At 37.4% G+C, this 72,089-nt stretch overlaps 3 protein-coding genes and 1 pseudogene across 9 annotated transcripts in view; 2 read left to right on the top strand and 2 right to left on the bottom strand.

Annotated features, from left to right (window-relative positions):
• The window catches only part of LOC113059905 (collagen alpha-1(XIV) chain-like), a 100,710-nt gene extending 89,310 nt beyond the window's left edge, over positions 1–11,400 (top strand). For 5 of the 7 annotated variants that reach the window (XM_026228574.1, XM_026228573.1, XM_026228572.1 and 2 more), the window contains 7 exons: positions 1–56; positions 1,909–1,944; positions 2,998–3,064; positions 3,218–3,406; positions 6,447–6,524; positions 7,052–7,207; positions 9,808–11,400. The exon at positions 1–56 is cut by the window's left edge and continues 16 nt beyond it. In XM_026228574.1, coding sequence (XP_026084359.1) covers positions 1–56; positions 1,909–1,944; positions 2,998–3,064; positions 3,218–3,406; positions 6,447–6,524; positions 7,052–7,207; positions 9,808–10,079 — 854 coding nt within the window. In that variant the 3' untranslated portion in view covers positions 10,080–11,400. Of the gene's footprint in view, positions 57–1,908; positions 1,945–2,997; positions 3,065–3,217; positions 3,407–6,446; positions 6,525–7,051; positions 7,208–8,728 lie in introns of all 7 variants that reach the window. The other 2 variants (XM_026228575.1, XM_026228576.1) reach the window with 2 other exon arrangements.
• A 1,328-nt stretch (positions 11,401–12,728) lies between these two features.
• On the bottom strand, positions 12,729–24,359 carry LOC113059904 (39S ribosomal protein L13, mitochondrial-like). Its single transcript, XM_026228570.1, has 7 exons — positions 24,268–24,359; positions 23,874–23,997; positions 22,029–22,122; positions 21,700–21,760; positions 19,382–19,468; positions 18,815–18,936; positions 12,729–12,889 (listed from the first exon to the last, which is right to left on the bottom strand). The coding sequence occupies exons 1-7, from the start codon at positions 24,292–24,294 to the stop codon at positions 12,865–12,867; spliced, it is 540 nt and encodes a 179-aa protein (XP_026084355.1). The 5' UTR covers positions 24,295–24,359; the 3' UTR covers positions 12,729–12,864.
• A 725-nt stretch (positions 24,360–25,084) lies between these two features.
• LOC113059486 (mdm2-binding protein-like) lies at positions 25,085–46,529 on the top strand (annotated as a pseudogene).
• Positions 46,530–46,656: 127 nt separating this feature from the next.
• On the bottom strand, positions 46,657–70,889 carry LOC113059903 (beta-1-syntrophin-like). The gene is made up of 7 exons (XM_026228568.1): positions 70,125–70,889; positions 61,722–61,938; positions 57,165–57,372; positions 52,188–52,324; positions 51,028–51,224; positions 48,723–48,913; positions 46,657–47,845 (listed from the first exon to the last, which is right to left on the bottom strand). Exons 1-7 carry the CDS (start codon positions 70,627–70,629, stop codon positions 47,753–47,755), a joined length of 1,548 nt encoding a protein of 515 aa, XP_026084353.1. The 5' UTR covers positions 70,630–70,889; the 3' UTR covers positions 46,657–47,752.
• Positions 70,890–72,089: the final 1,200 nt, after the last annotated feature.

Here is a 72,089-nt window from a genome sequence, read left to right as displayed (position 1 = left end):
CTGGGGCTCCAGGACCAAGTGGATCCCCAGGGCAAATTGGTGATCAGGGGCCACCTGTGAGTATTGCATTACAGCCATGTTAAACGAACTAAACTCAATTGTAGATTTCTGATCGTGACATTAGCTTACTAATATTTAAGTCTGTGCTCCTCTATTTAAGCGTGAGGTAAAGCGTTCAGCTCAATTAAATGTGGTTTTGTGGCGTTCTTGTTCTCATTCTGGCAGATTGTCCTACTGCTGTATCCCTCTCTTTAGTGTCAGACTCCAGCATTATTCTCAATGAAGTACCAGACCACCCAGAACCAGACCAGAATAAAAAAAAATAATACTTTGAAGTCATGAAGCAAATTGGTTCTTTGGTTCCATCCTCAACAAATATAAAATATACTTAATCAATATACTTGATAAGACCAGCATGTTTTGGTGGTAGTGTTCCCATTCCCACTTCTCAACTAGATCAACCAACAAGCCTACCTTGGCAGGGCTCCAGGGCAAAAGCCAGGGTTTTAGGATGCTTTACAACTTTTATCATTGCTGCAGTTCCAGCAGAAAAATCCTTACTGTTGAGCTTTGCCTTAGTGAAACATATTTGCCTGAAAGGCCAGCTTCAGTGGCCAACCAGGTTTTGCTGGTAAACAGAATGATTATAATGGTCCTCCAGCTAGACCAGAGGTGTCCAGTCCTGCTCCTGAAGGACAAATGTCCTGCTGAGTTTAGCTCAAGCCCACTCCAGCACACTTGCCAAGAAGTTTCTAGATTGGCTGGTTCAAGTGTGTTTGAGATAAACTTTGCTGGATAGTGGCCATCCAGGAGCAGTCTGGACACCCTCGAGCTAAAGTAGCATCAAACCTGCACTAACTTGCCTGATCTATTCAGCAGGGAGAATTCTGCTTAGAGGGTCCACTTGTGTAGAAGCTAGAAATCCACCTAAAGTATTTATCATGAAGAGTCACTTTATTCATGGCTTGAAATCATTATGAATGCTGGAGCAGACGGCTCCATATCAGATTCTATATATCATACAGACTGATGTGCTCAAGCTCACTTGCAGTTCAGTTTTAACCCACAAAGATCTACCTTATATAAGTCCGACTGGTCAGAGAGAGAGCTACAAACTAAGAGACCTGTTATTGTTTGCACAAAGCCTTTGACTGAAATGTTTGTTTCTCATTTGTATATCAGAAGCACATAAGGGATTCTGAATTAACGTCAGTCTCTGAGTTTCCTGCTGAGTGATGCCTATATTTAAGTTGGAGCTCTATTGCATTTTGTTCTCATAGATTTGTAAAGTAGAACCATATGCTTCAGCGCAGTCGTTGAAAAACATCTGCAGAGCTCGATTGCTGTGTAACCTCTCAACACAGATTTGAAACCTGTACGTCTATCTTTTCATAAGCCCTGGAAGAGCGATTGTCAGTAAGATGACAAGTTTATGACCAATTGTGGGCCAGTTTATGGGCGCGGGGCTTTGTTAATTCTACTACAATATAGATATAGAGCCATACCCTCCAGCTCCGATGTGTGAAATTACATGCAGTACTTTAAACTATGATCATATTCTCACAGTCTGGCACAACCACATATCCTCAGGATGAGTCCCAATACACCCCAGAGCTCCCAGAGAGACCGTCCCAGGGTTACATCTCATTTTTACCCAGATGTTATGATATCAGAATTGTTTAGCAGCCATGGTGCTCTAGCCACAAATCCCGGCCAACACATTAGGTCAGCGACACATCCAGTTTATGTATTTGGCTCATGAATTTCATCCGTGATCGATTCGGTCCACTCTTATATTCAAATCCCCCTCCCCAAACAGTCGTTATTGCCTTTGTGTTTCTTTTTTGTCCTTTTCTTCCCAGTGTATTCAGATACATTTGTCTTCACTCCCTATTTCTCTTTTTGCAGGGGCCTTCCGGCACCAAAGGTGAACGAGGAGAGAGAGTGAGTCTCCAATCTGCATCTAAACTGTCACGGAGCATAGATTGGGGTGGTGGCATGTGGCACTCGAGTGGTGCACATAATGACGGTTTATCAGCGGCAGGATTAAGAGGCTTGCTGACAGGCCTCTTGATAAAAGTCACAGCAGCAGTGCTGAATTATAGCTCCTTTTTCTTTTTCACACTCTCTCTGAATGCTTAAAGGTTTTTTAATTCAGTCGCCGCGGGAGCATTAAAAGTGGCACAGGTATAGCTAAAGCTGTTTATCAAGCCTCACAGTCAGACTCGCTCCAGAGCTTCCATACAACAATATATTTGTCTTTTTATTCTTCAATTCTGATTTCTCCAATGCCGTGGTACCGGTCACCACAATAAGGGTGTGTGGAGAGTGTTAAATTGGGTGAATTAAACACCCACGTTGTACAGGCTATTACATATTAGGAATAGCCGCCCTTTAAAGCAACTAAAGCTTATTTGTTTGTTGGAGATTTTGTCACAGCAGCTTGTGGTCTTAATCCAGGCTGTACAATTGCTGTGCTAGTGGCTTGGACAATTTACCAGCACAGAGTGCGGTCAAAATAGATTTATGCACCTATTTATTTATCATTTTCAATAGTATTGCATGCAACAAAGTAGTTATGTTTAAAGTACTTCTCTTTAATATTAAGTTAAATGTGCACTAATCGTAATGTGACTTATAACTGCAAACATGTTAAGCTAAATAATGCCGCTCCAGAACTGTCCATTTTCCCCTTATCAGCGCACAACATTTATATAATTCCTTATTTTTTGCTCATCCTCGGGAAACTGTCCAGGCTTTGAGAGATATTAGATTATCTTCCCTTTTTAATGATAGTCTCAGTTTTTGTTGCTCTCTCTTTTTATGTGCCCATCATAGAATAAACAGAAGACATCATACTGTTCAAGTTCAAGTTCTTACATCTGGCGAAGATCAGTTTCTTTGTTGTAGCTCTCCTAGTTCATAACTTTCACACAGCGCCTATGGGTTAAAATGATTATAATATTTAACTGAATCCCCTGATGTTTGTTTCTGAAGGGTGACATGCAGTCTCAGGCCGCCGTCCGTGCCATAGCGCGACAAGTTTGTGAACAGCTAATACAGAGTGAGTTGAGAATGTGTATATTTTGTTTACATATAATATTTGAACAAGTATTTGATTTGACACTATTTAACCAAACTCATAAATCACATGAAGTTGTCTAACCCCCGTTGACTCCCTAAGTGAATTTCTTTTTTTTTTTACTTCCCCCCTCAGGTCACTTGTCTCGCTACAACTCTATTTTGAACCAGATTCCCAGTCAGTCTGTTTCAGTACGAACAGTACCAGGTCCACCGGGTGAGTCTGGTCGGCCAGGACCTCCGGGGCCACAGGGAGAGCAGGGTTCCCCTGGCAGACCAGGATTCCCTGGAGCCAGTGGGCAAAATGGCCGCCCAGGAGAGAGAGGTAAACATTTTAACACATGAGATAACCTAATGCACCACTAGATACTGTGTACTGCTGATACAGTATGCATGCTGCAAAAGTACATACACGTGTTTTGAAAAAATAATTAAGTTTTGAAGATTAATTTGTAGAAAATAGTAGCTGAGTTTACGAACTTTTTCAAATAATAGCAAAATTAGTATCTATGTGGGGGTATTAAATGCATAAGTCAGCTGAAAAGTATATATTGGATTATTTTAAGTCTATTATGCATGGCATGGAGCATGATTAGTTAATGGAAGAGATTTTTTGCTCCTGCAGTTTAAGGTTAAGCAGAGATCTTGTAGCTATAATATTATTGCAGATATAGACTTTGACCCCATCCATGATAAATCTTGCTAACATCTTTGGCTGACAGCCCTGGCTAACCCCAATACCACTTGTCATCATAAACAATAAGTAAACTACGAAGTCTTTTTTATGGTTAATGTTAGCAAGCCAAGAACAACTACTTCAAAGATCCCACAAAGCACTGCAAATGCTTTAGTCTCTTTAGGATGTAATAGTTGAATAGAGGTTTTGTGTATATTTTCCCTTTTTTATACCAGTGTTGATGTGCAGCACAGTTTATTCATGGTTTTATTGCTTTGTTTATGAAAAAATATGTTGCATTGTAAGCAAATATATATGTATAATTTTTTTATCTTAAGTGAAAATTATACTTTCATTTTATAGCTAATTTAGCCTTTGTTGGTGGTGAAATAAAGTTGTAAAAACCCCAAAAATTATTATACTGACCTTTAAACATTAAACATTTTGGCTTATGTCAAAAGTTTAAAGTATATATTCACTAAAGTAATGTACTGTATGTATGGTGGCTGCACACTGCAACTTAAGAAAAATTGAAAAATTGAAAAAACACCAGCAAATGAAAAAAACATCTTCATCAGTTTGACAAGTGTTGCAAATCATCATAACACATGCATATATCAAAACACACTGTAAATACTCACAACACATGCATATAACGAAACGCGCTGCAAATCATCACAACACATGCATTTAACGAAATGTGCTGCAAATCATCACAACACATGCATATAACAAAACGCGCTGCAAATCATCACAACACATGCATATAACGAAACGCGCTTCAAATCATCACAACACATGCATTTAACGAAATGTGCTGCAAATCATCACAACACATGCATATAACAAAACGCGCTGCAAATCATCACAACACATGCATATAACGAAATGCGCTGCAAATCATCACAACACAGGCATTTAACGAAACGCGCTGCAAATCATCACAACACATGCATATAACGAAACGCGCTGCAAATCATCACAACACATGCATATAACGAAACGCACTGCAAATCATCACAACACATGCATTTAACGAAACGCGCTGCAAATCATCACAACACATGCATATAACGAAACGCGCTGCAAATCATCACAACACATGCATATAACGAAACGCACTGCAAATACTCACAACACATGCATATAACGAAACGCGCTGCAAATCATCACAACACATGCATATAACGAAACGCGCTTCAAATCATCACAACACATGCATTTAAAGAAACGCGCTGCAAATCATCACAACACATGCATATAACGAAACGCGCTGCAAATCATCACAACACATGCATTTAACGAAACGCGCTGCAAATCATCACAACACATGCATTTAAAGAAACGCGCTGCAAATCATCACAACACATGCATATAACGAAACGCACTGCAAATACTCACAACACATGCATATAACGAAACGGACTGCAAATACTCACAACACATGCATATAACGAAACGCACTGCAAATACTCACAACACATGCATATAACGAAACGCGCTGTGCTTGTGTTGTCAAACTGATGAAGATGTTTTCTTCATTTGCTGGTGTTTTTTCAATTTGCATGTGTTTTCTGAAGTTGCAGCGTGTTGAGCTCTCTCGTCCACCATATGTATGGCAAAAAAAAAAAAAAAAAAACATTTTACTTAAATATTTTTGATAAATATTAAATCAAGGTTTGAACCAAATCATAAGTATAATTTGACAACAACTAATACATAACAAGTGCATTTTTCTGCGTTGGTCCAAAGCATTATCATTTTTTTCAGTGCGACTAAAAATGGAAATAAATTCATAAAACATTTGGAACTTTCTGTCTCCTGAATACAACTGTACAGAAATTGCATTCGATCTGCTTGACCTTCCTGCCAAGAGCAACTCTGAGCCAGGGACTTTATCATGAGTGAGTGTCCACACTGTCCTCAGTTAGAAGAGCCCTGACACACAGCCGAAGCTTTCAGCGTGAGATATTTCACCATCACCACTGCTACTCTCAGGGATCTGTGCACTCAAACGTTCAGATATCAAGGAGGAACATGCAGGGCATGCTTATGATGCAGTCAGAGCTGCTAATGAGGGAAAACATAGAGGAGATATTTTTCTGTTTATGTTAACATGGGGCCTATAATAATGAATCTCAGTCAGAAGTCTTCTTTTAGATTGTCAGTGTTGTTCAGAGGTGATGAAGATCAGACTGCCTGTGGGGCAAAAAGCTGCTTACATTCAGAGTGTTCAGACCCTTAGAGACAACACTTTGGACAAATGAACCATGGTTCAAGGAAATCTTATTCCCATTAATTTCAAGGTGCTTTTTAGTGTTGTTACAGCATCTACCAGTAGAGGTCAATTGTCATGTTGACCACTCACTGACTGTTCTCAATTCAACTCCTTAAAAAAAGCTAAAAAAAGATACTATTGATAGATTCTGATAGATTTGTGTGAAGAAACAATTGTGATTTAAGTTGTCATTCACAAAAATCATTTATTCCCTTCTACTGTAGCCCATACTGACAGATCAGCCACATAAGACCTGTCACAATGTGTCTTTTAACACCACCCAGGTCTTTTGTTTCTTCCCTTATGGTCTCGTAAAGGTGTGAAATAAGTTAAATCACATGGAAAGAGAAGGACACAGCTTCTTCAGATGGGTTTGTAAGTTCTAACAGATCCCTGTCTCTCTTTATCCAGGTCTCCCAGGAGAAAGGGGAGAGAAGGGCAGTCCAGGGATAGGGACACAAGGCCCTCGTGGTCCTCCAGGGCCCCCAGGTGAGAGGCTGTTAAAATGTCACATTTAAGTCAAAATCAATGACTTCTTTGTCCTCAAGCCAACAGTTAAAAAAATTATTTCAATTCAAATGGGAGAAAGTAGAGCTCAATAACTTCCTTTTGCACAGACTACAGGAGTTTCCATTATTAAATGTCGTCTGTCAAAGACAACACAAGCTTGCAAACTTTTAATAACCTCTGCACACATCTTGATCTGCTTTTGGTCCTTTTGATTCCTGTCTAGAATATCAAGCAGATATTGAAACAATATTCGGGTCAGGGAGCAATGTTTTCATATCGATTTTAGCAGTATGGCTGGTCAGTAGACTTTGAAAATGCCACCGCTGGCTAGCTGTTAATCGTGCTTTGATCAATACTCTTCACAAATGAGATTCATTGAAGCAACATAGCTGTAACAGCCAATGCTGTGCACTGGAAAAGACTAAAACTTGTATTTTGTGGGATTAGGATTCCAGGTAGGGGTTTCACGAGGCAGATATTAATGGCTGATGTCTTGTCCCACTCAGGGCCTCCTGGAGAAGGTCGGACAGGCAGTCAGGGCTCTCCAGGGAGACCTGGAATTCAAGGGACCTCGGGACGTCCAGGTATCCCTGGTAGCCCTGGTCCTGCCGGACCCCCCGGCTACTGCGATCAGAACTCCTGCCTCAGATACAACGTTGGAGGTAATCCTCTCCTTCTCTTCCTCTCTCTCCCAAACTCCCTCTATCTCTCAAGGTTTCTCAATTTCATCCAAACTTTATTCTATCAGGCACACCCATGGGGTCTCATTCACTAATGATTGTGTAGAAGTGATGTTGCAGTACATGTGAAGAAGAGGTTCTCGGGTGAAATTTGTTCATATTTGGTCTTATGTTGATGAATTCAGATTATTCTAAATGACGGAGCAGTAATTAGAATATTATGTCCACAAGCATTGGCACACTGATATAAAAACAGCTCTAGCCAAATAAACCCTCTACTCCGCTTCCTAAATTTGAATTTGATGGATACTGGATGGCTGGATACTATAGTTGGATTAATGGATGGATGGATACTATAAATAGATGGATTAATGGTTTGCTATGATACAATGCCTTATGATACGATACTATAACACAATGAGACAATACAAATTATGGACGGATGGATGTGACAGACAGACAAATTCTATGCACAGATAGTTGTGAATGCCTACTTAGTGAATAAACCCCAATGAAATCTACATGTAGTTGTCAAGGTAACCGTGAATACTGAAAATCTGAAAGTCAGTTATGGAGTTAGTCTAGTAACAGCATCCCTGACGAGTTCTTATTGAGCTGTGGGTTTAAGACTGCTTCAGGCTTCACCAATAATACTCACCATACAGTAAACTGATGAGGGAACACACCACACGCTCTTCCATACTGTTATTCTCCACGGCCTTTTGAAGTGCTTCACACATTCTTGCTTGCGAATGCATTTCCATAGCTGCTAATGAATGGCAAACCCATTGCTTTAAACAAGCTTTTGTTCTTAAACGCAGAGATTTTTTTCGTCCTATTAAACTATAACCCTTCCCAAACTGTTATTCTACTTATCAATTTCTCGTGGAGTGTACTGTAAATGCTATCAACGTTTAAAAGTGGACTGTGTGCTTACACGTTTTTACTATTTCAGTTTTTTTGATAGGAGAAAGGCCGGATAGAATTGGAGAGCACTCTAGAATTGATTTATCAGATCACAGCCAAGTTTTCTAGTGAACGCCTCACAGATTATGGGGGTTTTGTATTGTGAAAAAAAAAAAAAAACGCTAATGTTCTCTGGGGTTTCTGCCATGTAAGGCCATTAAATGACAGTGTAATATTCCACTCAATAGATGAAATACTGCATCAACACTTTTAAGATCTATAAAGGTTATAGCTTAAGCTTTCAGTCAGCATAAAATCTTGCGACACAGCTTAATAGCATTGCAAATTGCTCTGTAACTTATTCAGCCCTCATTCTCTGGGATAATACTTCATTTCAACTGAGAAAATGTAGGTTTTTATGTGTATTGACCAGGTTTTAATGCCTTATTGAGAATCCTTGACTCTCCTTCTGAAATAAAGATGACAGTTTGGTAGACAAGGTGTTGCATCATGTTGGTTATATCGGGCTCACACTTACTGCAGTGTCTCTTTTCTTTTTTTCAACGGGGCATCACTGTCTCACACCTTCACATGAAGGTCCAGAGCAGTATGAAAATGACTACTGAGAACCAGTACAGAGCCACCTGCTCTTCTCCTCTCTCCCTTCATTTCTTCATCCCCCGGCCAATACCAAAGACTGTGTCTAAGGAAGGTCTCTTCCACACATTCCCAAACTCGATAATCTACGTCCTTGGTTCCCCAACTCTCGAAATGTCACCACCATTGAAGCCCCATGCCTTTTTAACCCTTCTGACTATTGCGCAAACCTCTGTTTTAGTCAGTTTTCAGACAAACTAGAGGTATTTTCAACCTTTTCTAACATTAAAGTTGAGATTTAAAACCCACACTCTTAAAAATAAAGGTTCCAAAATATTGGTTTTCGTAGCAGTGCCATGGAAGATTACATTTTGGTTCTCCAAATAACATTTTGGTGAATAGTTCTTAAAATAATCCTTTTTTTTTTCTTAGTGTAAAAAGTTCATTTGAAAAACCTTTTTACACTATAAAGAACCATTTGTGTAATGGAACCAGTTCCATGGACGTTAAAGGTTCTTCATGGAACCATTGAAGCCAATAAAGAACCTTTAATTTTAAGAGTTCACGTCTAAATCAATGAGAAAGCCATTCTTACCATTCCCGTTCATCTTAATGTCAGTTGCTTGGCTGGCGCATGTCCCCAGAAAGTGTGTGATTTGAAATCTGCCATCTTTGCTCAAAGGTGCTCAATTCTGCAGCCAAATTTGATTTTCGAGCTATAAATACCATCCGACAAAACAATTTAGAGTAGCACAATTATGCTGACTGGAAGGTGCTTTAAGTTCCCTCACTATATTTGCTGTTTAATGAAATATTAACATTCATTCCAAAAGCCCTCAAATGGAGATTCTTTTAGCTAGATGCTGTAGTTTCAACACTTACCAGCAGGGGCTAACTGAACCATGCTAACCAGCTAAACCTCTATCCCTTTGTCTAAACTAAGCTAATCTCAGTAACTCTCTTCCTTTTCTGCCTTTATCTTTTTGCTGCTTCCTTCTCTCAATAACTCGACGGCTACTTACTTGGTGGTGGTGACTACAAAAGATGGCAACCGATCTAATTCCCCCATGTTCCCGTAGTACAACAGTTACCCTCCAATCCCTACCAAAACTATGATCCTGCCACCAACTACAACAACGATGAGGAGGAAGAGGACCCTTACGGTGGCTACCGTGCCTACCCTCCTCAGTACTACCAACCCAGTTACCCTGACCCCCATGCGGCCAGGTTTGGCCCCGCCCACCCTGGTGACACGGTGGGGATGAGGTCAGCTGGCACACAACGCTTTTCGCGCAGCACGGCCCAAGAGGGGAGCGTCGACGAGTCGGAAGTGCAAGTGAAGGCTAAATAGCTCAACACACAAAACACTTTTCATCCGAGTATCCTGCAGGATAGGACTGAGGGAAATCCGAAAAGTGCCTGCTATATGCATCTTTATGGGGGTGGGTTTGTGGAGAAGATTAGAAAATGAAACTGTGCCGATATTCATTCAGTGACTTTTCTGTCTGTTTGTGAGGCTGCATGTAGCCAATGAGATGAAAAGCAAGCTCAAACACTGCAAAAATCATTTTCCCAGTCAGTATTGTTTGTCCGGTTGTCCAGTAAAAATATCTAAACCTTCTCAATAAATAAATAAGTATTAATTAATTTACCTGAAGCAAAATGTATTGAATGAATTCCAAATATATTCATTTGGCTGTAAAAAAAGAATAAAATAAAAAATCCTAATTTTCCCAAGGGAAATTTATTCTTCTAATCCCATTTGATTTTTTTTTTTTTTTTTTTCATGTTTCAATCATCGACCTCACTTAATTTAATCTAGATTAATGCTTAAAAATCTGACAATTATAAGAAAAATAAATTTGAAAGTAAAATATCTATTCTTCATAAAACAAGTCCTAATGTCTTACATGATATTGTTCCACAAGCAATTTTTTAGGAAAGATATGTTTAGTGCAAAAACAACAAACGCTGATTAACAAAATGAATTTTGCAGCGCAGTGGTTCTGAATTGTGTATTCCACATCTTTTGTAAATGATAATGGGGGTGTCTGTACAGTTTGTGTATTTTTTTAAAAAGTGCAAATTGGTGATCTACTATGTTACAAATTTCACAGATGTTTACAGCATTTTGCAGTGTTCTGTAACCGGCTATTAAGTTATTTTATTTAGAGAGAGAAAAAAAATACCTCCGTTGACGCTTTTGATGTTCTTATCACTAGCAGTTATTTATGAGAAGCTGAATTCTTAATCACACTTAAAAAACATCACTGAACCAAACCCATTCTCCTGATTTTTCACTGGTACTTCACATGAACACCCTGTGTACCACCACACATTTTGTCGGGATCGTAATTGTACTGCCACACATTTATGTGAACATTCTTTACATATGGTCTTTTAATATGAAGTATCATGCAGGGGATGCAGTGAAAGCTCCCAAAGTGTTTTTCTATAAAGGAGCTCAGCATGGCATCTCTTCCTGTCCTGTTCACTGTGAAAGACCTCAATAGTAAGAGTTAGGCCTGTGGTCTACCGTCCTTTCAGAACGAAAGCGGGTGCCAGTGGAAAGACTCATCACCAGACCTTTGAATCTACAAAGTAATTTATTTTTACTTTATTATTTGTTTTTGTAACCAATAAAACCGTACCGCTACAACGACTCGAGATGATGTCTCGTCTGGCCTTTGTGGTTTTCTGTTCTGTGTGCTAACTGATTACCCAAAACGTATTTAAATATTTAATTTTACATTCAAAATAAATTCTCTTTTTAATACACGTTTGGTATAATGAGCCTCAATAACGGAACATGCTCTGAAGTCCCTTCTTCATAAAAATCACATTTTACAAGCAAACTCAATTTTACCTTTACATAAAAAGTGAAACAAGATGGTGCCAACATTACAAAAGGCAGCAGTGACTAACAAGGGCGTTTCTTTTCCATCCAAACACAATGCGTTAGACAGACTTCAAAAAGGCTAAAGTAGCATCAGAGGGCTTATAGAGCCATATGAAGTTAATTAAGACCGAAGCGGCAGTTGAATTACAGCTGGATCAGGCTTCAGGGAGGCTTCTAAAGCCATTTGTGGGACAAGCAAAGACCAACGAAGCTAAACTCTGTTACCACACAGTCACAACTAAACACTGTTTGACTACCTCTGGCCCAAGGTTCTGATGAATAAACATCATTCAGAAATTCATCTCTATTAGCTATATGTTTGAGCTTCTTTCTTTCTTTTTTTATTTCGAACAACAATCAATAAAATAATAAAAATAAAGTAAAATATGAACATACAACAATTGTGTTACCATTAAATTATTTAAATATTAAATTATTTCTTGCTTTAAACATGACTTGTATAGTCTTAAATTTAACCAAATCAATACAATTTAGTATATATGATTTCAAGAATAGTGAATTTGTGTGTTCAAGATATCCTACATTATTTATAATTCTGATTGCTCTCTTTTGTAATGTGCATAACGACTGTAGGTTGGTTTTGTAGGTATTTCCCCAGATTTCCACACAATAACTTAAGGCACTATGAGTGTATTGTAGAGAATATAGAGTGATTTATTATTCAAAATATATCTTGTTTTATTTAATATTGCTATAGTCTTTACCAGTTTTGCTTCAATGTTCAATTTTCAATTCTATTTCAAGTTTAATATAATTTCCAAATAACATAATCTTTGTTTTAACTATATTTAGTGATAATTTATTTACATCAAACCAGCGTTTTAATTTAATCATTTCATTTGCTATTGCATTCAAAAGCTGCTGTAAGTTATCCCCTGAACAAAAAAAATTTGTATCATCAGCAAACAAGATAAATTGTAATATATCTGATACTCTACAAATATCATTAATATACATTATGAAGAGTTTGGGGCCAAGGACCGATCCCTGAGGTACTCCACAAGTTATATCGATACATACTATGTATTGATATACATATGTATACATATATTGAGCTTAAATATCAAACATAAACAAAAGTTGACAAACGCACCATTTCTTTTTATTATTTGAGACATAATTTAATTCACTTTAACAACATAAAAAAAGATAAACATTTCCAAGTCCTATAACTCCTGGTCAGAGATGCAAGATGTGGGAAACTGCTGTATGACGGTCATTTCATCCTGAAGTCTTCTGGCCTGTGAACACACAACAGACAGAAAAGTGAAGTCGGTGTTCAAGTGCACGACTGTGGCATCATAAGATTGAAATAGTTGCTAAAGACCATCTGAACGAAACAGGAACTTAAACCTTCCGGTCTGAATTGAACAAATTGTATTTAACATTATCACAGTCAACTGGGGCTAAGCAATTTTGTAAAGATATTCGGTGCGCAGGTGCTCCTCTGACTTTGAACCTGGAAGCAAGAAAAATTAATCAGTGAATATAGTGATTTGTTTCCACCGGTATTAAATTTTAATTAAAAAGTCCCCCCACTTAGATTACTATACCCTTAATGTATGCATAAAAAATCCAAATATTGTGCTCACTTGATGTAAGAGCAATTTCAGAATGTCAGCAGAGAGGCACTGCATAATTTGACATGACATCCCATAGTGCTTCCTTTCATTTATATGACAATTAAAATGTCAGTGCTATTGTTACAGTGGTTTAGAAACTGTATAAAAAAATAAATAAAAAAAATCTAAGATTAAAATATTAATAATTATACTACGGCTGAAAACTTTGGGGTCATTAATACTTTTTATTCAGAAAGGACACATTTAACAGAAGTTTTACTGTTTTGAATGCTGAAAATAATGCCATCTGGTACTGAGGAAATTTCATCTCAAGGTTAAAAAGGCAACATCCTTTCACTGTCCAGTCAGAGACGGACCCAAAGAGGGCCAGAGGGGTCAGGGGCCCCCAGAGTAACGACAGTGACCCACATTAAGGGTCTCACTCAGAGACACAGCCATCGTCATGTCAGCAGTGTCACCTTGTCACCATTACAAGTGCTGCGTCGGGATGGCATCTGATCACTGCTGATACTACCACGTTCAACACTGAAGGGCATCTCACGGTTTGAATCATAATGAGGAAATATGTCTGTGAATTTAGGCTATATATAACTTCAGATATTTTAGAAACAGATACCATCTGGTACTTTCAGACTCTACTAGCCTGCCAGCCTTCAGTTCGAACATGATGTTAAAAGTTTGTGTTAACGTGTTTATTTGCCGTTTTCATGTCCTTACACCCGTTTACATAAGTGGTTATCACAGGACATTTCACTGAGAACTGCATTTAAAAATTAAACGCTGCATTAAAATTAATTACAAAAAAATAAAGTAAATCCTAAAATGAAATAATATGTTCTATAAATAATGTTGTTCTGTACTGTGGATTCAAACAAGGTCCTGATTGAGTTAAATACATTGTAAATGTCACCTACTGGTGTTTTCGATGACTGCAGGCATCCTGTGTCTGTAACAATGTGGTGTATTTTCTTTTTTAAAGTCTACTATAGACGCAAGATAGTAACCAATCAGGTTTTTGACCATTATGGTGAAATATATACAACTTCCCAACCTTGAATAGATCAGCTGAGATCAATTTGTTTCCCGCTGAACTTATTGTATCGTGTTTGATTGAAAGTCCTTGTAATTAATGTAAACTAGCCATTACCATGCCACCTACCAATTCAGCACTTAAATCATTTCCGAGAGTGCAACAATAATGGAAGCTTTCATTAATTTCAGACAATGCCTCACTGTTGACTGAACTCTATAGACCAAGAAGCCAATTGCATGCTGGGAGCCAAATTTCTCATTAGAGCAACTCTATTACAAGAGAATGAAAACAAGTGGATGTACATTTCCTGAAGGAAATACTGGTACTTACAAGGCAGCAAAAGAATCAAGTTTACCATTTTAGGCGATAACTAGTTAGACTTTAGTTCTGTGTAAATGAAAAGCCAATGTTGCATACAGTAATCAATGCTCTTAAATAATTAAATTATGCCATGTCTTGCACATCAGGGCCATGTTTTAAGATGCCTGTGTCGAGTAAAAAAGGTTACATTTTTAAATACGTATCAGGACACTGGCTTCTTTTTAAATCAAGGCCAAAGTATACTTTGTTTTATGTGTACGCTTACTGTTTGTGTACAGCTGAATGCATAGCCTTTCATATTAGTATACTTAATTTGCTAAATATGGATTTGTATGGCATGAACATGTTGAATGCTACCAAAACAAACAAATAAAAATTATATTTTAATACAGTACTATCATAATACCACCAATGTTTAAACCAAGGATGAGGGCTATTACAATAATGATAACTATAAATGTAATATTCACTAATTCTATGAGAGCAGGTTAATCCACAACAATCAGAAGCCAGAATCACAGATCACAGTCCACCCTGCTTTAAAGAGCTCAAGCATATAAAGCGCAAGACGAGATAAATGCACGCACACGTATGATAAAGATCTTTACAATTGTCGTTATTGGAGTGAACGACATTTACAAGCACTTAAAATAATAACCACATCATGCCACTTAAATCAAATGGCTGAGTCATGGTCATCATTTTGGGAGCGGTGCATTTTATTCCGACATTAATTTTTTTAAGCTATGCATATTGCTCTATAATCATAAGGCACAGTGTATGAAGAGAGAGAGAGAGAGAGAGAGAGATGCATGAGGGGTGAAATAAGGTTAAACTCTCCGATATCTTGGCACAGAAGGGAAGAGCTGCGGTTCAGCTACATTAAGTAAAGCAATGCCTCTGAAAATCTTCGAGCCTAGGGACACATCAAACTCCTGGCCAGTTAATGCCCTATAAATGCTGAAGGAAGTCAAATTTACAATCTTTTTAAATTTCATATTTACAACAGCTGTGGTTAGACTGTTGAGGAAAAAAGATGTTTTGACTCACCAACTTATCCGCCAATCAAATGTTACCAAACAAGCATCATGCTGCTTTACTCCAGTTTAATTACAGGAGCTCTGGTCGTCTCATTATCACACTGTCGTCTCCTTCCTGCTGATCTGTTTTAATTACACGCTCCATGTGGCTTCTCAAGAGGAATCGGCTTGTGTGAAATAATACAATGGAGACAACAAACAGAAGCAGCCATATAGGCATAAACAGACACAGTTGGTTGCCTCAGTGTTTGTTTGAGAGGAATATGACCTCTGGGCGCCACACAGCGACCCCACACTAACCCACACACAAAGATCAACCACATGTACTTTTGATGTAGAACCTCGGGACTGGAGCAGGATCAACACCAACAAAACACCAAAATCTTTTTAAGAAAAATACTGTATATTCAATGGCACCAGAACACTGCTACTGAATTTACAGCACAACAGAGCATTGACTGAGTTGGTTCTTTTTAGTGAAACACAAATCAGATAAAGCGACTAAAGTACCGTATTTTTTCGGACTAGAAGTCGCACCTGAGTATAAGTCGCATCAGTCCAAAAATACGTCATGATGAGGAAAAAAACAAAGTGCCCTCTCGTGGCTGTAGACGGTAATGTTTTCTCTTGGTTCATGTCTCTTGGTTCATTTTTCTCGGTTCATGTCAAATTAATTTTGATAAATAAGTCGCAGGACCAGCCAAACTATGAAAAAAAGTGTGACTTATAGTCCGGAAAATACGGTAGTCTGATTTCTGAATGATTGATTCAGATTAGTTTGGTCAATACAGTGAATAAAAAGCACATAAACCAACTACTGCATAGCAATTTCTCAACAATGCTTTTCTTACGGAGTCAATACTTTTAAATGAATCAAAAGTGAATAAAGGAACCAGACTAACGGATTCTCATGAACTTGATTTTCACTTGAAGACTTCATTCATTATTAAGAACAATACATCTTCTAATGTGGTTTGGAGTACTGATTCACAGAGCCTGGAGACACGAGCAAAATATTACTGGAAATGACATGAAGGCAAAGTATATATTTAACAGATTCAAGATCTATAGAGGCCTACATCTACCATAGTGTTTTTTAAAGCATTTTTCGGTTAGCTATTGCTTAAACCAAGGCAAAATAGCTGCTTTGATGGTTAGTGGTCTTCATTCATGCCAAAAACACAACTGCAGACACAGCTGCTACAGAAATATCAAATAATGTGCTTAAATGAACTAAATGACTGTTATTTAACACAGAGGTTATGTAAAGTTGAACGTTTTATTGTCACTCATCCGTTTACAGGTTAAAATAACTAAGTAGAGTAATAGCACTCTGCCTTGCCTTAGTGAACAACACTGTACATTTCCAGTGTACACCTTTTGGCACAACAAACTGCCTTTGAAATGCTGTTCCCTTTATATCCAACAGAGGAAGAGTGTACTGTCACTTGCTTTCCAGCATTCAGTGATTTAATACTAAAGTGATATCAAACCTACAGGATATGAGAGAGGGTAAATCTCCTTGAGCTGAAGCGAGACACAGCAGCACCTTCTGACTCTTTTTATACCTCCCGCAGTGAGACTGAGGTCTCTAAATCCCAATATCTTCTACAGCACCTACAAAGCCATTTGATTTCATACCTTGAGATTCATCTGAGATTGATCAGTCACCTGTGCCATGCACATAAAGGTTCAATAAAGGCCACAGGAAGAGCAATGTCCTTATCAGTCATGCATTATCATTTGGAAAACAAATACAAACCATGATGGGATGCTTAGAATTGATTTTTTTTTTTTTTGGTGGTGGGATGAGAAATAAAGTGCTCCTATGCCACAACTTTGGTCTATTAAGTCCAGATGTAATATGGGCCAGGGGGAGAAGTTCTGTGCCAATGAAATACTCAGGATGGGAAACTTTATTGCGGGACAATCTGCACAGATGTAAAGGGTTTATGAGGCGTTTAACAGCAGCACAGCAGCGCTAACAATCTCAAGTGATATCAAATTCTTTGGACGATCTCATGTGTGCTGCCAAACAAGGCAGAAAAGTATGGCATGTACTGCAATGTCATACACAGCACTTGACCTCTAAAACTGCTTATTTTCATGTGTACATGTAACGTAGAGGGTACTTCATGCCTTTTTTAAGACTTTGTGTAGACCTGGCAGTGTATATATTTAAATTATATATATATATATATATATATATATATATATATATATATATATATATATATATATATATATATATATATATGTTTTTTAAAATCTCTTATGCTCAACAAGGCTGCATTTATCTGATCCAAAATGCAGTAAAACGGAAATATTGTGAAATATTACTACAATTTACAATAACTGTTTTATATTGTAATATATCTTAAAATGTAATGTACTTCTGTGATGGCAAAGCTGATTCTTATCCAGTTTTCAATATCACATAATCCTTTATTTATCATTCCAACATTATGATTAGGTGCTCAACTTGCATTTCTTTTTTTAATTTCAATATTGAAAACATAACACCACTTCACAATTGGGTGATTCTTTGACGAATCAAATGAACAACCCTAAATTTGTTCTAGAAACCTTTTGTACCATAAATGTCTTTAATGTCACTGTACTGAAGAATACAATGCATCCTTGCTGAATAAAATAATTAATTTCTTGTAAATAATTGTACGGAACCCAAACTTTTGAATGGTAATGAATATATAATTAAGTTTTAATCATATTTCCTTATAATAGATATCCAGAATAATACTGGTGTCAATAAAGATTAACTTTAACAGTGTGGATTGGGCTGTGGTAATTTAAAATACATAAAGAAATAAACTGCCAGTCCACACTATTATCAGGAAAGTAGCTAAGCAACTGAAAAATTTGTGTGCAAAAAGTTTTCCGCCGTGACCTCACAGGCAGCGTATGATTGGCTGGCCTCCGAGCCAGTGACTCAGCTCTCATAAATCTGATTGGATGTCTGCAGTGTGGGGACCAGCAAAGCAGCCATCCAGAAAGGTGCAGGTTCACAGATGGATTATTAAACATCAGTTCTTTACTGCCCTCTCTCTCCCGTCAGCAGACCATCCTCAGCTATGCTCTAAATCTAACACAACACTGATTCATGCTCTTCAGACGCATGGAGGAAATACGGTAAAGCAGGAACAAAGGGGCTAAGGAAAAAAAACTCACGGGGTCCAGAGCCTGGGGAAAGCGTCCCGCTCCTCCTGCGTGTAATCGCTGAGCTTACGAGGAATCTCTCTGGGTTGAGGAAGCTCCTCTGTCAGGTTCCTCAGAATATCATCCGGAAGGAGCTGAAATGAAAAACAGGGATTTTTATTAATTAATAACATTCCTGTAGAAGTATGATCAGTTAGACAGACTGTCTAACCTTCCAATGGGGTTCTGTAACTCAGATACAAAACAATGGTATGGCAAAGTACTTAAAAAAATAATCACATCTGGCTTTAGAAATGTACTGCTTTCTTTGACATGACCAAACTTGAGGTGGTTTTACAACAACATTTACTTATCAAATGGATGAATGTGGTTTGAATATGACGTGATTGTGTATTACCACCATGTAATTCTTCTATTTCTGCAGCTGTGGTACTGTATTACGTAGCTTCTTAATCTGATACATCCCATCCTCCACTGATCCATTCATCAAACACACGGACACATTTCTACTTCCCAAACATGTCGAGCTTTGGCCAGCGCGTCAATGAACGTAAATCAGAGCATCAACCGAGAGCTTACATCATCTGGGAAGAGGTGAAGCCGTTGCATCATGGTCCTTCTGGTGAGGTTTTTTGGAAGCATCCCGTACACAGCCAGTTTAATGATCTGTGGAGTTTAAAAAAAAAAAAAACAGGCCAGAGATTTAGTCAGTGTCTCTCTAAAAGAAACTTGGCGGTTTCTACTTTTTCTGTTCTCAAAATAAATAAATTCTTAACAAATAAACAGAACACACATTACTGTACGAAAGTCTTCTATTTCTTTTTGTTGTGGATCAGCAGGAAATATCAGTTTACATTCCCAATCATACTTTTTGCCATTAATTGTAATAATCCAGTGAGATTTTTGTATGGACAAGGAGTTTTAAACGGTTTTAAATAAAAAGCTTGGTCACACCAAATGTTGATTTGATTTAGTTTATTGAAGTAGACTAAAAAATTAAATCTATTTATGACATTATTTTTTGAAAATGTCCTCACTTTACAACATTTGCCTATAACTTTTCATAGTACTCTAGCTTTGTGTAGTATTTCTACACAACCAAAAGTGAAAGCCAATCCCTCCCCTGTGAAATTTCGAATTCAAAAACATACAAAGCAAATGTGATCACTCCACTGAAAACTTAAATAATAAATATCAGTTCCTTAGCTTATGCCACAGCACATGAATACACAAGTGTCCATTTTTAACCCGTCATCCAACCAACCACAAAACACCAACCTATCCCCATCATTCTTTCACCAGGACATTAATCAGTGTTTTTTTTTCCTTCTCCCCTCCTCTGACTCGTAGATGTTTGATGGATGAAAGCTGTCTGAGGGCATGTTCTCTCTGCACAACTCTGTCACCTTCCTCTGATCATTATCCACAATTATCCCTGATACATTCCCCCTCGACTGGAATAACTCAGCCCAAGTCGAGCATTCATCTTGTTAATGACAGAGAATGAGTAGCAGGCTGGAGGGAGGCACAGGCTGAATTTGACTGGGCTTTTTCAGCGCCATGGCACAACACCTAGACATCCGTACTTCTTCAGTTGCGTCCCACTGACTATGGATGGAATCTGATGGTATGAAATGGTCAAGGTTACCTTACGGAAGTGAAAAACATCAGACAGAGATGGGATACACACTCTGCATCTCCCTATAAATTAAGGCTGTGCGATTAATCGATATCGAAATAAAATCGCGATTTGAGTGTGCGCGATTTCTAAATCACTTTATAGCACGATTTTCCACAGCCGAACGAGAGGAAAAACATGTTTCAACTTTTTGATAAAGCTCTCATTGGTTTTCTTTTGGAAATATGTTTCAAATTTATACTGAATGCATTTATGACTGTAAAGCATGCCTGTGTGTGTCAAAATCGTGGTTAAAATCGAAATCGCAAAATTTATCAAAAAATCGTGATAGTTTTTTTTTTTTTTTTTGTCCATATCGCACAGCCCCACTATAAATGAAGTGAAACGAAGAAAGAAACGGGTTAAAAGCTGGGTTTTGGATGGTGAGAACACTGGGTTAAGTACAGTGTGAAAAGCCTTAATGGGGTGCAATTTAAAGGGATAGTTGAACATTTTTTAATCTGTCACTATTTACTCACCCCCATGTTAATCTAAACCTGTATGAGTTTCTTTTTTCTGAGCACATAAGATTTTTTGAAGAATGTTAACCAAACGGTCGACAGCAGCCATTGACGTTTTATAGTATAATTTTTTTTTCATACTATTGAAGTCAATTGTTTGGTTACATACATCCTTCAAAACATCTTTCCAAACCTCATCCAGGTTCGGAACAACTTTGAGTAAATGATGACAGAATTTTCATCTCTTTAAGAAATATACTGGGGTCAAATAGGCACGGATGCATTTTCCACACTACAGTGGGGAAACATTATTTTTTAGATTACTTAAACTAATATAGTGGAATACGACACAACCACAAGCCAGACTTGAACTTTTATCACCTGCATGTGTCAGAAACATGCCATAACCACTGTGCCACAGCTCTGACAGATCTGACAGATAAGCTCTGAAAGAATGATGGAGAACTGGGCAATGTGGGGTCTGCGCTGCATTTATTATTCAAATGTGTGTCCTGCTGATTTTGAGGGAATATTTTGCTCTGCAACTTCCACTATCTGAAATTATTATTAATAAATGAAGTAATTTTTCACCTCCCTCCAATGTGCAAGGCAATTTGACTCAAATTATGAACAGGTCTGTACTAGCGGCAGGGTTGTGATTGACGTGGGGACATTGTTATTGTAGAAATCACTGCAAAATTGAATTTGTCACAGAGAAATGGCCAATTCAAAAGCCAAATTTACAGAAGGATACTCACGGCTGTTGGGTCCTTCTTGTGCATTTGGGCTGCGGTGAGCTGTTTGAATGATCCAGGGTAGCTGTGGGATGAAAAAATAGATCTTTAGTTTTTCACATCAGACTTATAAGTCACATTCTAAACATTTTGGAAAGCAGCTTATTGTTTCTATTACATGCACCATGCATGTTGTATATCGTGTGGTTCAGATCTCAGATTTCCTTTGGATTTTATGCTCTTTGTGAGCACACAGGAAAACACAGGCAAGAGGAGGGCATAAATGAAAGATTATATAAAGCATGTTCTCTGTCTTCGGTTGAGCTAGAATGTGGAAGGAGAGAGCTGTTTACCCAGTGTGAGACGAATACACTTTCTGTTCCCATTTATTTCCAGAGAAGGCGATGTGTCTGGTGTTCATGACCACCACATGATCTCCAATATCACCTGGGAACAAGACATGTATTTACGTACATGATGCATTTGCACATTCAGCTTGAACTCTTGACATTAGCCCCTGCTGAGGAAAAATGACTACCACAGTGGAATTTAATGGTGTCAAAAGTACTGGTTGTTTTCTCAAGCCAATACTTATGCTATATACTAATAAATGTATATAAAGTATCTATCTATCTATCTATCTATCTATCTATGTATCTATCACAAATTTAGTAGACCACCACCACCCAGTGTAAAGTCTGTGCCATAGGTGCCCTAAACTAACAGTCATGGTGATTATCAAAATGATTTTATGATGTTTCTGTAATGGTTAATCCACCTGTATGTGTAAGCTCTGTAGTCACAGTAGTGTTTCTAATGCTAAAATATAATTGTTGTTATCCATCATTTTTTTTAATTTACTGTTTTACAAGAAAGGCAGAAAAATAGTAAAACACTTTATTGTTATAATTTCTTTTTAAATTCAAATCCCCAGTTAGAGTCAATAAAGTCTCATACATTTTTTAAGCACTGTGCTTAACACATTTATTAGACCACCTGTCATTATAAAAGAGAATTTTTTTTTTTATAGGAATCAGTCAATTAACAATTTAACATGTTTAAAAAAAGAAAATAAAAATAAAAAATAGAAAAAAAGATGACAATATATTTCATTTTAATTCTTCATTTTTATGACTGTTTTCTTGAACGGTTACTTGGAAATAATATTAATCATCATCATCATTTTTAACAAATTTCTAATGAGATTTTTTTTGCATTCGAATGTGGATTTTTATTTGAAATTCGATGAATATTCGAAATTAAAAAAAAAAATTGACAGCCCTAATAAAAAAAAAAAAATGTGTTTTGTTTTTTATTGCAAAATGTATTATTAATGTATTTTATATTTTTTGTTGGGGAGGCATTAAAAAATAAAATATATTTTGTAATTAATAATAATATAATACAGTTGACAGGCAATAATTAAACATCCACTGCTCTTAATTAATTTCTTTATTCTTAATTCTGCATTTTTAATGACTAGGAATGACTTTTAATGACTTAATTTCTACAAATTGTTCACATCAATGTTATTAAAGATGAGGTGAAAAACAACATTTACACACTGGTCTAACAGAACAAAAGAAAAAATCCTAGCCAAAAATATCAGTTCCTTCAAACCCAGTAAATGAAAACATTCTGACTTTGCTGCCCGGCAGAATGACTGCACAGCTTGGGAATTTTTATCTCTTGGCCTGTTATGCTCATTCATCTATCAGAGAGTTGGTTTCATTAAAAACTCCCAGCGTGTCTGTGAGTGAGCCGCAGGCACATACAGTACAGCGAGCAGCTCCACACTAATGCATCAGCCTGTCAGAATCAGAAGTCATGACACCTGACAGCTCTAATTCCTGGTATGAATTTATAACAATAAATCCAGATCACAGCTTCAGAAAATAATTTTGCGACATGGTTATTCTGGCGATTGTCACACAGAAATCTTAAGCATACAAACAAAATATAATTAGCAATATCCCATTTACAATATCCAGAAAGGGAATACAATGGACTTAACATGCATTGGTTACATAGAAAAGCACAGTCAATGTTTTAAACAGTGGTCGTTTACTTCCATCTTGTGGTCATTCGGCTGTTACACATTCCCAGCAGGTTCAGATCAATGAATCCCTGTCATGCTCTACATGAGGTGAGAAATGAACAGAAAGGCGTTGGTTTGGTTCAGTAAAGGAGTTACTCACTCAGTGGATGGTAAATGGGTTTATGTTTCCCCTGAAGCCGCACGGAGCACACAGAGGCGATCTTTCCTGGAGGCTGCATCCGAGCGTCTATCAGGAGCCAGGATCTTGCGAAGCTCGCCCATTGCTTATGGGAAGAAAATAACAGAAGCTATTTATGCAAGCTGAATTTTTCAAGCTCATTTCTAAAGCTATTAAAATAGATTCATGCACATAAGTGAAATAATATACAGTACACACACATCTCTCAGTTATTTGACCGTAAACTTGTTAGCGCACAAACTCAATAAAAAGACCGCTCTTTCCTTACAAGAAGCACTGACAGCGTACGTGAGTATCTTAATAAATTACATTGGACCAGTATGACAGTAAGTCATAATAAACAACGTAACGTTACCTGGGCTGATCTCGAAAAACTAGACATTTTTAAACATCATTTGAATAATTTGACCTCAATGTGGCTGTAGTGGTACAGCAGCAATTTACTTCCCCCGGTCCAACAGAATGAAAATGTGGTTCCATATTCAATGGTTATAATTTTAATGCTTAAAGTCTATGTTACTTTGATGATGTACTTTAATAAACAATAAGTATACGATTATAATTATGTTTTAGTTCAACCCAGCTCCAAGTATTGTTATTTATAAACTGTATTTTTTTTTTTTTAGGTAGGGCGTATTGGATATTGAGAGTGAGGATGTATTGGTTTTATTGCATGGGTTTGTTTGATTTTGTGCTTGTTTAAGGGCAATTCTTAGACTATGGGCACTTTCATGTCCTTTGAACATATTTTATAAAAAACATTTAATTTTGAAAAATTCACACTTTCATAGTTAAATTTACAATGAAAGTACTTTAGGAACTTTTTACCAGTAGTCTATAATTATTTTTTTCACCTTTTTAAACATCATTATACATGCAAATATTGCTGTTTTGTGCTTGTCCCACGCCCAGACTTCTGATCTTCAATAATGAAAAAGAAGTGTAAAAAAATGATTCATCCATTTTTTTTTTAAAAAATATGATTGAATAAAGTATCAGTAAAGGAATCAAAACATAATTGGGGATTTTAAGGTCAGACAACTATTAATGTGATTTTATATACAAAATGTAGTTGTCCCACAGTATTGCCCTCATTTCCACCACAACGCTGTATTGTCCTTTTAAAAAGTTTTTTTGAAAGATTGTTTGGGTAGTTTCTATGGAGATGAACAATGACATCACAGCACATGTCTGACATGGAGGAGATTTTACATTTCTTCAGCAACTTGGAGAAGAAAACTCAAGGTAAATATTGCTTGAAATGAAAATATTTTTATTGTATGTCATTTCCAAACATGGCGTAACATCAAATGAGTCTGTAAATAAATTGATTTTTTAAACACAATTATATTTATTTTGCATGCATGGAATGCTTGCTACCAATTCATAGCTAATCTGTAATACTAGCTTGGATTTTTTTTTACAAAATACTGTAGGGTTGTCATTTCCATCACTGTCATTTCCACCACATTACCTTCTTGGGTGGAAATGACACAGGTGAGGTGGAAATGACATTTATGCTTACAAGGTGCAATTCATAGAATGAGTGGCTACATATTAATATTTTATTTATTGAAATGTACAACACTAATGTTTTTATTCAAATATATATTTGTTGAAATTTCATTTTATCTAATTTTAAGATGCAGCAGAAGTCAACTGGAGAAAGGTCTCAGTGGTGCTCAAGTGAAAACAATTACCGGTATTGGGATCAATCGCTTTTATTGGCCACTGAGAGATGATGTCATCTGGTACCAACCCATGGATATAATAGGCCTCCCTGAGCCCGTACCAGTGATAACACGGCACAAGGAGATTATGGCCCAATCCCAATTCTATTTTATACCCCTTCCTTTATGGTTTAGTGATTTCTAATTATGTCTACGGCAGTTATCGCCCTGATCAGACATATGCTGTGGCACTATCATGTCTGTAATGATATGAAGTTAGCAAATATTAGCGATTTTTTTGCAAACATTTCTTTGAGTAACATGACCGTTAATATGAACTCACAATTGAATGTAACATAAAACAAATGATTACTTTTCATTAAAATATTTATTTTTGCCAAAAAAGCTTACATTTATGTGTCTTTTTGTTTGCTGTAGCAGCCATGTTGCCGAGTTAATTCATACCCCTTCGTTTAAAGTGTGGTCCCAAAAAATCTTCATTTGAAGGGCTATCTGACCCTTCCCCTTACCCCTACCCCTCCATCAAAAGAGAATCTGGATACCCCTACCTCTTCACGTGAATGCGTGAAATGTTGGGGTTGGGGTAGGGGAAAGGGGAAGGGCTAAGGGGTAGAATTGGGATTGGGCCTAAAACAGAAGTTTGGAAAGAAATCTACAAGATTTGGCCTTGAATCACATCTCTCTCTCTGACACACACACACCCTCTCTCATAAACTCTTTCACACACACTACCTCACTTTCATGCACATTATCTCACACACATACCGTCTGGTCACCATAATTGCCCTCTGGACAAGCCTCCATGTTACTCTCTCTCTCTCTCTCTCTCTCTCTCTCTCTCATACACACACATCCCTCGTGATCTAGGTGCTTCACAGTTCATGTTATATGATAATTTATATGTTATATTTTAAGGTGTCTTTTACATTTTCTCTTCAGAACAGTGTTCATCTAAGAGACCGATTAGAATTGTACAATACCAAACTAACTCACATACAACGTGTGCATGCTCATGATGCTTATTAGTTCATGTTACAATGTATTGACATGACTAACTTTTTAGGTGTTTTTTTAAGGATTCCAAAATTCAAAACAGTGTTCATCTAACCAATTATAATTTTATTATTTTACAATTACAATTTATGCTTAACTTAAATTTGTCATGTTATTATTTGTGGTTAGTTGTTTACAGTAAAGCTGTAACTGTTCATCTGGTTATGGAACCAAACAGACTAATGACTAATGATTTGTTAAATGTGTTTCAAATATATGTTTTGTGTTTTTCTTCATGGACGTCCATTCTTTGTCATTTCCACAACACCCAGTCATTTCCACCACCTCATAACTCTTTTAAAAAATATGTACAAAATTCTAATCACTCATTAAAAAATTCTGCATAGTTTATGGGATAATCTTCCACTTAATGTAATAACACAAGTAGTATTTTCCAGAAATGTGTGGAGTGTTCTTACACTGTTAAGAAATTATGTATATCATATTAATTTTAAATAATAATCAGATATTTACATGTGATGGAAATGACATTTGTTAGGCATTAGTGACATTAGTGTGGATTGGAAAATATGTCAAAAAACACCAATTTTTCTTATAATGTAAGTGCGTTCTCTTATGGATCATTAAACTAGACTAACAATATTTAACTATTAGATTGTGACAATTTTGATTTGAACAATTTTTTTCCCCTCAAGTTCACAAGGCCAAAAGTGCCTGTAGCTGAAGAACCACCCTTAAATCCATTTAGCCTGCTGTCCGAGTCCTAGTTCTGCCCCACGGAGATTGTGCTTTGCCATTCAAGCCAGTTATGGTACAAATACTATAAATACCAGTAAATTAATAAATAAATAACTAGATTAAAATGGGTATATAAATATAAAATATTTCTAAATAATTACAAAGTCGATATAAAATACCAAATTAGATTAAAATTATTTTTAAATTGTATTTTAGTAAATAAATTGATTCAAACAATAAACAATATAAGACTGACAATAAATAATATAAATCAGATTAAAATAACAAATATGCATCTAACACTACAGTACCATAGTGAGTAGAAAAGTGTTTTAATTTAACAGAAATAAATATTTTCTAAATAATATTTTAAATTAGTATAGTACATATTATAAACATTTAAGTTAGTTTAAAACGGCTATTTATACATGAAAGGAGTTGAGGTTGTAGTAGGATGGGATAATTTGAGGATGATCATATTTATGTGTTTCTCACCTCTAAAAGATTGAAAACCCCTGGTATATACTGCAGCTGATCATACACACACACACACACACACACACACACACTTTACCGTGTATTTCCAGTGGTGCAGCTCAGAGTGGGACAGTGACAGTGAGGATTCAGAGCCGTCTGCTCTAGACAGCTGCATCGCTGCCCTTCAGAAGCAAGAGGAACAGAGTGTGCTCACAGAGACCCTGTCCCACGCAGAGTGACAGCTTCTGATTGATGATGTAATGTTGTCCCATAATATCTCAAACTAAAGAACTCCATAGGACTTAAGATTGAATCATATTTCAGGGATTAGGTGATGTCATTCATAAATTAATCATTGACACTTGTTTGTTTATATGTATTTTCAGTTATTTTTTTCCCCATGATGATGACTGATCATGATAGACTATTTGAAGAGGCAACTGAAGGTCTTCATCAGTTGTTAGCAGACAAACTTCCTCTACCAAGTACCATTTATAACATTAAATGGTTTTGGGTGTTAAAAAGTTATAATCATAGTAGTGGTTTCATTATTTCGTATTACACATTTGAGAAAATTTGTTAACAGCAGATGACGTTATCATAGTGTTACTGTTGTACTGATGTAATATCAGTTCTTGATTGCAGGGAAGTCTTTACTCAATGTTATTGTTCTGTGTGTGGATGAGGAAGTGGGGTTGAAGGATATGTTGCCTGTGATTGGCTCTTTGAAGCACATGAGGGCATGGCATTCGGCACAGATGATCATGGTCACTGAACACAGTGCAGGGTAAAATCGAATGTTCTATAGTAATATTCTGCTCTTGAGGTAATAGACCTGTCCTTTTTATTTATGAGCCCTGCTGTTCATAATCGCCCCGCTTCTCTTGTTTCTGCTCTGTAAAGTGCAGAAAGCAGTCTTGTACCTAGATGCCCACTTATGTTCTCCATCAGTGATTCACAGCTTTGTGGATGGGAGGTAGATTTGGAGAAGTGGACTTCATATTAGAGAGAAAAAGGTACATTTATACTGTTCTAAAGCCCCTTTGTTAGCATATGTATAATAAAAAAAGATATTCATGAGGTTAAAAGTGAAACGTGTAATTTCAGATTTGCAAAAATACAGTTGTCAATAGGAGTGTCAATGGTCCACTTGAGAGATAAGTGGCGGTAATGCACTTATAAGTCTGCTATCGACCGTAATGCAAGAAGAAGAAGAAGAATGCCTTGCGCTTGCTGCAGAGGTAAATATATATATATATATATATATATATATATATATATATATATATATATATATATATATATATATATATATATATAGTGTTTAATTCGGATTTGTCTGTGCATGTTTTTTTTTTTTACTCTCATAGATTCTGTTACCCTTTGCCATGCATTGTACAACTGAGACACTGCAACGACTGAAGCTAAAAATCATAATTTTTGTCCTACAGAAGAAACAAAGTCCCCTACATCTTGGATGCCCTGGGGTAAGCAGATAAACATCACATTTTCATTTTTGGGTGAACCATCCATTTAAATAAGATCAGATCATTCGTACTCACACTTACTTGTATTAGTCTGTTGCACAGACCTGCTCTTACCCTCCTCCATCCCCAGTTCCTCCTTGTACAGGCACATGATCACTTAGCATATTTTCCAGTTGTACAGTCTCGTTTACAGACCTGTATGACATCTGCATGGAATTTTATATCTGTTACATATTAAAAAATGATTTTAATCGGATTATGCTTCGGGGGTTTCAAAACTCTGTGAGGTTTGCTTGTGGACAGCTCAGAATCTGAACCCTTCGCAGTGAAGCCTGCTTTCAAAATAATGTTCAGGACTTCTAAAATAATCTTAATCATGGTCCTGACTGAACTACAGCTAACTGAAAATGAAAGTAAATAAAATGAAAGTACTAAAAAATACTAAACTAAACCAACTTATGAATTTCTTTACCATAATTGTCTCTAAAATATTATCATGAGCAGTGCTTTAATTAAAAATAGATAAATAAATAAAAAATGCACAGGTCATCTTCACCTGTAGATATTCTTCTGTCCAGCAGAGGGCGAACACTTGCAAGAAATTATGGATGAGAAAACAGTAACTCGTACTGATTTGTGTAACTACGAGGTCAAAGATAGAAAGATTCAGTAAGCATGCAGATGTAAAGAAAATAATTTGACTCAGGAAAATTTGATGTCTTAGCATTAAGAGAGCGGTTATACACTGCAGTATTTGCCTAAGTGTGGGTAAGGAAAGAACCAGTAAAGATCTAGATCTTCTTGGCCAAAAGTGAATTAAAAGCATTAATACAGGTAATACAGGTGGAAGTTTTCTTAGACGCAAACGTCAAGAATTTGTCTATTTATGAGTTTCTGTCACTCATGTGATGTAGAAACTGTATTAATTTATTTATATGGACCAGTGAAAAAATCCAGACTTGTTCAGAACTACTGGTTTAACTAAACCAGCAGATGAAAGGCCTTAGCTACTGTTGAGCCCTGTCCAATAACTAATTACATTTGGGAGTTTGAAGGAATAATGTCAAACAAATGAAGCCTATTGTTTGTGAACTACGTTTGTGACTCTTCAGGTGGCACATTTGAGTCTGTGCCACCCATAAGCGTTTCTTACTATTAGAAACGGGAATGAGATCTCATGAAGCTTTTAATATTTAGTAACAAACAACGCTAATAAAGATTGTTTCACACGATGACTTTATGAAATTATCCAGCACATTTGTGGCCCTACGGAAGACGCACTCTAAATTTTATTGTGGCTGTTTCTTGCTCTCTTTCCCTCTTTCTGCTTCTCTTACACTGTCGTTCTGTCATAAAAGTGAGAGTGTGGATTGCAATCGTTATGAGTTTCCCTCTCTAGATTCATCACAGCGGCAGTAGTGGAGACTTCAGCCCTCCAAACGGAGCCGATTACACCCCACAGTCTATTTACACAGGGCTCATGCAGTACATTCACTGCATCTTTGCTGATTACCATTCACTTTTTTTATTTTATGCCCACAGTGCTTATGAACTTTATGTTTTTGTTATGTGCACCGCAATCAGTGTGAAATTGCTATTCTAATCTGTATCAGAGTAAGACCTGCAGTTGTTACCTGCATGTCTGATGAGAGATGACAGCACTTTCATGCGAACGTTCATGCAAAGGCATTCACACACTTTTACAAATACTTTTTATTACAATACAGCCTATTTTATGTACTTTTTTTTAGCATAATACTACGGTGGCCGAGACAGCTCAACACGCTGCAACTTAAGAAAACACATGCAAATTGAAAAAACATAGAACACGCAGAACTAATTTCACCATGTCGCTTCGTACGCGTCTTTCCTGTTTGCTCAGAACTACTGAATAATGGAGCAGATCTCTTCAAAACTGACTTCCTCTATCTCTGCATGCCTTCTCTTGTATAGAAGCTGAAAGAGCTGATAAAGAGTTAGAAATGTTGCCAGCTCCCTCTCAGCCTCTTATTTTCCAGCCCCAAAGCTCTGGTTTAGTCCTGTCTAAGCACAAAGCTGATTTTGTTTCAACACTCAGGGGCACAAGCGCCCAGCAGCCCTCAAACAGCTTTATCTGTTACTCTCCTAATTGTAAATAAACCGTAAAGGGCCGTTTTTGTTTCTTTTCATTTGCCAGCTGCTGTCACAGCCAGCCACACTTTAATTTGTTGGTGACATAACCCTTTGCTTGGCTGAAACTGCTTGGTCATCTAATGTTTTTCCTTGGTCCTCTTCCTCCCTTTCTTTGAATAATGCATTAATGACAGAATCTACAGTCACTAGGACCAGCCTTTTTTTTATTTTTTTATTTTTTTTTTGTGTTCGGTGACTTAACAAAGACACAAAATGTACATTTCTCTCTGAACATGAATATTTGATTACTTTAGGTTGCTTGGGAAATATATAATTTGCTTGGTTTTGTGTGTTTTAGGTATTAAACCTATATCTTACTAGTACACATAACTCGAAATACCAACATACACTTGATTCATAAAAAGTGACTGTACAGATATCAGAAAAGACCTAATGTCTCCTTGTATTCATAAACTGACCAATAGAATGAATATCATTAGTTTCTCTCAAATATGCAAATGAAAGTGGACATAAATTTGCATCCTTGAGTATAAATAACCGATTTTTTAAGAGGTAGTGCCTTTAGATGGTACCTACATGATGTATTCCCTTTGTTCACTACCGTATGTGGAGGTATTTGGTTGATGTTCATTTATAATATATATATATATATATATATATATATATATATATATATATATATATATATATATATATATATATATATATATATATATAACTTTGTGTTCATGGAAGTATATAAAAGGATAAGAAATGTTTCTTGAAATATTAAAATAGAAACATTTTTTTTCTAATTGTAATCCTGTACTATATTACTGTTTTCATGGTATTTTTTATTATTATATTAATTCAACCTCGGTGAGCAACAGACCTCTATCATAAACTTTTGAAAAACTGTTATCAACAAACCTTTGAATGTTAAAGTATATGAATGTATAAGATTTGCTTAAAAAATAAATAAATGTGTGGCTGGTAAAACCAGTGCATTCAGGCAGTCAACCATTTACTAACTCTGCCAGTTTTCTCAATGTCACACGGTGAACTCTGCACTCAGAGCTAATGATTGTTGAGATGGCATGTTCCTCATGACTGTTTATACTGTAAAACTATATTGTCATTTTCCTCTTTGTATTGTTTCACACCTTGACATTCTTCTACAGTGGTTTGGCTTCCAAATCTGTCAAAGCCAAGCTACTCTTGGACCAACTGTGCACATTGTGTGGAGAAGTAAAGCCAACTCCAAAGTCCTCTGTGACTGATAGTTGGAAATTGATAACTTGCATCCAACAAAATATTTCCCAGAGCTGGAGCTGGGGCGACAATGATAAAAAGTGTTTCCTGTTGCAGGTGGGAGCTTGGTTTTCTTTTTCCTGTGTGATAAGCACTGAGACTTTCCCAGCGGCCTCCCAGCTCAGCTCCTGCAAATGGAGAGACTTCATGTCCATACTCCACAAGGACATACCTGGTATGAGCAACGTTTAATAAAATCGATTTATGCTTCGTTCTAAAGGCTGGTAATATGTATGATTGTACCATGCCGCCTGGTTATATGCTGACAATTATACGCTGAAGTTGCATAATTGTATTCCCATGTATTTGGTAGCATGCTATTAACTCTTCATCCGTGCAGTGCCTGTTGTTGAGGTAAAAGGTGAGAGAGGCCACTACCTCTTCTTGGTGCAGGGTGCAGAGTCTGGAAGCTGCACAGTGCAAATGAGAGTTAGATTAAACCCATACAACAGTCTCATCTATCATAGCAGTAGCTGAGGCCACCTAGATGTCACCAAGATGACACAGAGGAGAAAATATACTCCACTTAGTCCAGAATTGCACAATCCTGAGCTTTATAAATGTAGAACACATCATTTTTTATCTAATTAATATGGATTGAAAACACTGGATTGGAAATACAATAGCACAGTCCCAGACTTGTAGTCACGTTTTCCTTTCGGACACATGGAAACCACCGTGTTCATTTCAGCAGACTTCATCAGGGTAAATGTTTCAAACCCATTATTTGTTGACAGTGCAACTAAGGACATTTACTGCAGTTCTGCAGTAAAAAAAGGCGCTCTATGCTGCTTAGTGCTCCTGTAGTCTACACTGAAGACATAGAGCGCCCTCTCGCAGCTGTAGACGGTAATGTTTTCTCTTGGTTCTAAATAAATGTGACTTATAGTCCGGTGCGATTTACATTATTTTCCTCGTCATGACGTATTTTTGGACTGATGCGACTTATACTTAGGTGCGACTTATAGTCCGAAAAATACAGTAAACAATCTCTGGAATATGATAAGGATATTTTTCCCACTTTCCCTTTTTGCAGTATAATCAAATTAGAACGGAACACTTGTTTGGGTCCTTGTGCTTTTATGTCCATTCACTATTATTTTTCTTTCTCTTTTTATTATACATATTTATAAAAAAAAATTACCCTGAAATGAAATACAGAAAATGTGGTTTTCTTCTTTGATGGTTCTAACACTGATGAATATAATAAGACGACACAAACTCATTTTCATTATTCAAAATTATTATTTCAGGAAAAACCATAAAAATGATATGCAGCTTGTTATTTAATGTATATAAATGCTAAATTTAATTTCTAGCATTTTTAGCATCTTACACGCTTAAAGTGCCCGCTAGCACTAGTGACGTGGCTAACTGGTAACTGATTGCTTTAAGAAAGACCTTTGGTGTAAATATACTTATTCTTAAGGCATCAATATTTTTATGATCATAAAGCTAGTTTCTCAAAATATCTTGATACTTCACTTGTATGTTCATTATTGAATGAATTCCATTTAATGTATTGTATCCATGCAAGTTTCTGCGTGGCTGCTAAAGCAAAAGCACAGGGTACTGGAGAAACAACATATTTGGAAAACAATCCAGTGCATTTTGCATTTACACTCTGGAGAGCTTGAAAGAATTCTCTTTACAGTGTGTTTTTGCAGCATTGATCAATGTAGCCACTAGCCAATCTGTTACATATCTGTTGATTTCTTGAATGCATTGGCCGGTCAGAGGTGTTTTCATTCAGAATCCACTCAACGCTGCACTTTTGTTCAGGGCTGGGTTCTGCTAGCTCACGAATCATCTCATTATAACAAAGTGTAGACACAATGTAAAGAGATTTATTGTGCAGTGTAGAGGCATTCATTGATTAGAACGCAACTAAGATTGCGATAAACTGAAATGAGTTACAGCTTTTTAGTGATTTTAAAGGGGGCGCTCTTTGCACACTTTCTTGGCTTCGACTCTGTACCTGAAGTGAGGGCAAATGTTAAATTAATTTGGAAAAGTGAAAGAACAAGTAATATTAAATGTGAACCAATCTGCAGGGCCCCACACTGTGTCCTATCTTGTCATGACAACAACCAGTAAAAAGAGATTTTTTTGTAAATATAAGTTTTGTCTCAACTGTGACTGTGATGAGTGACAGGATTTGCAAAGAGATAGGTTCCTTTTTCTTCTGTGTCATGCTCAGTTGCGCTTGTGTCAGGCGTTTCGTGTCCAGTATGGACATGCAAATGCTTGTCGCTGGAAACTTTGTCTATGGAAGCTGATGTGTCAATAAACTTAAATTAAACTGAAACTGAAACTTTTTCTATGGTTATAAAACAGTTAACATGTTTTTGTGGTTTTAAAGGTTAGACTATGCATGCATACTTAAATATGAGCTTAAATTTGGTTATAGGTTTTGATCTAGCTCAAATGTCATAGAATATAGATGATGGCCCTTCTTAATGGTGTGCATTTAATACATTAATGTAACCAAAACAATGCTTGTAAGAAATAACAATAATAAAGATCTGAGTTAGGCAGGTTTCTCTCCTGGTACTTTGCTTTGGACGTGATTAACACCTTTAATTCACTCTTCTGCATTCTCAGACTCTCGTTCTCTTCTCTTCTTTCTCCACAGGGAGCAGCACTGCTGACTGGATGCAGTCCCTGCCATGTCTCCGTGGAGAACAGTTCTTGCAAAGGGAGAGAAAGCTGGCCAACATGCAGACTCTGGTCCTCGAAGAATGCTGTCGTAAGTGTTTCCCAGGCAACAGAAAATCTTTCACAAGGACCTCTAAGTATTCACACGCTGTGCTTAAGTCACCCCAGAGCAGCACATTTCTAATCATATTCCTCTGGTCACACATTCTCAGTCTCTTTCAGAGCACTTTCTGAAAATTAAGATCTCTTATGCGTTGTAAACAATAGAACTTTACTCAGACTCTTAACGTCTACTGTGTTAAAAGGGTTAATTGTAATTAAAAATTAATTGCGGTATGTCATTGCACTGTTATTAGGCTTGTAGCTAATACATTCAGGTTAGCTCCTAGGCTGTATCAGATGTTTGACACATTTTCTTTGCAGACTTGGTATAGAGAGTAAATTGTATATACATCGAACATCAAATTATTTGTGAAGACGATTAAAGAACCAATGTGTGATCATGCACCCTTTACCATTTAATAACTTAAGACACTTAAACTCAGGTTGGTCTGGGGGATGTTGTTGTAGAAATGATAACTGATTTGTAAACATCTTCTAATTTATTAATTATAGCGCTGTCTCAGATGTGCCAAGTTTCATTAGTGTGTCTTATGAGGAAAAAGGCTTAGTCGCAGAAAAAAGGATTCTGCACGAAGTGGCAAAGTCACATAGTCTGTGAAGACAGATTATTAACAGCTGGTCTATGTGGTAATTACACTACATCGGAATCCAAATCCATCGTTTCATTCACCGACCTCAATATGGCTACTTACATGTATTACTTACTGTACATGTTTCAAAAATCATTTGAAATATGTAAGTAGTAGAAACATGACATGGCTGCTCGCTCTAACGTTAACCTAGAAAGGTGTGCGCTATTCAAGTGTTTGTGCTAAGTGTGGAACCTGAATAGTATTGCACTCACCGCATGGCTGTTCACTTTGAGGTACCGGTGCAATCACTTGCATTTAACTTAAAATACTGTCATTTTTGCTGATATAGAGTAATTTGAATTTGTAAAAGGTTTGTGCACTCACAATGACAACAAAACACTGTGCTTTTGTAAAATAATGAAAGCAAACAGTGCTCTTCCTGCCATCTAAGGTTAGGTCTCTGTGAACTTGAGCACGGCAAAAAAAAAAAAAAAAAAATGAACCGAAACTCTGTGCTTACCTCACAGACATGCAAAATATATCTGTTGAAAGTGAAATGTCTGTTTTTAGAAATGTCTTTCTCAGCAGTCTGTGGAGATGACAAGTCAAGCCATGCATCTGAAAATACAGAAAACACTAGTTTATCAGTGAATTATTGGAATGTTTAGGGAGTCTTTTTGTTGTTTTTTCCCTGACGCATTCATAATCATTACTTCTGCTGGTGTGCTGTGGCAAGTTTTACTGCTCCGGGTGTGTGTTCACGGTGTGTGTGTGTGTGTACACTGCTCTGTGTGTGTGCACTTCGGATGGGTTAAATGCAGAGCACAAATTCTGAGTATGGGTCACCATACTTGACTGAATGTCATGTCACTTTTATGTGTGCACTTGATCGCTGATAGGCTATAGGCAATTAAAGGCTCATTATTATGAATTATATGGTTTGTTAATATAAATGTGCAATTACTTGACTTATTGCTAAAAATGAATGACAACTAGTCGACTAGAAATATCTTTAGTCCATGGCAGCCCTAATTAGTACCACATATTGATTACTGATCGTATTTAATATAATAAAATCCAGTTTAGACCAGTGCTTCTAGACTGGCTTCACTTTGTTGACCAGATTTATATTGTCAAGTGGTGAGCCAACATAGTATGTCAAAAATGTGCTTGATGTCAAATGTTCTGAAACTACCATTGACTACATAATTAACACAATGCAAAATTATTAACATGCCAGTCTGAACAGGAATTTTTTTTTTTTTTAGAAATAAACAAGAAAGTTGGTCACCTGAATTTATTATGTTGACTAACTGAAAACTGCTCGGTTTGAAAGAGAATTTTGAGTGCTTCATATATTTCTACACTATTGTCAGTAGACTCGTTTTTTTTTTTTTTTTTTTTTGCCCATAAAATTTGAATTATGTGACTGCACCTTAATAAAAAGAAAAAAACACTAGACTAAATGTTGTATAAGTAATATATGGTATGGGCAAAATACCAAATGACAATGTGGTAAAATATTGGAGTGTTTACAAACTCTTTTGCGCCTGTGTGAATGAAAGACATGGCAGGCCCTGTTTGCTTCCATTATTAGTAAAAGATTATATATTTTTCATCCTTAGTTAACATAGTGTTCCTAATTAAGATGAACTTTTATTATTTACTTAACCTGTTGCTCTTTCTAACCATTACATGTTCTACAAAACTATGAGAACATACAGAGAGCCCGGCAAAGATCCAGGTAAACCATCTGGTACCATATCACTTTATCTGAAAACTCATTACCATGTCTGGAGCCTTCAGTTAAGGTCTTTGTTGAGGGCCTAAAGAATCTCAGTGTATCAGTGTATGGGGAAAATAGGTTCTGCAGCTTGGAAATGTTGGAATAGTAAATTTGTGTTTGGTTGGTTGAATAAATTCCGGTGTCATCCACGGGTGCAGGCTCTTCAGCAGTGGTTCCTCTGAAAGTCTGATGGGGCCTGAAGATAGCCAGAGAGGAGGTTCTACGCTGCTGGATGCCAGAGAACTGCTCAAACACTTCACCCCTGATGAACTGCCTAGCGGGGAACTACAGCCGCTGCCAGCTCTTAGAGGGTTAATCATACACACACAGTTTCTGACATGATGTCTCTTAAAGGGGTCATATGATGATATTCAATTTTTCCTTTCTCTTTGGAGTGTTACAAGCTCTTGGTGCATAAAGAAGATCTGTAAAGTTGCAAAAACTAAAGTCTCAAATCCAAATAGATATTCTTTATCGAAGTTAAGACTCTGCCACACCCCCCTAAAATGGCTCATTGAAACACACGCCCACGTCTACGTCACTATGTGGAAATATTTGCGTAATGCCGCACAAATGTTAATGCAAAGAAAGAAGGCGTGGTTTCAGTGACCACAGTTAGTGTTCAAGCAGTCATATCAGGGAGATGCTGTGTGTATCTAGGTGAAAGCAAAAGCACTTTATTTGTATGTCTGAAAGTAGATACATTTAGGAATCTTTAAGATTACTTACAACAGAACAACAACGCATTTTTAATGGACGACCGTTTCGTGAACCTAGGAGAAGAGGTAATTCCGACTTTGCTACAACAATCTGGTGCTTCTGAATCAGTTACTGTAATTATGTTTTGTTATTAGTTTAAGTATTTACTATTCAGTGTTCAAATGCAGAGTTTTGCCAGTAGTATCTGTGTGTCGTGTTTGTGTGCGCGCGCATGATCTGGTCACTGAACTTCCATTTATTCACCACCAGAGGTCCTCATCCACAACACAGACTCTAACACTACACAGTACACCCTGGACAACATTTCCCATACTCCACTGCACCAATCACATTCGCCTAATAACAATCACACAATGCACCTGAGACCAATAACACACAGCACAATCATCAGACATGATTTATAAGCATTGGACTTCCCCTCACACGCTGCCGAGTATTGTTCTGCACATATCCCTTCCCTGGCAATAGCTGTGTTACCAAGCCATTCTGTGTTTGTTTTCATAATCTTGTCTTGGTTTATTGTTTTCATAGTCTTGTCTTAGTTTATAGTTTTCATAGTCTTGTTTCAGTTTATAGTTTTCACAGTCTTATTTCAGTTCATAGTTTAGTCTTTATCTTGCTTTGCCCTGTTACTCGTGTTTTGACCCTTTGCTCTAGATTCTGGATAACCCCTCTTGCTTAGCCCTCTGGATAATGTTCGTTCATCGAAGACCCACTCTTGCCCAAGGAATATTTTTTGTCTTGCCCTCTATATACCTGTTTGCCAGTGTTTGACCCATGCCTGTTACAATCACGTCTCTGTGTAGTAAAAGCTTGCACATGGATCCGCACGTCTCACGACTCGTCGGCTCCCATGTTACAGAGAGAGAAAGAGACGGTCAAACAGTGGAGTCAGCTGTCTTAACCGTCTGTGGCTTGTGTCTTAACCGTCTGTGTAATGCAAACACATACAAGCTTCATCACTGTGTCTGTCAGGTGACTCTGTTCCCATTTCTGGCTTGAACTGACGGTAAAATTAAGGACATTATTAACTGTCTTTACATTTATTTTGAAAGCTGAAACTCGCGATTATGGAAAGGGGCATTACATTTCCGACGAGTTTTGCGGTGTTCGACCAATCACAATGCACCGGGTCAGTTGGCCAATCAGAGCAGACTGTGCTTGTCGGAAGGAAGGACTTTGTAGAAAACTATGCGTTTGAGAGAGGTGGGGCATAGAGGACCTACAATAATGTATAATATTTGAACAACAGATTTGTTTACATTAAAGCATGTCAGCTCAAGCTCAACATATTCTGTTACACCAAATACATAAAATAACGATCTTTTAAAAAAGCATCATACCTTTAATTACTTTTCCCCCTAGCTTATTAAAACTGTAATTCAAGTCCCTTAAGACAAGGAGGGAGCATGTGTGTACATGCTAGAACATTTTAAAACATTCAGTTTTTAAAACTTTTCTTGTTTTCTGCTTGTACTGGTTTTAGAAGGATAGTTCACCCCCAAGCACTTCATTTATTCACCCTCATACTGTGCGAAAACCTATATGACTGACTGACTTCTTTGGAACACAATAGGTGAACATTTTGAAGAATATTTAAATATTTAATTTCAGGATTTAATGACCAAAAAACATAAAGTATCAAAAAAAAAAAAAAAAAAAAAGGTCAGAAATTATTCAGACACTAGGACTATGCAATATTGAAAAAAAAGCACTATGCAATACCTTGTTAAAAATGCGATATTCGATACGATATTGCTTAAAGTGTGTAAAGTCAATCTTAATTAAATTATTAAATATGTAAAAATTACAATTATATATCCATTTTGTTTCACACTGTTTCTTGGAAAGCCAGGTTATATCTAGTAGAGATAAAGATAATACTGAAATCATTGCTTTAGAGAATAAAATTAAAATTAACAGTGGTAAGATTTTCCACATAACTTGCCCACTTCCAGTTACACATAGTCTCTAGAAATCTGCATATTTATTTGTTCCTGAACTGAATGTCTCTAATTGTGGTTTGTGCTTTTGTTTGTGTAGTGAACAGTGTAGTCTCCTGACCTCACACCCAGGAAGGTGACCAAGCTTTCTTTCTCAAAGGCTGCCAGATCCCGCTACCATGGAATAGAGTAAGTTTGTGTATGTGTGTGTCTATATAAAAACCTATCAATATTACAAACCATTCTCCCTAATTTCTTGATGTTCTCAAACCATTCTCTGGGTGGGTTTCAGGTTCAGTCTGGATGAGCGTAAGGCCCTTGAGCTTTGTGAAACTGCAGTCTCGTCTAATGAGATATGAGACCCAGAGTACATGCTGTAAGGAGTCCTGCCCTGTGCCATTTGCCCTCAGTCCTGTACCCTCCCCAGCCGTGCTGTCTGAACCGGGCAGCGTGCCCGACGATGAAGCTCTGCACAGTGAGCCACCCCGTCTCCAAACACACAAGAGGTGAGAACACTGCATGCATGATTGCAAGAATTGCAATATGGCTTAATATGATGATATAGCAAAGGCTATGATTTCACTGAACGTGTGCTGCACATTTGAAAGTCAGCTGCTTTGCTGCTTTGTGTCTAGTTGTTACCAGGGAAACCACTGTATTTCTACCATTCCAAAAGCACCTCCTGCTGGCAGAGAATGAATGTTTATTTAAGCCTGTCCGCTGTTTTTGTTCAGACCAATATGAAAACCAACCCATGTTTTTATTCAGCAAACATGCAGAGTTGTAAATGTGAACTGGTGGATCGACAAGAAGCTAATGCATTATAAAAATGTTAATATTACATATTATTTAATGAATAGGCTATAATGATTGATAATTATTTAAATTAATATAGCCTAATAATTGATACTTTTGCCTACATTTTCTTAAAAGAAAATGGTTTAAAGGCTAAAATGTAAAGTTTTATCATTCTAAAAACCTTTTTGATTTTGTGAAAACTTGTATCTGAACTCTAAATCATAATTTTTACAGTCATTTTATTTGTGCAGGTCTTAAAAAGTCTTAATTATGAGCTTAAATAACCTGCAGTTACCCTGGTCTTCCAAAAAACATCAGTTTATGTTTTTGGTAGGCCTATATAATTGTCCAGACCTGGTAAGTAGGGTTCATTTCTGGACCTCAAGCAATTTTAGTTGAAGACCCCATTCATTTTTGATGTTATATTAATAAAATAAATAGATTTCAGATTTAAAGAAGTCATTTAATTTATCAAAAATGCAGTAAATCTGTAATATTGTGTAATAACATTCTATTTTAAAAGAACTGTTTTCTATTTGAATATATTTTCAAATGTATTTTATTCCTGTGATGACAAAGCTGAATTTTCAGGAGCCATTCCCCCAGTCTTCAATGTCACATGATCCTTCAGAAATCATACTAATATGCTAATTTGGTGTGTAATTATCAATTATCATTGCTGCCCAAATATTAATAATGATCCTTATTATCTTTATTATTATTAATGGGCAGTCTGTTTTAATGATATTCTATTTGCCAGTTTTTGAACTAGTCGACCCATCGTTACGTCACTTCTCAGAAGACGGACATTCAGTTAGAAGGTCAAACTAATGTTTCTTCAGTTAGGTTCATTTTCTGAAGCTGTCAGTTCATTGATTCTCCTTTGTGGCTCATTTTATTTCTGCCTACTCATCATCGCCTTCCTCTGCCCCTCTGTCCCTCCACTTTACATGCATTTGAATGCACCATAAGTCACTCACACCCAAATTGAATATAGATCTGCACTTGATGGCTTTGTCAAAGAGTGAAATGAGCAATGAATGAAAATAACTGAGTAGTGCTGCAATGAATGTCAAAGTCTTGCTATTTCCAGCATATTTAGTTGAATTCATGTAGGCCCTCTCTTAATGCACTTTAACATATGGCAGAGATCAAATGTCTAATGTCTGGCTGCCTTTGCTGCCACTGAAGTCCAGCGTGCATTAGATGATGTGTTGTCAGGACATGACCACAGCGGTGTCACATCATTGGGAACTAAACACACAAGATAAAAAGGATTAAAAAATCCAGGAACTGAGCAGTTTCTTTTTAAACGGGCTTAGAAAGTGAGTGCTAGAACTGAGATTGTGAGAAGAAAAAGAGGTATAAGTGTGTGCTCCAGTGCTTAAGTAGGCCGTCACATCAAATAATTTTGATTAGAGTTTTAATGTGAGCTAAAAAAAGTGAGACTGTTGGATCGATGAACTCAGAGAGGCAATATCTTACACCATCCACCTCATCCCCTTTAAAACACCTGTTCCAGCTCAGGTCTGGCCTCATTTTCTGCAGAGATTTGGGATCATATAGTGATGCACAATTTGTATTGGTATCATTTTGTTTATAATGAGACTTTTTAAAAATGTATTCTCATTTGACATTGAATATAAATAGGTATATATATATATATATATATATATATATATATATATATATATATATATATATATATATATATATATATATATATACAGTACAGAGACAGACCAAAAGTTTGGACACAGCTTCTCATTCAAAGAGTTTTCTTTATTTGCATGACTATGAAAATTGTAGAGTTACACTGAAGGCATCAAGGGCTATTTGACCAAGAAGGAGAGTGATGACCTGGGCCAGATGACCTGGCCTCCACAGTCACCGGACCTGAACCCAATCGAGATGGTTTAGGGGTGAGCTGGACCGCAGACAGAAGGCAAAAGGGCCAACAAGTGCTAAGCATCTCTCGGGGAACTCCTTCAAGACTGTTGAAGACCATTTCAGGTGACTACCTCTTGAAGCTCATCAAGAGAATGCCAAGAGTGTGCAAAGCAGTAATCAAAGCAAAAGGTGGCTACTTTGAAGAACCTACAATATGACATATTTTCAGTTGTTTCACACTTTTTTGTTATGTATATAATTCCATATATAATTCCACATGTGTTAATTCATAGTTTTGATGCCTTCAGTGTGAATCTACAATTTTCATAGTCATGAAAATAAAGAAAACTCTTTGAATGAGGAGTGTCCAAACTTTTGGTCTGTACTGTATATACAGTTACAGACTGTGCACAAACTTTTTCATGCCACTGTATATATATAATATTTTTTGTTATATATATATATTTTGTGTTTGCCTTTATTTATAAAGGACAGTGCAGAGTGTATACAGGATGTGAAACAAGAGAGAGAGAGGTGGAATGGGAAAGTTTTTAAAGTTGGGTCAACCGGAGAGCAATCAAGCTATATTTCAGAGCGCTGGCTATAGACATAAACACTTTGGGTATTTAATGGGTAATTTTGGGGTAATTAATTCATGCATTTTTGACTTTTTCATATTTCAAAACCTAAAGAGGTTTATTTTGCAATAATGGCCAACTGACTGTGCATTATCCTGCTTAAATTACAACTCGACAAATTAACATATGGGTATGAAATATTGATTTAAGTGTTAAAAGAGAGATACAAAATGGTACAGCTTTGTAGAAAATTGGTGTGTAGGGACTACAGTCAAATATGCAGTTTAAGGGTCATTATACCAAAATATGTGACCATTGATAAATGTTGCATTTGACCAGAATTGAGTGAGCCATGGAATTAGGCAAAACAGCTCTCAACCCATTCAAAACCATAAACCTTTTACTTTGTTCATTGAGTTCAAAGTCCTCAGCAAATATCAGGTCTTAATGTGAGGTCTAAATGCAGAAGTTATGTGATTGTGCGTCGTTCTCATCCATTGTTTCTGCTTCAGATGCTGAGGGAGGTGGTTGTTAAGAAGCTCAATAAACACAGGATCAGCAGCGAGCACAAGTGCTTTGAAGCTTGAAGTCAAAGACTGTTTGACATATCAAAGTTTTATCTGAAGGTGGGTACGAATCATTCTGCCTCTTTCCCTCGCACCCTGCTGTCCTGCCTTTAGGACGTCTTTGAAGCTCTCAAAATATGCTGCGTAAACTCTGCCGATTGATGTTATCTACATCATTTATCCATGACAGGGGAGCAAAAACTTAGTTCAATAGACTTGTTTCAATTCCCTTTTTTCCTAAAGCATTGAGTGAGGAAGAAATATCAGTCTTTTGTAGCACCTTACTATTTTCCCCCTAAAGTTATTAATGTCACGATTTTTGTGTGCACCAAAATCATTCCCAATGAACTCAATTTCTACAAGGCTGTTTCTGTAAGACCTCAATATTTAAATGACCTCTGATACGATAGCACACTCCTTCATTTTGTTCATCATAATGGGTAAAGTTGATGGATACTGAATAGACATTGATATTCCATGTAAACATGGGTGGTACTATGTGCTCATGGTTTTGAGTTTTGACGTTTCACTTTTAAGTTATTAATTATTTTGAGAAAATATACATACATTTAATTTTCATAGTGTAATGTCTGGTAGTGTAAATATGCATACTTGTAATAATGCATTAGCAATGTTTCGCTTGCACAATGCTCTTGGAGCTGTTATGCCTCAGTAACCTGTGTTTGTTTTACAACAGGATCTGAAAACCTCACGTGGCATACATGAGGAAATGAAGAAAGCAGCCACTAACAACTGTTTTGACATAACCCGAGTTGATGAAAAGGACAAGTTAAATTGATACAATGGAAAACGTTTTATGCACATGCGGTTCTCATCCACAGGTGACTGATTGGGTTGTGGAGAAATCATCTAAAAGATGACTTAATTTTGAGTTGGAAACACTGAAGGGAAACCTGCAGTAGAACACAGTCATAAGAACAACAACATGACGATACAAAGTAAATGAATGGAGCTTGTAGTAGAAAAGAGCTTCTAATGCTAGAACTTCTCAGAGCATTAATTATAGAACTGTTCCTGACAGGAGGCATGTATATAAATACGTCTATATAGTGTTTGAGATAATAATATTTTAATGTATTAAAAATATTTTGTTTGGTTTTATATGGTATATCTTAAACACTCAAACTGTCTGACAAATATGGCCACGTGTTTTCTGAGAAATGCTGTTTTGCATCATGAAAATCAAGCAGAGGGCATTTCTGTCCAGATCGTATTTCAGTAATCAGTTCACTCAAATCAGTATGAAACAAGCACCAAACCAGAGTCTCCACTTTTCCAAAACCTCATCATTCCCTCAGTGATTACCTCATCGTTGATCACACACAAGCGATCAGCACTTAACTACCACTGCAAGTAGTTTGCCCTAAAATGACTTCAGTGTTGGGATCAGATCACATTGGTCTGAGGCCATTAAGGGTAACTGCCCCCTGGTACTCCTTGCCCAGAAAACGTTGAGGGTGTCTTGTTTGGCAAAGCCACCAGACACATTCCAGTCCCACACAGAGCCATTGTTCTCACTCCTGGGTGCCCAGAGGGGTGATGGGAAAGGAGGGAGGGGGCTGCACATAACATTGTCAACACTGAGAGCCCTAAAAGGCAATACGCAATCTGAGCTCACTCACTGCTTTTCAGCAGAGCTGCTCTAGTTCAAATGGTGGAACCCAGTGTTATGATATTGATCAATATTGATTGTTTTTAGTTTATTTTGATAACTGCTAGGTAAACTACTATTGCTTGGGAAACTTTGTTAAACTTTAGTCTTTTCTAGTCAGTGTGTTTAAGCATCTCACTTTGTTCTGCATGCTAACATCTTGATATAATAGGGTTCTTCACGTCCTGGAAGAAGAACTTGTGAACTCTTCTTTTGAGAGCTCCCACTTGTGCCACCTGTCTGCTGCATTGTCATGTGGAAACAATCCAAAATGGCAGATGCCACCAATTTCATACTATTTTATTTAATAATTCCTACAATTGACTGTTGTCCGTGTGTTAATAATGATAAATAATATTATAAATGTTGCTATAGCCCAGTGTTGAATAAGCAGAATGTTCCAGATTGGCATCTAGTAATTACAGTTATTAATATAGAGAGAGAATGAGTGAACACAGCATAATTCCACACCATCTTTGTTCTTTTTGAAGCTCTGAAAAGTCTTGGACCCCATTGACTTCTACATATTTTGGGTAGAATCGCTTTTAAAATATAATTTTTTGTGTTGTGATCAAGTAGAGGCTGGGAAAATTATGACAAATTTCATCTTAGTGTGAACTATCCCTTTAATTTTGAAAATTGATTCTCAGCCCCGTGACTCCTGGATCTGTCATGTGGGCTGGAATCTGACAGGGATGGTTTCACAGATGAGACAAAGGCTGTGCCACAGGGGCCCTGCTGTCCCCACAATGGATCAGTGCTCCGGGAACACTCAGTGCCTGACAATAGACAATAATTGCTGCTTAACTTGAAAATTCTCAAGTGCTCTAATTTATAATCTGACATCCAAAGTTCTTCAATGGCACAGTGAAGCTAAATATGAGAGCACTTTTCAGCCTCCATAATAGTTGTGCTAGCGTGCATGCAAGCACATCACACAAGAATGGAGAACATCCTTCTGATGAATATTAAAAACAACTAATGTGACGGCGTTACTAAAGATTTCTTTTGAAGTCAGGACTCCACATTTCATAAGCGAGACGTTTGTAGAAGTCACCGAAACTCCATTTGTCTGTGGAAACCGATACAGTTCTGAAGGGGAGGGCTGACCCGGTCTCGATTTTCCTCTTTTGTCACGAAGGCCTTGTGAAAGCAGACAGTTTGTTGACATGCCTCTTTGATGACTGGCACTCTAGAATGTTCCTGTTGATTTTGCTTCAACTATCAGTGTCGCACAACTCCTGAGAGAAAGCACCAAAAACTAAAACGAGATAACCATTTTCGGCTTGTTTAGCTTTTATGTGCATTAACCAGGTCTAAACTAGCCTTTCTTTAATCCACATTAGCTGTCATGGACGCATTACCTCCTATCATAACATAGAAGTGAATGGCATGAATACTCTGCTGTATTGGATTCTAAAATAACACTTCTAGTATTTTTTAGTTCCAATCACAAATTAGTGTTCATTAGATAGTTAGACTATTTTTTTTTTAGAAAATCAATGTGAAATTGTTTCACTATAATTAATATGTCTCTGAAAAATACATAGTTTTTCATTACTGAAATGTAAAAAAAAATCATTGAGTGGTCCGGTTTTCTACAGGGTCAGTTCCTTCAGTTTTGCGAGTTCCACTGTGTTCTGGGTTTTCCCTTCTCCATTTTGGAATAATCATGTCACGGTTTCAGTCTATGACCGTTCAATCTCAGGCTACCAATCCTAATCTTGCGATCTTGGCAGATAGGAAGGAGTGGAGGATAAAAACAATGGGCTTGGGACAGGAGTGCAAGTCAAGTTGCTGTGAATAGAAAAAAAACAAAGTATTAAGCAAAGAAGGGAAGTGCCTGATGGGACAAACACATGTTGAGAAAAACAATCATGATCAGACAGGCCTTCTCAAGAACTGCTAGAGATGAGCCGTCTATCAGTACAGACATGCATCGTTTCCTGAGCTGAAGAATTTCACCAATGAATGGGTGATACAGCTAAAAATAGATTGTATAGACAATATTTAATAAATAAAATGTTTGCAGTGAAACTAAAAAAAAACCACCCCTTCGAAGAATGATTTTAATCGAACAGCTCTTTTTATCCAGTAACGCACATAGTATTTATAAATTTATATTCATGTATATACAACTGCTGTATTAATAGTTTAAGTTCGTAAGAACTTTTACAGTAAAAAATAAATAAAAAAATTCAATGTGAAATATTATTTAAAAAAATATTTTCTATTTGAATACATTTTAAAATTTAATTTGTAATTAAAATGTAATTTTACTTGTGAAAGTTAAAGCTGAATTTTCAGCAACCATTATTCCAATCTTCAGTCACATGATCCTTCAGAAATCATTCTCATATATATATATATATATATATATATATATATATATATATATATATATATATACATATATATATACACACACACAGTTTATTTTTAATAAACGTGAAAAATTGCACACCAAGACATCCATGAACATTGATGCAAATGACTCCCGACTGAATCAGATACCTTTTCGGTTTTGAATCCGCTAAATTTATCTATGAAAAGATTAGTAGCAAATTAATTGTTTTTTATCCAATTTAAATAATAGCAGAATTGCCCCATGACAGCACTCTTATCACAGACGACTCATTTTGTTGGTGCTGAATGAACCTCAAATTGTACTCACAATTTCACCTTCGTTCCCGCCGAAATCCAAATAGAGGATCCGTACTCCATCATCAGCAGACATCTTCAGCTTTTCAAAGGGGTAACTGAACAGAGGCTGTGCCACAGAGCGCTCCTCTCCATCAGCTATAACAGAGAAACCTCGCTCATAGTGAATGACCAAGCGACAGTCCTGACCCTGATACATACAACCTGAAGAGACGAACACAAAAACACGTCAAGAATATTTCAAACTAAACACAGCTGCCATGATAACCATACAAAATTACTTGCAGTTGTTACACTGTACCAGAGGGTTAAAAGCAGACACTGCTAATTCCATTAAGGTTCCATTTATGAGACAAATGCCCTTTGATTCACCTGATAATTGGTACATTATTCATCTCCAGTAATCCCTGCTTAATACCTCCCTGGTTTCATCAAATACATCTCAGGACTACATGTATCTAGTATCACCCCTCCAATACATTCAATTACAGGATCTGTGGAAAACTACTGTTACCGCGTCTATTGTGAACGTGCCAGTGATCCACTTCAGCTGTTCCATCCATTTTCCCCATTAAAGCTCCCTGGATCTCTCTTTGACCGGGTAATTGTGTGGCTAGTGTGTTCTTTTCATTGTGTATCTTTGAGAAACCCCTCGGCTCGGACCATTTGGCTGATTAGATCATCACAGCAATGAAACAGCATCTTCTGCAGTTTACCCATTTAATTGGAATAACACTGACATTAAAAACTCACACACGCATTTATTAAGGACTTTGGGTGAGGGGCTCCTAAAAAGGGGATTTCGGATTACCGTTCCCATACTGTAACCTTATCCGAATCGAAATGGACTGATTTTCAAGACTAAGAGACTCTTTCCCACCACATGGGCTTTTAGTCAGTCACAAACTGCCTCTTAGCCTAGGACTTTTTCGGCCTCTAAACAGCTTTGCAATAATTCAGGAACTGTTCCTCATGTGTCCATGCAGGCTTATCATTACCAATCAATATAATACATACACTACAGACACTATGATATAAATGGAGCCAGAAAATAGTTGCTGAATTGGGCCGAACAAATGAAGTATAGAAAGAACGTTACATGTTTAAAAAAAAAAAAAAAATGACGTCCCACAAAATGAGAACTAAAAAAAAAAAATCTTTGGAGACGAATAGATTATAAGATTAGACTCAACACAGGTAATAGAGCATCAGCTTTCCCATAAAAACTCAAACATGGAGCAGCTCTTATTTGTTGTGTTAAGTGTCTGGTTTGTTTTGAGAGGATCTGCACTGTTGCTCTTTTCTTACAAACTCAACGTAACCATCATGTTCTCCCAAATGTATTAATTAGACCATGACGTGTTGTAACAAGGTCATGCTATTTTTATTGTGTTTCTTCCAGAAGTCCTCACAGCACTGTTAACATGCTTAACTCATGACAATATTATCAACATTAATCGTTGCGCAGTTTAATCTCGGCCTACTTGCATTGCAGCTTTGTAGGTTAAGTAGAAATACTGTATCTCAAAGTCTGATCTCAGAACAGTGAAAATATCTGACAGAAGGGGGAAAACCGCAAAATATCCAAATAAGGCACAGTGATCTCCAGGGGTTCACATGCAGTTCAGTAATGGCAGATACATTTACTATCAGTCCAGGCTCAGGGACTGCCTGAGAGCTTCAGTTCCCAGAATGCTTTGCTTGGTGCCCCTCGCCTGCTGCATTGAGACCACACAGGAACTCTGCCATGGCATTCCATTCTAAAAATACACTCTTAAGCGACTGTAATAGGAATAACGCACATCCAAAACTCAGAAATATTGCAGTGAATCACAGAAAGTCTTCAAATTCACAGTACAGTTGGAGCCATGGACCACGACCTCAAATGATCAAAATGTATCTCTAATGGAAGTTTGTGTGTACCAACAAATCTACATTCGACATAAGTATGTGTATAATATTCAAGAAACAATAGCCCTAAAAATCATATAAACAACATTACAAAAAAATAAAAAATAAATAAAAATCCTGGGCCAACACGGATCAGCACTTATCAAAGTCAAAGTCTGCTTCATTGTCAATTCTTCCACATGCACAGCACATACATACAGAGAATTGAAATTGCATTACTCAGACCCTTGGTGAATACAGATAACACTAACAGTTAAGCTTATTGGAAAAGTTCCAGAATACTGCTAACTAAGACAGAAAACAAACAAAAAACATACAGAGAAAAGTTCCCAAAAAGTTTTTAAGGATGTTGGTGTGGACAGGCCATCAGAACTGTGAAATCAGCAAGAAGTAGAATCCATACTCACTGGTAGTGACTTCTTTGATCATCTCAGCAGCTATGTGGCAGCCAGTGACTATGTGTCTGGTCCAGAGAGACAGGTCCTTGCAGGTCTCTGCCCTGAAAAGGTGGGCTTCTATACCCAATCTGGTTCCCGTGCGTGTAGCAAAGCACAGCTCACCCCCAGGCTGTGGTGAACCCTTATCTGGACCAGAATGCACCAGCCTATGATTAAAAATTCAATATATAAGTAATGGAAATCACTTCAAAAATCTTCATTTTTTTAGTACATTTACCATGGTGATTCTATATGGAATTCTTGGTAATATATTTCAGCAACCAGCCCCGCCCACTATCAGCTTCAAAAACACTCTTCAGAAATCTATGGGTGGCATCACGGACACTACGTACATGCTTTTATAGTCTATGCTTAACATCCTTTTGTTGGAATCAGTGTCTCCAAGTTCATGTTTGGCGGTTAATAAAGTGCAACATTCTAGTTCCAAATGTGAAATTCCCGTTCCTTTTTCCAGAGGGGAACTGATTTGAGCGGGTTGGTTTTCTTCATGGCTTATAACCCTTTAATGAAGAGTTAACCCCATGGGAAAAATACTTCAGGAAACAAGGCTGTTGAAAAAGTGGGCGGGGCACTGTTGCTTCCTATATACTAGCTCCGGATTAGTCCAATGAGTTTTCTTTTCACCATTGGCGGGGGCTGCCTGGCTTGATAGAAACTTGAGATTAGGCTGAAGAAGTCAAGCCAAAATAGGTTTTGAGAAAAGCATGGTGGTACTTTCTGCCATTCTGGACAATCCCAGGGTCAACAAAACATTAGCACATGCCAACTGAGCCTGCGATAACTGCCCTATCAGCCTTAGAGTGAAATCTGGGCTTTAGGCCAGTGGACTTCAAATCTATCCTTTGCAGTAATAGCTGCCACTTCATACAGCTTCAACAGGCATTTAATAGCCATGATGCTTTTATACGCTTTCTTTCCAACTGGCTGCAGTTGTGTATTTTAGTTCCCAGTTGGTCAGCACTGCCAACTAGCATGCAAAAAGCATGTTTGTGTTTTCATGTGTTTGTACAGAGGCATGTGTTAAACAAGAGTGTGTATCTTTTGTGTTTGTATGAACAAGCAAATTGAGAGCAGTAACGCTGTGTGTGTGTGTGTGTGTGTGTGTGTACCGTGTAGCGAGCAGAGGGTAGGTGTGTGTCGGGCTGAGCCAGTGTTCTCTCATGCGTGGCATACTGTCAAACAGCAGCATGTCCTTCTCCGTCAACATCACGAGAACCGGCTTCCAACACTGTCTTTCACTTTCCATCTGAAACACACACACACATACACACCATGAGTAACTGGTTTATAGTTAACTTCCAGGTACATTTTACATTTCGAAAGCCTGTGTAAAGGGGGAAGTCGTGGCTTAATGGTTACAGATTCGAACTCATAATCCAAAGTTTGCGAGTTCAAGGCAAGGCACCGAACCCCCAGCTGTTCCCCGGTTGCCGCAGCATTAATGGCTGCCAAATGCTCCGGGTGTGTGTTCACGGTGTGTGTGCACTGTGGATTCAGAGCATGGGTCATCACACTTGCCTGTGTCACGTCACTTTCACTAAAGCATCAAGTGCAGACATTAAACCTTTTGTTAATCTGAGAGATTTGGTAATTAACATTGTCAAAGTGGTAAACCTCTCAGGGGTGTGTCGCTTTTAAGACCACTTCCTGTGATTAACCACGGCAACTCCAAAGTGAAGCTTCAAAACCATTCAGCCTCTCCAATTTTACTCATGTACCAATAAAATGAGCACTTATTTCCCGAGGTAAATGATTGTGATGTGATCTGATATGCATAATTTATACTAATGGAATGTTCGTGAAACATTTAGTCGGCAATCGTGTCATTGATTCAAAATGAACTCTGTTTACTGTTTTAATGCAAGTTCCTGTTCCTTGTGTATGTAACTTGCCTGAAAGTATGCGCACACACACACACACACACACACACACACACAGGTTTTTAAATATACAAGACCTGTACAGAGCTGACTTAATACCACAGGGCAAGATTGTGGATACATGCACAACTTTTTTGTTCCCCTACCCATCTTCTCCTCCACAAAATAGCCATACATGGTGCTTACAATGGTGCTTTTTTTATTTTGCATATCAGCATATAATTTCCTTTAGGAATGTTTTTAATACAAAACAAGATACATTTCCCAGAGAAGCAAATAATATATATATATATATATATATATATATATATATATATATATATATATATATATATATATATATATAATGTGTGTGTGTGTGTGCGCAAAACAGAGAGGCATGTCAAGGAGAAAGTGAATTTATGTTATAAGGTTCAAATGTTGCATGGTTTGCTTTATTTTACGTTTCTTCAGTTCGATCTTCAGTTCAGTTCCGTGTCTCTGGCAACACTGAGAAGTTTCAGAGTTTAAGCTTATTTAGACCGATCTGCTTTGCAGGACTCCGGCAAAATACAAATATCTAAACAAAGTATCTAAAAACAAATAAATTGTCATTCATATTTTGCACAAAAGCAGCAAGAGCAGCTAATATATATAAAAAAAAGCTTAACAGGTGCAAGCATAGGTAGAGTTTCTATTGATAGCATGTGTTAAGCAGTCCAGCCTATCACAGACTTGCTGATTTCTGCACTGTAAATGCCAATAAGGTTTATTTTCCATTTATTTTAATTGCCAATCAGATGTGTTTTAGTTCGAATCAACACACAACTCAAAACGCTGGAATTGTGCAGTGCTGAAATGTGCATGCTCAGGAACTGCACATTTTAGATGTCTCCCTATTCAAACACACCTGATTCAACTCATCAGCTTACTAAAGACTCCAAGACCTCAAATGTGTGCGTCAGATAAGAGACACCATAAATGTGCAGTGTTGGGGTTCTCCAGGACCAGGATTGGGAACCACTGATCTAGACATTGTGGAAGCTTCATTGTGCATTCATTCATCGAGTTATAACAGAGCTTTTTTGAGATTGCAGTTAACGGAGACGTCAGCTCTTCTGTGATTATAAAGGGAGCGCTCTTTGCTCGCATTCTGCCATGACAAACCATGCACGTAGCAGCTTATGCTTGATTTAACAGTGGTTTGTGAATAGTAATAACTTTAATAACTAACTGTGGCTATGCAACAAATAACTTTATGAATTTACTGAAACTATATACACGCTACTTTTATGCTTGTTTTCATGGGCGGGATTAGGACAACACATGAATTTTGCAGGCGGGAGCGGGACAAGATAACATTTCTGTGGGTGCGGACGGGAGCGGGAAAAATCCATCCCACGCAGGTCTCTAAGCTGAAGTATAATTGATAAAAACAATGGGAATATATTTATATGATCGTATTAACACCGCTGTCTTGCTGTGAACGATTCATCTGTGCACGTTATTCCACAGAAAAACAATTGTTTGTCCTCATTATCTCTAATGCTTTGCGTCTGACTTGACTTTTCAGATGACCTCACAACCCCCGCCCCTCAAACCAGAGTTCTGTTGTGAAACACCCACTTATCATGATCCAATCAATTCCAGATGGATAAAATCAAGTTCCACTCTGAATATTCGGTTTCACTCTGAAATTTCTGTTTCCACCACAGAATACAAAAACTCGTAATCAAAACTTTTTTGCTCACAATTCAGACCTCACAACTTGAGTTTTTATCCCCACAATTTTTATTTCTCAGAATTATGAGATACAATTCTGACTTTTCCCTCGGAAATTCCAGAGTTTACATCTCGCAATTCGTAGTTAATATAGCAAATTACTTGCAGTGTTTTTTTGTTTTTGTTTGTTTTTTACAGACTAAACTGTGAGATATAAACTCTATAAATTGTGAGACTCCTTCCAGAAATCCATTCTATAGAAATCCATCACATTATGGAAGTAAAGGGGTTATGAATGACTTTAATGAACTTAAAAGTAAACATGCACTACAAATGAGTAATAGCTTTCCAAATAAGACCTTAAGTTGAGCCCAAGTGTGATTCACTGCCGAAGCCCTTTGAAAGCCTGACAGACCACTCAGATCTTCACAAATCACAGGGCTGCTCTTCAGAGGGTCAGTTTGCCTTAAAGCTAAAAAAAGTGCCCAGTGGGGCCGAGTGCGTCAGAAGCAGATGCGTAACCACAAACAGGCCCTTGTTATAGCTCCAGCCTTCACGCAAAGAAATCTGCTCGCTGTCTGTGGGCATTCAGCGCACTGGAGGCTTTTTCCTCTCATATAATTATTCATCAAGGGGCCGGCAGGTTGGTAATAGGAGACCGTACGAGGGAGCTCTCATTAAAGGGCAGGCTGAGACGGGGCTGCCCACAGCCCTGCCATCACCACGGTTCTCTATTAGCCAGCTCTGCCAGGCCTCAGCTAATTGGATGGCGATAAAAAGGAGATTTAATAGGGAGGAAAAACCTGCGGTCACACTGAGAAGAGTCATCCTCTATTAATCGCTCCAACACGGTGCAGAAAAAAAACAACAACAACCCTTCAGAGGAGCTGTCTGTACAGTTTTCACAATGTAAGCCATGTTTCCAAGCAGAGCGTAGAGTAGAACCCAGGATCTGTTATGATGCTTGAGTGATCTTTACATTTGTTTGAAAGTGATGTTGCAAACTTCTACATTTTTGTACAAGAGGTCCATCAAAAAGTTGGGCAATAAACAACAGCAAAAAAAAAAAGAAAGGTTGTTAAATCTCAAAATTGTCAGGTTAATATATAAAAGAACTATGTTTTGTGAAAATAAGTCACACCTTCTGATTCCATATAGCATAGCTATGCAGGCACTATGGGTGTTGATTTGATTGGGTAGTTTATTTAAATGTAATATGATTTATGACTCTACATTGCTTAACTTTCATTCTGCTATAATTTGAAGCATGTATCGTGCATGGAATTAAAGAGTGACTTAATGAGTGCAGTATTCATCGGAGTTGATGTATTTCCAATTAAAATGTCAAGATGGGTGACACTGAAATCGTTGGTCCCTTTTTTAAATAATCATTAGTGGTTCACTTCTATAACAGTTACAGTAAAGCTGCACTTGACAGCTTGTGACAGAGCTGTTTAAAATGCTATTTATCTGCTTGATATATTTCACATGATACTGACAGGAAACCAGGTTACAGTGAAACGCATAGTTAAGGCTGTGTTTGAAATCGCTTCCTTTTCCTTTTTTCCGCTCCGACGGCTTTCAGCCTCATCCTGCTTGATTCTACTATGTTAATAAATCTTAGCTCATCCATGAACATGATTTCTGCCGGAGTCCCATCTGACTGCGTCGGCTGTGGGGATGAAGACCACAACTCCCATGATTCCACACTCAGTCACAGCGTTATCAAACTACGCATTTGTTTTTTTGTTTTGTTTTGTTTTGAATACGTGCCCTCCAAAGGTGAAAAATACATAAGGTGCCTTTAAGGCGGTTTTCATACTAAAAGCCACAGTTTAGCCGAAAGATCATTTTGATGTTTTCATTATTAAACTAAATGTTCACATTACCTGTCACAATTATCTTGTGTTTTTGAAAGGACTTACAAGTGTTTCCATTAGTACCTCTTACTTGTGGGGGGAACAAAATCAGTCAAGAGCACTTTAACAAAGCTCAATGTCATCCATACAGTTTTCTGTCATTTATGCTAATCTTAATAACTGGGTTTAAAGTGACTGTAGAAGTCTTCACAGCTCCAGAATTATTATCATGACGGAAACTTTTTACGGTGGAACACTTGCATCAAACCAAAAACCCTGAACTAATGTTGGCTCTTATGCAAGATATCCCTGTGGGTTTAGACAGTATACTTTTACGAAATTAGAATTTGTAATATGGCTAAAAGACATACAGAAAGAAGGAGTTTTAATGATGATCTACTTCAACATGTTGCCATGCAGATTCGATTCAAGCTGAACTGATGTGTACTGGACAGTTGGAACAGGTGGGCTGGTGATATCACGGAGGCATAGCTCATTAATATTAATTCAGGTATGGAAAAATAATTTAACATTTTGTCTTCCATTTTGATTAATTTTAATGTGGTTCATTGGGTACCTTCATTATATTGCATAAGATAATCATTTTTAAATCGCATTCATCAAGTTGTATGCAACCAGTTTGCACCTTTTCCGCTAGCCATCCGAGGTGTCGGATCTCTCGACTCCCGGCGATGCCATGGCGGCCCGCGTGTTCTCGGAGTTCACAGACGACTTTGCTGGTCAGGTTTGAGATGGCAGTTTGCATGAGAGTGAACCAGGTCTGGGCAGAGGCGGTGTCTTTATGTCTCATGACTATTGTGTGCTTGGTATCAGGGGAGTGCAGCTCAGTCTGCCTGAAACACAAGATAGAAAGAAGAAGAGCACAAAATAGTTAACATTTAAAAATCAACGGCAGAGTGATCTCACTGGTCAACCAACAGGATATTTAAAGAATAGTTCAACCAAAGCTTACATTTAGTTATATTTCCTTTTTCCTTTTTTATTTTATATTTTAAATAAATTAATAGATCTAGATACTACAATATATTTGCCTTTATATAGCATAGGAAAAAAGTAACAGATGGAAAAATAAATATTTATATATATATATATAAAAAAAAATGTATATAGTAGAGTTGAATGAGAACAAATTAGAACACATGTGATGTCCACATAAAAAAATAAAAACAAGACATCTGAGTCAATGTACAGGTGAGCAGACAATGCTTAAAAGTGCTCTGGAGTCAACATTAACCACCGGAATATCAGATTCAAACAGAACCATACATCAGTTCAGCTCAGGGAGTTTACAGTGATAAATGTTCCACTCATACATCATCTAGAGTAAAAGTCTTAACCTTACACTCCACAATATCATTTTCAGGTGCACTGAATGGTAAAAATAGACCTACTTTCATGAAGACAGAGAGTTTGGAGGGGCTTAGGGGGTGGGCACAGATGGAGCTGATGAATTTGCAGTAGATTGGAGGAAAAAGCTTTGGATGAGGCCCAATGAGTTCTGCCCTTTAAGACTACTGTATAATTGGGAGAATTTTAACAACTAATGGAGATGCCTGTGTCCAATTTAGGACGTGAAAGTTTCAATGCTTTCTGTGGTCAAAATAGATCTTGTGAACTTCAGGAATTTAACCTTAAATGTCCAACTCCGTAAACTGGCACCATCTTTAATAACGGTTTACTTTACTAACATTGCAAGTGGATATCATTGAAAATAAAACTGACAAAAAGAACGTTATGACTACACAACCTATTCTTATTAACTAGAAGTCAGAATTACGTCCTTTGTCGCCATTGGCTTTTTTATTTTTTTACAAGCTCTTAAAAAAGGAATCCAAATCTAAAATGTTAATTAGTGCATTCATCCATGCATCCATCCATCCATCCACGATTTAATTGTACGGAGATATATTTTAAATTAGCTCATAAACCAAATGAATGAACTAAATGAATAAAAAGCCAAACCTTTTGCATTATTATTATTATTATTATTATTATTATTATTCATTGTGTGAACACTCATGTTGGAGTAATTGGGACAACCACAGTCCATGGTTTTAACAAAAAACAATTCACTTCTAATTAAACATTTCTGGCAAATGCTCTTCTATTCACCACCAACCTTCCAAATAATGGGTCCAAGACGACAAAACAAAGGTGGTGAACTGAATTTAGATGTCTCAAAAAACACTGTGTCAAACCAAAGAAGAGCAGGAGTAGCACAGGAAAGATGGAGAAGTCACTGACACATCCGTCATGGATGAAAATCTCCATACCCCAAACCACCAGCTACTTTCACTTCCACCGAAAACAACTCCAGTTAAAGTTCCACTCTGGACCATCAGAACACCGAACAGTCCAAACAAATGACGACAGTGGAACAGGGCACAATCTATTTTTACACCACATGGATTCTGTTTAGGAATTTGACATGAATCCTCTCACAGTGTGGCACTTGAGGTAAACCATGAATGCTCTGCATGAGCTCCAAAGTGATGGATGGGCTAGAAGACACGGGACACAATGGTGTAAATTGGAAACAGAGCTGGAGGGTAAGATGTGACGACCTGGCAGCCGGTCTGAGGAGAGCTCATGACTGACAGCACATGGCAGGAGTGGAAGAGTCCTTCGTCTGTCTGTCTACCTGTCAGTTTCTCTCACCACATGTCTCCCAGCTTATTTACCTATGCCAGATTTTTACGCAATGTCTTATGAGCAAAAGTGCTGTTGTACTGCATACTCACACGACTGTGATTCCTCCGAAGGCAATCAGCACTGTGAAAGTAATATTGCCTGATATAGTCATAAAAGTATTAAAAACATCAGCAGTCTTCTAATCAAAGAATACTGTTGTATAAGGAACAATATAGCAACACAAAGCAAAATAGCTTGCTGCTTTGTGAAATTTTACTTTTGAGTTTCAAATAAAGGACAAAAACTAGATTTTGAATCTGGTTCTTTTTTTTTTCTTCTTTTTTTTATACCAATCTAAAACAAAAACATAAAAAAGGTACGCAGAAAGTTATTCGCATTCAGTATGTTTAACATTCCAGCAGCACGCAGACACAAAGCCTTACTGTGTTGTGACATTTTCCGCCCGTCATTACTGTCGAGCAGTTCGGCGCTGGTACATCATCTTTTAACACACTTCCTGTGTAATGTTATGGTTAATCTCACAAACCACAACGCTCGTTTCTCTGACAACAAAAGTACAATATAGTGCAAAAAATAACACGAGGCTTGAGCACAAAAACAGTGGTTGGGGAGATCTTTTACCACTCAAGCAAAAACACTTTCAGCAATATAGAACAAAACATCTGAGACCGAGATTTTCTTTAAAATATTACATCCTCCAGGCATGAAAGAGAAATTAACTCTTTGTATGCTCGAGTATTAAGTTATTTTATATACACTTTTATATCAAGACGATGTTATTTTGAAAATAGTGAATGCTTTTGAAACCCGTTTTATTAATGGTATTTTGTTGATATCAACTGAGAAAACATTGAACATGGTAATTATATTGCATTTATATATAACAAACCAGATCATTTTATACATATACAACTTTTATTTGAAATATAAATCTATTGCAACATTATAAATGTCTTTACGAACACTTGATGATCTGTGACATCTACAGTAGTGTGAATAAGATGACTTATATAAGCAATAAATGCAAACATGTAAATGTTCCATTAGGAAGCAGAAAATGTACTGTTTTGCTCAAGCATTCTACCAACATATGAAAACCTTGACATAATTGTTGACAAGGACTTTGATAGTCCTATATCACTTTGAAGATATAAAGGTTCGTCCACTGACAGCAGAGGAGCCTTTAGACCTCAAACATGACTGAGTGAGCGACTGGCATAAAGCATTTGTTATGTGGACTGCATTACCAGGGTTGTCACATTCACCCACTGAACAATGAGACCGCATTACAAAGAGATTGTCTAAAACACTTCCAATCACCTTATTTTAATAGGACTAGGATCTTATAGGTCCCGTTCTTTGTGAACCCATGTTTTAAACTTTAGTTAGTGTGTAATGTTGTTATTAGAGTATAAATAATATCTGTAAAATTCTAAAGCTCAAAGTTCAATGCCAAGAGAGATATTTTATTTAACAGAAGAGGAAGAGTTGCGTTTGTCTCCATGTCGTTGAAACGCTGTTATTTTCATCTCAGAGTTCAATCACCTTTGTTTGGGCTTCCCAGGGATGCTGTACTTGGAGATTAATGGTTACAATTTATGTTTAACTCAGTTCCCGAAAATTATAATCCACATGTAAAACTATGTGCAGCACATTTTGCTGAGGACAGCTTCCTCAATCTCAATCAGTTTAATGCTGGATTCGCACAAAGATTATTCTTGAAAGATGGAGCAGTTCCCTCTTGTTGTTTATGTTTATTCCCTCACGTTGTTTATGGACCACAACCGGTAAGTGTATTTTATTATTTAAGTTGGTGCGTTTAACAGTTTCTGTAACTTATTACACAAAGGGCAACGCGGTTTAGCTTTGATAACTAGATGTTAGGGCTGTGCAAAAAACGATTGCGATTTTCATGCGCAGTAAAAACGCTCCTGTGATTAGGAGTACATCTCCAGCACGTGCATTCAGATCAGGATTGCCAGGTTTTCAAAACAAATCCTGCCCACTTGCTTCTCAAAACTAGTCCAATCAAGTTTCCAGGAGGGCCGCGTGCGCTCAGCTGCTGTCGAATCACAACATAGGAACCACTGGCACAATCAGAATTCGTTACGTATTTCTGAAGGAGGGACTTCATAGAACAAGGAAAGACATCAGCCCGTTTTATGACAGTGAAAACAGTGGTATACAGATAGGTGAATTGTGTGAAAAACACGCAAAACATGAACACGTGTTAGATTGCACATTGTAAACACAATCAAAGCTTCAAAAAAAGCACGAAAAACGGGACCTTTAATGAGTACTACACAAGCAAAAATACATTTTAAAGTACACATACGTTTCAGTTTCTCAAATACCAAAATCAGTTAGATAAAATAAATCAGAATTTGAATACTGCTTGTCGTAATATGTATTAAAACATTCTTTAAATGTTTTAAACATTTATATACTGGACTTTGGCCTCTCATAAAGTAGCGCTGCAAGACTTGCAAACTTCCTGTGGTCAATATATTGAATGCATGAGAAGCAGTACCTGTTTTCTGGGTCAGGGACGGTCATACTGTGGGTGATGTAGCACATTTTGAGGGGGATGCATCTGCGGTCGCCCTGTAAGGACAGCGAGGGGGGGCTGGGGATATCGAAATTAGGACTGCAGAGACGAGGGGACTCAGGAGGCAGAGTCTCCCAGCCAATCTCAGACACCGGTGACCCTTTTTTCACATATGGCGTTGCTTCCCGCATGTACTTGACTGGAATGAAAAAAGAAAGGGTTCAGTGAAAGGTCGAAACAGTATCTGTGAACAGTTCCCACAATGTTCCTTGATTGAAAAAAAAAAAAAAAAAAAAAAAAAAAAAAAAACAGTATCAGTAGACCCACATACTCAAAGATAACAAAACACACAGCTCTGTGAGTTAATTTTCCATCACACGTGAGCGCTGGGCCTCAGCCAGTCAGAAATGAAAGCAGGAAACCCCTACGCAAACCACTTCACTCCCACAGCTGTCCTGAGTGAAGAAATCAATTCACCGCACATTTGCATAGTATCCTATTCCATAGCTAGACGATTACTGCTGGTTTTATGACGGGCCAGTGAACTTGAGGACAAAGCATCTGCACATGAACGTGTTGATAAGATGCAATAAGGGGATTACAAACCACCATGCTTCTCAGGTGAACGTCATGCTGAGGGCCATTTATTCCCATTCCACATGACAGCTTAATCTCTTTTCAGGAAGGTGTTGACCAAGTGAGCACAGACCTATTTCCCAACACTAGAGGCATTTCACAATTACCCATAAAGACGACATATTTAAATGGGCTGTTTGGCATCAGTTTGGTTAAAACAATCATTCTGAATGCCTGAGTTGTATATTACATAAATGCTTCTCCACAAACACTTTTGATCATAATATGCTGCAGTATGCAAAGTAAACAATTCCTGACTGCAGGACCAAGAAATAAAAGGTCAACAAAATTGAACTCTGGAAAAATACTTTTCAAATGTAAGGTACACAAGCTGCATGCTTTTAGGTTTGGGGAACAATTAGATGTTAGATATTCTGTTATCCACTATAACATTAACCTTGAATGTAGCATGTGACCAGCTACATGAGGTCTTGACCTTCTCAACTTTCTCTCTCACATACATGCATACACACACACACACACATATATATATTTATATATATATATCCTAAGTTTTAATTTCTGCATTCGATCACTCATGTAAATGGTTCGTCTTTGTCTATAAATGTATCCTAAATTTAGGATAAGAAGTTTGTGCTATTGCTCACGTATCTCTACACTCATAAAGTATGCGTTATCATCATGACCTTCAGTTTCCACGTTAACACACAACTTACAAAGCTGCCAGGTCACTAAAGTGAAATGTCTAAACAGTAATCCCTGTTTTACACCTTCACACTGATAAAAGTAACAAAGATTAAGCAGTTAACAAAGCAAGACAACAACATAATCCATATCCTCCATCTGAATGAGGAAGTGATTCAGAATGCCACTTCCGAAGTCTCAAATGTAACGGTGTACTTCAGGCTCAAGGGTTCTTCAGTCAGCTCTTGCATAAAACATTACTACTCAGAACTTTAGAGTCCACCACACAGCAGGTGGAACTCTATTCACAGGCCTAAGAGCTCTAGTGGTTCTTTATCCTCAAGGACAAGCTAACACACTGGCTACAAACACAAGGCTCTGAAAGGATTTTCTATGTTCTACAAAGGCAATGGGTAACTTTGTGGTAAAACAGTTAGTTATAACTATGTTTAAAATTCATATCTTTTAAAAAAATACTAATTATATTACTTCAGTGTCACAAAACAGTTGTTACATCGCCTATACATTCCATTAAAAAAAAAAAATCCTAAAAAGGTTTCTTAATGTTGCAGACTTTCAGGGAGTAATAGGTTAGTCTCAAACAAAATGCAAAAATGTAAAAAAATAAAATTATAGCAATGAGGAATGGTGTGTTTATGGTCGACTCTCATCATACATTATTAAATCTATGTTTTATTTGAGAACAGTCCATGAGAGATCCATATATCTTGAGCATTCACACTTGGGAGTGGACATTAATTGCTCTCATTGTGATGTGCACTCAAGGGAGAATGTTAAGTGCAACAGCTGAGAGCACCAGTCACAATGAGAGTTGAAGTAGGAACCTCAGTTGCAGAAGCACCAATGAAATTCCAGAAATCGGTCGTTAAATTGAAAATGTGGCATTTATGCACTTCACTCACTCACTTTCAAAACCTGGTAAATGTACTGTGGAAAGGAAGCATAGTAGTATTCATTAGGGCTTGGTGATAGACATTTTAGTCGTTTATTATCCACATTATGTGGAATGTTCCACTTTATGATGCAATAGTTTGGCTAAGCATCACCTCTGCAGAAAAGCAACACCTGCTTCAACACTGCTGCCTTTTTAGCCCCGCCTATAAATTTGCACATGTAGGGTAAATAACAAGAGACAAATGCAGGTTTACACAGAAACCAAACTATAAAGATGGCTAAGATGGCTAAGATGACAAGATGACGCTTTTCACATCCAAGTTGTGGAAAAACAGTTTGCATGGCGTTCCTTCTGTTAGAAAAGTTCTGTTTATTTTTAATAAAGTTCCAGACTGCATCAGTAAGAGCATGGCCCTTTGTTCACTTCATTTTACTTGAGATTCATTTAAAACAAGGCACATTTTGGCACATGATTTTCAGAAAGATTGTGACAAAAAAAAAAAAAAAAAAAATGATGCTGTGCCAAATATATTGGATCCAACTGAATGTGAGTAACTGTTTATTACGTGATCACTATTGCTTTGTTTGTTGTTACAGATTTTATATGTTCTGAGTATTTGGGGGAGATCAAATAGCTTATTACTTCTAAATATATATATATATATATATATATATATATATATATATATATATATATATATATATATATATATATATATATATTTTTTTTTTTTTTTTTTTTTTTGATAACAAGTGAAAATCCAATCGAAAAAGAAAAATGAATATCTATAGAACATCGACAAATCAATCAATTGATTTAAAGGGGGGGTGAAATGCTATTTCATGCATACTGAGTTTTTTTACACTGTTAACTGGGTATCCCATGCTAAACATGGACAAAGTTTCAAAAATTAAGTTGTACGTTTGAAGGAGTATTTTTGTTCCCAAAATACTCCTTCCGGTTTGTCACAAGTTTCGGAAAGTTTTTTTCGAGTATGGCTCTGTGTGACGTTAGATGGAGCAGAATTTCCTTATATGGGTGCTAAGGCACTTCTGCCGGAAGAGCGCGCGCTCCCGTATAGCAGAGCACTGAGAGCACAACAGACATTCACTGATCAGAGCGAGAGCGTCGCGAAATGTCACAAAAGGAGTGCTTTTGGTTGCCAGGACAAGACAACCCTGCACAGATTACCAAAGAAAAAAACAGCATTAAGGGACCAGTGGATGGAGTTTATTTTTACAGAGCATCAACAGAGTTGTGCAAGTGTTTGTGTTTGTTCCCTGCATTTCGAAGATGCTTGTTTTACAAACAAGGCCCAGTTTGACGACGGATTTGCGTATCGTTTATTTCTTAAGGATGATGCAATCCCAACGAAAAAGGGTCACGATCGTGTGTTGGAACCACAGGCGGTGAGTAAAACTGCTAAAAATATCTCTGCCTCCTTGTTAGTGCGTCCGCCTCTCATCGGAGACCCGGGTTCGAGCCCCGCTCGGAGCGAGTTGTTGCTGCTGCTGCTCTCGTTCAGTTTCAGCCTCGGGATCTGATTCTGGATCATAAATAAACGGCTGAATCTGACTGTTAGCCATGGTTTATTTTGGATGATGGTTTTTTCCTCAAGGTAATGTCAGAGCCGTTAAATATGTTTTTCAATGGCTCTGGATAATGTCACAGCTTCCAAACGCTCTCAACGCAAAAGCCTACTCGCGCTCGTGATTCTTTAGCTCCACCCACACGCCACGCCTCCAGTCGGTCATGTTTTTCCGGGAAAAATCGGTAGAGACTATCTTTCTCTTATGAATATAATAAAACTAAAGACTTTTTGGAGTTATGAAGGATGCAGTACTACTCTATAGTTACTCAAGATTAACAGGATATTGAGTGAAAACGAGCATTTCACCCCCCCCCCCTTTAAGATAAAACACCAAAACATGGAAAATTTCCACGCAAAACATTATTAAAGTCAAATTATTACATTAGGCTACAAAAAAAACTCCAATCATAATCAACATTTAAACCTTTAAAATACGAAAGTCTCAAACCCTAAGATATATTCTTTATAAAAAAAGTTAATACTCATCCATGCCCTCCTAAAATCCCTCATTTAAACACACCCCCTTGTCTACATCGCTGTGTGGGAAGATTTACATAACCCCGCCCAAATGTTCACACAAGGAAGGCGCAACTTTTGTTCTCGTTTTAGTATTGTTGCCACTGCCATGTTGTGGAGATTACCATTGTTTCGTAGTGAGAGTGAAACTACTTTGTTTGCCCCTCCAAAAGAGGATACAACTAGAAATCAGTGGTTAAGTTGTATTCACAACACTGTTCCAGAACAGTTCAATTCAAATATTCAAGTGTGTGCAGCGCATTTTAAGGAGGACTGTTTCCTGAACCTGGGAGAGTAGTCTACAATGCCGTGTTTCTACAATGCCAAAGACAAAAAGTTTCTATAAAGTGGGGCAATTCCAACATTGCAAGGACAGTCTGGCACTTCTGAATCACAGTCTGTTAGTACGTTTACATATTTAAAGAATGTCACTGATGATTCAAACGTCAGTTTTAAGAAGTGTAGAGTAGAGCTTGTTGTTTCTCCATTAACAAATGCAGATATGGTTTTGTTTACGCAGCGCGATTCACAACGCAACGTATAAAAACATTATAAGTATAAGTCATTATAATCAGTAATTATGTCCCCACTGGATGAAACAATCGCCTCTATGTAATGGGTTTTATTGGTTTTGTCTCGTTGTGCTGGGACACATGGCATCACAGTATGTTAAGGGGCATAACATTTCCATCACACGCTTCAGGCACTCGGCTAATCACAACACACTGGATAGCTGGCCAATCAGAGCACACCTCGCTTTTCAGAACGATGAGCTTCGTAAAAATCTATACGTTTCAGAAAGATGGGGCATAGAGGAGAAACAACAATGTACAGTAAGAGGAAAATAATTTTTTTGAACCTTAAACTGCATAAACACATTGCATTACACCAAATAATGTTCTTTTTAGCAACGTCATATGACCCCTTTAAAACATGGGATCAGTGTTAACATGAAACCAGTTATTCTAGTTTTGTGGCTGTGGTTAAGTTATCTCTATAGTTTGCTATGTGGAGCTCACTTTGTTTGAGAATATACATGCCTTTGTCTCCCGAATGCCAAAGGGAATGTCAAGAACCGGCTGAGTTGCGTTCCAGGCTGGATCAAGGAAATTATACTGCTTTGAATGTTTTTAAAATTACACTACCCATAACCATTAACTAACTGGGAAACAAATACAAAAGGTACGACGACAAATTACCTGATCTTGAATGCAGTGCAAATGTGTTGTCCCTGCTCTCTGTATATAGTGCATGTTTTAAGAATGAGGTCATGTGACTTGTGAGAGTGGTCCTCACTACACGTTCCCCTTCATAGAACAGACTAGCCATCATTTCAATCACAGTCCCATTCTTTCCCACTTTATCATTTATTTACAATATTAAATACGTGAGTGAATGAGAAACAACACAAAGCATAAGGCGCCACATTCCAAAAGTGATTTATTCGTGCCTTTGGCTCATGCATCTATCTTAGGTAAAGTAACTAACAGTTTGCAGAGACATGGTGTCATGCTTCGCACTAGTAACACAGTTTCATTATCTCCATTTCTTTGTCTTGGCTTCTAATACGAGCCTTCACTTACCACTGTACTTGGGTGTTTTTTAGAAGAGGTGTTTCTAGTTTAAAAGCATATCTATGAATACAGATACTCAAAATCTTTTTTTTCACTTGTTTACAGAACTTTCAAATTTCATATGCAATTATTTCAGTAAAATAAGTGTGTTGTTGAACACTCAGCGCCTAAACATACATTTCATTTATCTTAATTAAACATCAGGCACACAGGCGAGCAGCTTTTTGTGCACTGTGTTTATCTGGTCAGCCTCATTGCAAACTGTCTTGGGTTTTAAGAATGGGTTTCTTTTTTCAAAGAAGAATAAAGTCCTTTATAGACTTCGATTGGTAAATTGCTAATTTGAGGAAGTGGTGCTGCAAAAAAGACACCAGAGTCTTTTTAGTAAATTATAACTAAGGAATTTGGCTTTTTTGGCACAGACATAGACAGGTAGCGATCAACCTGTCAAATCCCTTCAGACTGCACTTATTTTTCTTTAATATCATCCAGAGACCTTGACTTCAATATGTCCAGTTCTGTAATTTTGCCAAAGACATTGACTTGTCCCCCAGAACAAATGTGTTTCTCAAATATATATATATATATATATATACAAAGACTATGGACAGGCATCAGGGAGTCTGTTAAAAGAAGATTGTGTTGATTGATAGAGTGGTGACAGGGTAAAATACAAGCTGGGTGTAGTATATCTGTGGGAGTAAAAGGATATGTGCAAATATGTCTGGCAAGAACTGTCAAAATTAATTATTAATAAGGACGGGAGAAAGGAATCGAGGCCTTGATTTGATTGGGGAAGTCATGGCCTAGTGGTTAGAGAGTTTGACTCCTAACTCTAGGGTTGTGGGTTCGAATCTCAGGCCAGCAATAACACGACTTAGGTGCCCTTGAGCAAGGCACCAAACCCCCAACTGCTCCCCGGGCGCCGCAGCATAAATGGCTGCCCACTGCTCCGGGTGTGTGTTCACAGTGTGTGTGTGTTCACTGCTCTGTGTGTGTGCACTTTGGATGGGTTAAATGCAGAGCACGAATTCTGAGTAGGGGTCACCATACTTGGCTGAATGTCACGTAATGTTTTGACATGCAAAATCTCACTTTATTATTTTGCACTCCTGACTGGATGACTAAACAACTGTCAATGTTTTATCAACACTGGTCAAATATCGAAGCTATAAATAATAAAGAAATAATCTTTCTACTGAGCCACAGTTTTTCCAGCTCAAGTCAAGAGTCTGATATTTTAACATGCTGTGAAAATGAAACCACAATAATCTGGGGCTGTCGCCAATCTTAGCCAGTTAAGGAGAACTTTTATGGTGTATAAACACGTCAAAATAACTCCACAGCTGAGCTCCAGTGCCCGGTTTAAATTATTTACAGAAGGTGACTAATCTGACCCTAAGGTCAGTGTGCAGGAAAACCACTGAAAAACATGAACAATGATACAGTGATGGTATGGGGTTAAATTCTCTCACAGCAGAGTACAACAGCACATGCAGCAGTATGTCTGATAGTATAAGAGCTTTTGCATGTATATGTAACCGGGATTTTATAGTGTCCTCATTTGTAAATCGCTTTGAATAAAAGCATCTGCTTAATGACTAAATGTAAATGTACTGGTCACGGAAATACTGGTTACAACAGGATACATTCTTACAATAGTATCTTTAACAGAATAAAGACAATAGATTTGCATGAATTGCTGCACTTACAATAAATTCTCATATTCTGTGGCTGGTTGCATAAAATGCTTAGACTAAAATTATAAGTTAGTCATCAAATTTTCTTTAAGACTGTACATAACTTTTTCAAATCTCATACATAAATTGATCTAATTTGAATCCAGAAATATGATTAATTTCACTTTGAATAACTGCTAGTTGGTCAGTCTTATCTTAGGAACCAAATTTATGCAACCGACCCCTGGTCTAAATTTTAAAGCTAGGAATTTAGGCTAGTGTAAATTAATATTTTATATTTTCATTTTTTTTTTTTTAAATGGTACCCTATTTGTCACTGTATTTTGTGTACCATGTATTTCATATGTAGCTGCTGCTGCAGTGCAATGCGTGTCAAACCACATTTCCTTAAATCTTCAGCTGTATTGTGAAAACCTTCAACATGACTAAGCACAATGAAAACCTCCTGATAAGAGCGGGAAACTTATGAACGTCCCTCAGAAATCTGTGCTATGCTTTTATGGTGCAGTGTGAGGGAACTTTATCAGCTCTCAGGGGTACTTTCATCTTTAATGTACAATGCTGGAAGGCACAGCAAACACGTCCGTCACTCTAGCAATGACCTTCCACAGGTGGAAGTGAAGGACATGTTTGTGGTACCTTCATGAAGAGTCTTGCTAACACACACACACACACACACACAACTTAAAAGAGTATGGTTTGGTGGTCTAAGCTGGTCACCAAGGTGTTATTTAGTTGGTTTAGCTGGGCAACTTGCTGAGGAAACAAAAAAAAACTGACAGTTCCCTAGTCTTCCCCAGTCCTTACCTTCCAGCATAACTTCTCTGCCCGCTTTCTTCAGCACCTGCACCGCCTCGTCGTGCGTGGCGTCCCGCAGATTGATCTCGTTCACGGACAGTATCGCGTCCCCCACGTAGAGCGCTTGAGTCTCGTCCGCGGCCAGACCTCGGAATATTTTACTGATAAGAATAGGCATCTTGTTCTCCTTCCCGCCTTTGATGCTTATCCCTAATCCACCGACCTCCTGCTTGATCACTTTGACACATCTTTTGCGGTTCGCAATCGCTTCGGGCACTTGGGAATCCGTAAAAGGAGTCGTTACTCCGGCTTTGGGGCTGTTGGTGGGGTCTGGTTGGTCGTAGGAGCCGTTGGTGGTGATGCCGTTCAGGTTAACGCCGGTGTCTGTCGCGGTCTCCTCGCAGCTGAGCGTCAGCGACTCGTCGCTTAAACTCGCCAGCACCGCGTGCCATCGCTCCCGTACTAGCACCTCCAAACATGCACTTTTCTGCACTCTGTTACTACAAACCGCCATCTTTGAAACATTCTTAAAATGCCATGTGATTTCATACACACGCACAGGACTTTACCCCCGGACCGGGAAAAGTTGTGACTCAGGTTGGATTTCAGCCCCTCTACAGGCTCCACATGCAGATCCTCTCTGGGTGGAGCAAACGTCTGAGATGTCCTGTATGTGCATGGTCATGTTGAACTCTAGCTTTCTCTCAGGAAACGCTCGGATTGACTTCTGTGTGATTCTCTTAAATACACTGATCGCTGTTGTATATGCAAACCTTAATGTGTTTAGCACTACCTCCATAATTAAAGTCAAATCGTTCATTATTTCGGTTCGTTTTTAATGTTTAAAGTTTGGGGATGATACAAATATTTCAACAGAGGTTACTGTAAAACAATGATCCTCAAATCTGGCTCGCGAGATCCACTTTCCTGCAGAGTTTAGCTAACCCTGATCATACACACCTGCTAATCAATGTCTTTAGGATCATTAGAAAATCACAGGTAGGTTTGTTTGATTAGGTTTGGAGCTAAACTCTGCAGGAAAGTGGATCTCACGAGCCAGATTTGAGGATCGCTGCTGTTCTGATCACAGAAATGTTCTGATGATACTCGTTCTGTCTAATTATTACCTACCTAAGTTCTGTTCACCAGCGTTTACAGTTAAATCATTGTAATCACACGTGTGGGGTCACTTAAATATTTAAAACGCCAACTATAATAAGTCATTTTATTTTAATTAGAACATGTTCTAAGACCGCGATGACCACCCATGATTAGCGCCTTCTGTATAGTTGTGTTGTTCTTTCACTCACTGTTGTCATCATAAGTACGTAATTGGAAAAAAGTTATTTGTGATTATCTCCAAGCAAAGCAAGGCGACAAAAACGTATGTTACATGTAAACAAAACACTGTAATGAACATTGGCCAGACCGCACTGCTTTCAGTAACACTAAAGGGACGTTTTCTAGTGCCATCTAGTGTTTATTATTGGTTACTGTATTTACATGACAACAGTAAAGAAAAGAGCACAATCTACTTCTAAAGAGCATTTTGTTTTTAAATTGTATAAACTTTTTGTTTATTCTTATTTTAATTAATATTTTCTTGTATGTCAGCATTTTTGTTTTCAGTATAGCTCTTTCCCACACACCATATATATATATATATATATATATATATATATATATATATATATATATATATATATTCTTTCAAATATATATTTTTTTATATCAAAATATACAATAACAGTAAAAATAGTCTCATGTCCCTTTTGAAGAAATTTTGTATTTGTTGTCTATAACGTGTGAACATGTAACACATTTGAATAAAATTCAGTAAGGAACATATATTACAATGTTCCAACAAATCATGTTACTGTTAGGCCAATATTAAAAAATATATTTTTTGATCACTAGGCTATTTACATTTGAATTTAGCCTATATATAGGCTGCTGTGATATTGTAAAATGTAT

Source organism: Carassius auratus, chromosome 41 (assembly GCF_003368295.1).
Source record: "Carassius auratus strain Wakin chromosome 41, ASM336829v1, whole genome shotgun sequence".
NCBI classification, from domain to species: domain Eukaryota; kingdom Metazoa; phylum Chordata; class Actinopteri; order Cypriniformes; family Cyprinidae; genus Carassius; species Carassius auratus.
The sequence above is the reverse complement of the archived record's forward strand: the minus strand, read 5'-3'. Positions and strand labels throughout refer to the sequence as shown.

What these genes read in the sequence shown, in the direction of transcription:
- LOC113059904 (XM_026228570.1), bottom strand. Translation starts at nt 24,294, where the DNA reads ATGTCTAGTTTTTCGAGATCAGCCCAG. An exon ending in GTTTTTCGAGATCAGCCCAG is followed by an intron (nt 23,998 to 24,267) that starts GTAACGTTACGT and finishes TCTTCCCATAAG; the next exon opens with CAATGGGCGAGCTTCGCAAG. An exon ending in GTGTATTCGTCTCACACTGG is followed by an intron (nt 21,761 to 22,028) that starts GTAAACAGCTCT and finishes TTCATCCCACAG; the next exon opens with CTACCCTGGATCATTCAAAC.
- LOC113059903 (XM_026228568.1), bottom strand. Translation starts at nt 70,629, where the DNA reads ATGGCGGTTTGTAGTAACAGAGTGCAGAAAAGTGCATGTTTGGAGGTG. An exon ending in GATCAAAGAAGTCACTACCA is followed by an intron (nt 48,914 to 51,027) that starts GTGAGTATGGAT and finishes TCGTCTCTTCAG; the next exon opens with GTTGTATGTATCAGGGTCAG. An exon ending in GCGGGAACGAAGGTGAAATT is followed by an intron (nt 47,846 to 48,722) that starts GTGAGTACAATT and finishes TTCTATTCACAG; the next exon opens with CAACTTGACTTGCACTCCTG.